Source organism: Haematobia irritans, chromosome 4 (assembly GCF_050003625.1).
Source record: "Haematobia irritans isolate KBUSLIRL chromosome 4, ASM5000362v1, whole genome shotgun sequence".
NCBI lineage: Eukaryota > Metazoa > Arthropoda > Insecta > Diptera > Muscidae > Haematobia > Haematobia irritans.
Window position 1 is genome coordinate 108,223,090 of NC_134400.1, and position 72,089 is coordinate 108,295,178.

At 33.8% G+C, this 72,089-nt stretch overlaps 3 protein-coding genes across 3 annotated transcripts; 2 read left to right on the top strand and 1 right to left on the bottom strand.

Moving 5' to 3' along the window:
• Positions 1 to 5,072: 5,072 nt before the first annotated feature.
• LOC142235110 (uncharacterized) lies at positions 5,073 to 6,156 on the bottom strand. The gene has a single exon (XM_075306346.1). It carries the CDS (start codon positions 5,772 to 5,774, stop codon positions 5,073 to 5,075), a length of 702 nt encoding a protein of 233 aa, XP_075162461.1. The 5' UTR covers positions 5,775 to 6,156.
• An 8,122-nt stretch (positions 6,157 to 14,278) lies between these two features.
• LOC142236976 (uncharacterized) lies at positions 14,279 to 14,980 on the top strand. Its single transcript, XM_075308264.1, has one exon. It carries the CDS (start codon positions 14,279 to 14,281, stop codon positions 14,978 to 14,980), a length of 702 nt encoding a protein of 233 aa, XP_075164379.1.
• Positions 14,981 to 40,368: 25,388 nt separating this feature from the next.
• On the top strand, positions 40,369 to 41,070 carry LOC142236559 (uncharacterized). Its single transcript, XM_075307786.1, has one exon. It carries the CDS (start codon positions 40,369 to 40,371, stop codon positions 41,068 to 41,070), a length of 702 nt encoding a protein of 233 aa, XP_075163901.1.
• Positions 41,071 to 72,089: the final 31,019 nt, after the last annotated feature.

Below are 72,089 nucleotides of genomic sequence, written 5' to 3' on the forward strand. Positions count from 1 at the left end.
AAAAAGGCCGATTAAATACGTATATAATTCAGTTTGGCAAAATTTTCTATAGAAATAAAATTTTGACAAAATTTTCTATAGAAATAAAAACTTGACAAAATTTTCTATAGAAATAAAATGTTGACAAAATTTTCTATGGAAGTAAAATGTTGACAAAATTTTCTATAGCAATAAAATTTTGACAACATTTTCTATAGAAATAAAATGTTGACAAAATTTTCTATAGAAATAAAATGTTGACAAAATGTTCTACAGAAATAAAATGTTGACAAAATTGTCTATAGAAATAAAATGTTGACAAAATTTTCTACAGAAATAAATTTTTTACAAAATTTTCTATAGAAATAAAATTTTGACAAAATTTTCTATGGAAATAAAATGTTGACAAACATTGCTATAGAAATAAACTTTTTACAAAACTTTCTATAGTAATAAAATTTGACAATTTTTACATGGCTGTTAGAGGTCATATACTAACGAAATGTACCAAATTTCAACCGCATCGGATGACTTTTGCTCCTCCAAGAGGCTCCTGAGGTCAAATCTGGGGATCGATTTATATGGGAGCTATATATAATTATGGACCGATATGGACCAATTTTTGCATGGTTGTTAGAGACCATATACTAACACCGCGTACTAAATTTCAATTGGATCGGATGAATTTTGCTCATCCAAGAGGCTCCAGAGTTCAAATCTGGGGATCGGTTTATATGGGAGCTATATATAATTATGGACCGATATGGACCAATTTTTGCATGCTTGTTAGAGACCGTATACTAACATCAGGTACCCAATTTCAAACGGATCGGATGAATTTTGCCCCTCCAAGAGGCTCCGGAGGTCAAATCTGGGGATCGGTTTATATGGGAGCTATATATAATTATGGACCGATATGGACCAGTTTTTGCATGCTTGTTAAAGACCATATACTAACACCACGTACCAAATTTTAATCGGGTAGGATGAAGTTTGCTCCTCCAAGAGGCTCCGGAGGTCAAATCTGGGGATCGGTTTATATGGGAGCTATATATATTTATGGACCGATATGGACCAATTTTTGCATGGTTGGTAGAGACCGTATACTAACATCAGGTACCAAATTTCAACCGGATCGGATGAATTTTGCTGCTCCGGAAGGCTCCGCAAACCAAATTTGGGGATCGGTTTATATGGGGGCTATACGTAAACGTGGGCCGATATGGCCCATTTTCAATACCATCCGACCTACATCAACAACAACTACTTGTGCCAAGTTTCAAGTCGATAGCTAGTTTCGTTCGGAAGTTAGCGTGATTTCCACAGACGGACGGACAGCCGGACAGACGGACAGACGGACTGACGGACAGACGGACTGACGGACGGACATGCTTAGATCGACTCAGAATTTCACCACGACCCAGAATATATATACTTTATGGGGTCTTAGAGCAATATTTCGATGTGTTACAAATGGAATGACAAAGTTAATATACCCCCATCCTATGGTGGAGGGTATAACAAGTATATAAAGCAGTAAATTCGGCCGAGCCGAATTTTAAATACCCACCACCATGAATCAAATATGATAGTTTACTTTGAAAACTCTTCGTCGTAGAGGGTTAATTGATAATATATAGAATTGTAGGCGGTTTGATGACAAATCTTCTCCCAAGGCAGTCAGCTCCCGAAGACAAACTTTAAAGATTCTACCTATGAAGACTAGATAAGATTCTAGATTTATGAGAACCAATTTTGTTTGAGTTTTAGAGAAATTATAAACAAATCGTGCATATGATTAAATTACTCCTTGATTTGAAATTTTAAATCTGTAGATTTTTTCCGCCATTATTTAAATAAATACGACGAATAAAATCTGGAAATTTTACTTTCAGTTTGAAGCAATTGTCATGATCAGTGCGCCTGCTATTGTAGAGAATTTTAGAGTTGAATAAACGAAAATACTTATAAAGTATAAAGTAAAAGGAAATTTCGTTTGTCTAAAATTTCATTATAGATTACTACTTTCCAGCAAATCGGTTAAAAACTACGGATTCTAGAAGCCCAAGAAATAAAGCCGGGAGATCGGTGTATATAGGGGCTATACCAAAACATGGAGCGATAGGTACCATTTGCTACTCACATATTTGTGATCTTAAAATACCTTCAGAATTTCAAACAAATCGGCTAGAAAATATAGTCTCTAGACGCCCAAGAAGTAAAAATTGAGAGATCAGTCTATATGGGGGTTATACCAATAAATGGACCGATATACCTCAATTTCGGCACACTTATTTGTGGTCTAAAAATACCTTTAGATTTCGAATTTCAGGAAAATCGGGTAATAAATACAGTTTATAGAAGCTCAAGAATTTCAGGCAAAGCGGATGGTAAATATAGTTTCTAGAAGCCCAAGAAGCAAAATCGGGAGATCGTTCTATATGGGGGCTATACCAAAAAATGGACCTATGGGCACCATTTTCGGCACACCTTTTTATGGTCCCAAAAGAACTCTAGATTTTCAATTTCAGGAAAATCGGATAGAAAATATAGTTTCTAGAAGTCCAAGAAGCAAAATCGGGATATCGGTCTATATGGGGGCTATACCAAAACATGGACCGATGGGCACCATTTTCGGCACACCTCCTTACGGTCCTCAAATACCTCTATATTTCCAATTTCAGGCAAATTGGATAAAAACTACGGTTTTTATAGGCCCAAGTCTCCAAATCGAGAGGTTGGTTTATATGAAGGCTATATCAAAACATGGACCGATACGGACCCTTTTCGATTCACCTCTTTATGGTCCCAAAATACCTCTAGATTTTCAATTTCATACAAATCGGATAGAAAATACTGTTTCTAGACGCGCAAGAAGCAAAATCGGGAGATCGGTCTATATGGGGGCTATACCAAACCATGGACCGATACGGACCATTTTCGATACACCTCTTTATAGTCCCACAATACCTCTAGATTTCCAATTTCAGGCAAATCGGATGGTAAATATAGTTTCTAGACGCCCAAGAAGCAAAATCGAGAGATCGGTCTATATGGGGGCTATATCAAAACATGGACCGATACGGACCATTTTCGACACACCTTCTTATGGTCCTAAAATACCTCTAGATTTTCAATTTCAGACAAATCGGATAGAAAGTACTGTTTCTAGACGCCTAAGAAGCAAAATCGGGACATCGGTCTATATGGGGGCTATACCAAAACATGGACCGATACGGACCATTTTCGACACACCTCTTTATGGTCCCAAAATACCTCTGGATTTCCAATTTCAGGCAAATCTGATAAAAACTACGGTTTTTATAGGCCCAAGACCCCAAATCGGGAGGTCGGTTTATATGGGGACTATATAAAAACTTGGACCGATATAGCCCATCTTCGAACTTGACCTGCCTGCAAGCAAAAAACTAATCAGTGCCAAATTTGCGGACGATAGCGCCATTATTGATGGCTGTAGCGTGATTACAACAGACAGACGGACAGACGGACATGCTTATATCGTCTTAGAATTTCTCCCTGATTAAGAATATATACTTTATATAGTCGGAAATCGATATTTCGATACGTTACAAACGGAATGACAAACTTATTATACCCCCGTCACCATTTTATGGTGGTGGGTATAAAAAAAATAAAAAATTCTACACATAAAAGTCTCATAAAGGACTTTTTATAATGGGATTTTGGTTTTGTGAATTTGTTCTTTTATCACTTTTTTTCTTATACAAGTTTTTCTTATATGAAACATTTTTCGCACCAAAACACTGCAAAGAGACATGGCGTTTTTGTTACATTGTCTTATATGCGTTTTTTCTTATATGAGATGTGCCTATATCCGTAACCTACTGTAGCCATCAACGCACAAGCAACACATATTGTAAAGGGGTTATATTTATATAGCATAGTTTTGGGAGCCCACGAGCCAACGTAAAGAAACTCTATTTAACAGAAACATACCTCTTTCTTATATATAAATAATCTTTTGGAAAGGGTAGTAATGAATTTGTACATATATTCCAGAAATGTCCGCAAGATTTCGAAAAGATGTTCGGCATTACATACTACTATATTATGCAACTTCAAAATGTGACCTACTTAAAGTCGGAAAAGACCAGTGCTGGATATAAACAAAATGCTCTTTGAATTTGGACACTAATTTTTTTATTGCTAAAATAAACATTTTTCAGTATTTTTTTTATGATAAAAGTTTGGAATTTTTGAATAGATTCATAAAGAACAAAGTTTTCGATCCAAACGGTTTTTATATCCTCCTCCATAGAATGGGGGTCCATTAAGATTGTCATTTCGTTTGTAACACATCGAAATATTGGTCTAAGACCCCATAATATATATTCCAGGTCTTGGTGAAATTCTGAGTCGATCTAGCGATTTTCGTCCTCCCGTCCGTTGAAATCACGAACGAAACAAGCTATCGGCCTGAAACTTGGCACAAATAGTTGTTACTGATGTAGGCCGTATACCCCTTTTATACACCGACACCTAGATTTGGCTTTCGAAGGGTCTTGAAGGAGTAAATTTCATCAGATCTGGTTGAAATTTGGTACGTAGTATTATTATATGGTATCTAACAATCATGCAAAAGTAATTATATATAGCCCCCATATAATCCGATTCCCGATTTGACTTGAGGAACCTCTGGAAGGAGCAAACTTCATCCGATCTGGTTGAAATTTGCTACGTGCTAGTATATGGCCTCTAATAACCATGAAAAAAATTATCCTTATCGGCCCATAATTATACATAGCTCCCATATAAACCGATCCCCAGATTTGAATTCCCGACTTTCAAGCAGGTGCAAATTTCATTCGATGCGGTTGAAATTATGCCCCCTAGTAAGCGTGCAAAAATTGGTTCACAATTATTTATAGTCTCCTCTATAAGAACCGATCAAGAACTTAATTATTGTACGTAGGTAATTAATCCGAAAACCTGCTTTAAAAAAAAATGTAATTGAGTATATCAAAACATGTATATTTGTTATAATTGGATTATAAATATATTTTAAATATAATTAAACAACAACAACAGGATGAACATTTGGCATAAGTGATTTAAAATCCCCAGTGGGTTCCAAAACCATCAAAGCTCATGTGGGAGACCATTTCAGCAGGAGAGTAGTGGACAGTTTGGCTGGTACCATAACCGGTGACACCAGGAGCATTGTGAGAGTATGTGGTGGCCGAAGGACCATGGTTATAGGTGGTGGTGGCAGTGGGAGCAGCGTAGGTGACAGTCTTTGCTACAGCTGGGGCAGCATATACGGCTGGAGCGGCATGAGAGTATACAGCAGGAGCGGCATGAGAGTAAACGGCTGGACTTTCATGGGAGTATACAGTCTTGGCAACGGCTGGGGCTGCATAGACTGTAGGAGCAGCATGTGAGTATACAGTTGGAGCTTCATGGGAGTACACAGTTTTAGTAACAGCAGGTGCCGCATAGGTGAAAGTCTTAGCTACAGCTGGAGCAGCATAGGTAAAAGTTTTAGCCAATGCTGGAGTGTAAACATTGTTGTTAATACGGGTATCTACTTTGTGGACACTGGAATAGGGTGTCTCCACAGACTTGGAATAGTGAGAGACAGTGCCACCAAAAGAACGTACGACATTCTGTTGAGTGGAAGCAACAGCATCTACAGATGGGTTAACCACTTTGGTGACAACAGGTGCTGCAGCAGCATATGTGGTTACTGGAGCAACATATCCGGCATTGGCCATAGCAAAGAGAGCACACAAAGCAACGAATTTGAAAGCCATTTTTTTTTTGCTGAATAATCCACAAATATCGATAATGTTGATTGCTGAGTAATCGTTAGACGACTGTTATGCTTTTGTTACTGCTCCAGGGTCTTTATATACTTTAGTTTCTGTGAGTTTTTGCAAATATTCAATTGACATTGCTAGGCATTATTCGTAATGCGTTAACATAAAGTACCTTTTGTTATCTGTTTAACTAATCCTCTTTCTATTATTTCAATATCCCATAGGTTTCGGTCAGTTGATTGATATTGTTTTCAAAATATTGTTGTCTAGTAGAGTTTACGGAGAGAAATTTGAAGGGGGAATCTGATCGACACGAATAATGAACCCGTACTTTATCGTAGGAGAATGCAATAGCCAACTGGCAAGGTCATAGTCTGCCTTGAAAAACGAAAGACCACCTGCAACAAAATCACAGAAAACGAAAGTGTTGTTTCAAAGAAAGTTTTAATTAATTTAATATTAAGATTTGGCTTCAAATTGCTTCAGCATTTACTATAGTCCAGAAATTTGTCTCTGCGATTATTTTCTGTTCGAAAAAGTATGCTCGCTGTATCTTCTAGGATAGAGATGATCGCCGCAAATGAGGTGTCCTTACCCAAAATGGTTTTACTCAACAGCTGTCAAATTTATACATCCATCTTTGGAAAATTCCCTCCAAATCAAAATCAATTAGAACATTTCTATTTTTCCAATTAAAAAACAAGTATATACGGCTGTAAGTTCGGTCAGACCGAAGCTTATGTACACTGTTAGAAAAATATGTTTTTCATATGTTCCGATATAAACAAAATGTGTTTCGGGCACAATTTTAAAACACAATATATTTAAGTGAAAACATGTAATGTTCCTAAACTAACACTAAATGTTTGGGACATCTATGTTAATATGTTAGAATATATTATGCTTGGGGCATGAATGTTTCATAAAAATCATATGTGTGAATGCAAACTTATATATATTTACAAATTTCGACTAAACATACATATGTTGTGATATTTTATTCAAAGCGACAGAGAGAGTATAGAGAAAGAGAGATGGAAACCGGGAGAGTTGACGAAAGATATCAACATAACACAGCGAAAGAATCAAAAGAGAACAAATTCTGTGAAACCGCTTGTATGTTGTTTCGGAAAACTGTTTTATGATAAGGCCAAACATTTGATATGCTTAAGTCTAAATATTATTTAATTTGAATAAGAGAAGAGACATTCGGAACCAAGAGAATAGACATTTGAAAAACAAACAGCATATGTTTTCGCCTTGAGAGCAGCATTTTATGTATATGTAGACATGTGTTTTGTTTATCATTTTGGCATTATGGACACAATTTTTTTCTTGGTTCGTTAAAAGAAATCAGGGGTCTCCATAAAAATAACGAAAGGGCACTATACTCTTTTTAGAGTTGGGACAGTAAAATGATTAATAATCCACATTTCGAAATTTCATTATAAAAATTTAATATAGTATGAATATAAATGTGTAAATTAAAAAAAAAAGTGTTCGGTCGGAGCAGGCATTGAACCCACGACCCTTTGCATGCAAGGCAGACATGCTAACCACTGCTCCACGTGGCAAACAAATGTATGTTTCTGTTAAATAATGTTATGTTTGCATGGGCTCGTGGGCGCTGCAAACTATGCTATATAAATGTAACTTATAACGATAATTATCTACTGGTGACTATAACAGCTACGTAGTCCAGTGGATAGTGTGTTGGCTTACAAACTGTATGGTCCTCGGTTCGATTCTCCGTACAGGCGAAAGGTAAAATTTAAAAACTTTATGAAAGTGAATAATTTCTTCAACATTATTTGTATTACAGAAAAAGGTGCCAAGAACTAAAATATTTCGTGGAATTGAAAATTACGAGTATGTTGGGCAATGAGCACAATCGTCTTTGGGAAAAATTCTTCCAAGCATATAATATTTTTGGGCTCAAAATGCTTCCAAACATATAATATGTTCACATAAAACAAACATATTAATGTTTCGGCAGTATCCAATAATATATGTGCTTCCTGCAAAATATGTTTGGAACATATGTTAAAGAAGCGATTTTTTTTTGAGGGTGTACCCTCCACCATGGATTGCGTAGAAACTTCTACTGAAGACTGTCATCCACAATGGAATTACTTGGGTTGCGGTATCACTTGCCGATGGCAAGGTATCTTAAAACTTCCTAACACCGTCTTCTAAATTGCAAGGTAGTCCATATGTGGTATGTATTAAACTAAAAAAGGCCGATTAAATACGTATATAATTAAGATTGACAACATTTTTATAGAAATAAAATTTTAATAAAAGTTTCTATAGAAATAAAATTTTGACAAAATAAAATTTTGACAACATTTTCTATAGAAATAAAATGTTGTCAAAATTTTCTGTAGAAATAAAATTTTTACAAAATTTTCTATAGAAATAAAATTTTGACAAAATTTTCAATAGAATTAAAATTTTTACAACATTCTCTATAGAATTAAAATTTTTCCAAAATTTTCTATAGAAATAAAATTTGACAAAATTTTCTATGGGAATAAATTTTTGACAAAATTTTCCATAAAAATAAAATTTTGGTAGATTATTTTTGGCTCGAGTGGCAACCATGATTATGAACCGATGTGGACCAATTTTTGTGTGATTGGGGATCGGCTATATATAACTATAGACCTATATGGACCAATTTTGGCATGGTTATTAGCGGCCATATACTAACACCACGTTGCAAATTTCAACCGGATCGGATGAATTTTGCTTCTCCAAGAGGCTCCGGAGATCAAATCTGGGAAACGGTTTATATGGGGGCTATATATAATTATGGACGGATATGGACCATGGTTGTTAGAGACCATATACTAATACCATGTACAAAATTTCATCCGGATCGGATGAAATTTGCTACTCTTAGTAGTTCTGGGGATCGGTTTATATGGGCTATATATAATTATGAACCTATGTGGACCAATTTTTTCGTGGTTGTTAGAGACCGTAGACCAACATAATGTACCACATTTTAACCGGATCGGATGAATTTTGCTCCTCTAAGAGGCTCCGGAGGTCATATCTGGAGATCGGTTTATATGGGGGCTATATATAATTATGGATCGATATGGACCAATTTTTGCATGGTTGTTAAAGGCAATATACTTACACCATGTACCAAATTTCAGCCAGATTGAATGAAATATGCTACTCTTATAGGCTCCGCAAGCCAAATCTGGGAGTCCGTTTATATGGGGGCTATACGTAAAAGTGGAACGATATGGCCCATCTGCAATACAATCCGAACTAACAATACGGTTGAATCTTATAAACCCTCCATCATGTGTTGTGTACAAATTTCTTCTACTATAGAGTGTCATCCACAATCGAATTACTGGGGTTGTAGTAAAATTTGCCGCTGGCAAGCCATGTAAAACTTTCTTAGCGTTGTCTTTTAAGACATTAAAACAGGCGGAAGCTTCTTTTTTATAGGAAAATTATGTTATGTGGAACATTTTTTGCGTGTTATACTAACATCCCGTACAAAATTTCTACCGGACCGAATGGGATTCGCTCTTCCAGGAGTCTCCTATGGCGGAGGTTAGGTCACGAATACATGCAAAGCGGATTTCCACTTATACCACAGTTGGTCCATTGCGGTTCTTCAACCCCTTTTCTCTTCCTCTCCTGTCCCACTGCGGCTGGGATAATCCCATCATTTAATAAAAATTCTTTCAGATCTACGTATATGTAGGACCTCCACTTTAGTAGCAAATATGTGTTTTTCTTCCCAAACATAACATGCTTGAAATTAGACTGAATAGTCAAAATGAGCCTGAAACATTAACATAACCTAATTTCCGAGAAAATAATATGGTGGCGGCATGGTCACTGTACAAAAATAACATTTTGCTTTTGAGATATGTTTGAGATGATCATATTCCTTCTCTGGGTAAAAGCAGATATTGACAATTTAAATCATCAGATGACATTTTAAAGAGTTGTGGTGGTTGTAGGAGCAACACCACTCTAACATAACAGGTTGGTTGATAAGTCCCCGGTCTGACACATAGATGGCGTCGCTAGTATTAAATGCATTATTTTTATATAGTACCAACCTTCAAATGAATTGTGTCAAAATTTGACGTCTGTAAGTCGATTAGTGTGTGAGATAGAGCGTCTTTTGTGAAGCAACTTTTGTTATTGTGAAAAAATTGAAAAAAGGGAATTTCGTGTTTTGATAAAATACTGTTTTCTGAAGGGAAAAAAACGGTGGAAGCAAAAACTTGGCTTGATAATGAGTTTCCGGACGCCCGAAAGAGGTATTATATGGCGTTATTGGAGCAGTTGAAGGTCGAAATCGCGGCAAATCGGCCCCATATGAAGAAGAAAAAAGTGTTGTTCCACCAAGATAACGCACCGTGCCACAAGTCATTGAGAACGATGGCAAAAATTCATGAATTGGGCTTCGAATTGCTTCCCCACCCACCGTATTCTCCAGATCTGGCCCCCTGCGATTTTTTGTTGTTCTCAGACCTCAAAAGGATGCTCGCAGGGAAAAAAGTTGGCTGCAATGAAGAGGTGATCGCCGAAACTGAGGCTTATTTTGAGGCAAAACCGAAGGAGTACTACCAAAATGGTATCAAAAAATTGGAAGGTCGTTATAATCGTTGTATCGCTCTTGAAGGGAACTATGTTGAATAATAAAAACGAATTTTGACAAAAAATATGTTTTTCTTTGTTAGACCGGGGACTTATCAGTCAACCTGTTATTTATATTTAATCAAGTTACCTTTGATTTTTAATTTTTTTGCTTAAAATTATTTTTACTTGTTAAACAATTCATTTTTTTATATCAAGATACCTTTGATTTTTTTATTTCCCTTAAAAATTAATTTTACTTGTTATCAAAATTAATTTTCAAATCGAGTTATCTTTGACTTTTGATATTTGAGAAATAGAAAAAAAATGTGAATTTTGATTCGAAAATTGATATGTGAAGAAACGGTTGTGAAATAAAATATTAAATAATTTTGTTTTTATACCCTTCACCACTACTGTGGTACAGGGTATAATAAGTTTGTGCATTTGTATGTAACGCCAAGAAGGAGTAATCATAGACCAACCTTTTAGTATACGGATCGGCTTAGAATTAAATTCTGAGTCGATTTAGCGATGTCTGTCTGTCTGTCTGTGTGTCTGTCTGTCTGTCTGTCTGTCTGTTGATGTATTTTTGTGTGCAAAGTACAGCTCGCAGTTTTAGTCCGATTGTCCTAAAATTTGGTATAAGTTCCTGTTTCGGCTCAAAGACGATCCCTATTGATCTTGGAAAAAATCGGTTCCGATTTAGATATAGCTGCCATATATATTTTTCACCGATCTGGTCATAATTGGCATGTGTATCAACCGATCTTCCTCAAATTCCGTACATCCGAATATTTTATGAGTCTCGAAAAACTTGAAAAATATCAGCAAAATCGGTTCAGATTTAGATATAGCTCCCATATATAGCTTTCGCCCGATTTACACTCATATGACCACAGAGGCCAATTTTTAACTCCGTTTTAGTTGAAATTTTGCACAGAGAGTAGAATTAGTATTGTAACTATGTGTGCCAAAATTGGTTTAAATCGGTTCAGATTTAGATATATCTCCCATATATAGCTTTCGCCCGATTTACACTCATATAACCACAGAGGCCAATTTTTAACTCCGATTTAGTTGAAATTTTGCACAGGGAGTAGAATTAGCATTATAACTATGCGTGCCAAATTTGGTTGAAATCGGTTCAGATTTGGATATATATCCCATATATAGCTTTCGCCCGATTTACACTCATTTGCCCACAGAGGCCAATTTTTTGCTCCGATTTAGTTGAAATTTTGCATAGGGAGTAGAATTAGCGTTGTAGCTATGCGTGCCAAATTTGGTTGAAATCGGTTCAGATTTATATATATCTCCCATATATAGCTTTCGCCCGATTTACACTCATATGACCAAATAGGCCAATTTTTAATTCCGATTTAGTTGAAATTTTGCACAGAGAGTAGAATTAGCATTATTGCTATGCGTGCCAAATTTGGTTGAAATCGGTTCAAATTTAGATATAGCTCCCATTTATGTTTTTCTGATTTCGACAAAAATGGTCAAAATACCAACATTTTCCTTGTAAAATCGCCACTGCTTAGTCCAAAAGTTGTAAAAATGACTCAAATTTTCCTAAACTTCTAATACATATATATCGAGCGATAAAGCATAAATAAACTTTTGCGAAGTTTCCTTAAAATTGCTACAGATTTAAATGTTTCCCATATTTATACCCTTCACCACTACTGTGGTACAGGGTATAATAAGTTTGTGCATTTGTATGTAACGCCAAGAAGGAGTAATCATAGACCAACCTTTTAGTATACGGATCGGCTTAGAATTAAATTCTGAGTCGATTTAGCGATGTCCGTCTGTCTGTCTGTCCGTCTGTCTGTCCGTCTGTCTGTCTGTCTGTCTGTTGATGTATTTTTGTGTGCAAAGTACAGCTCGCAGTTTTAGTCCGACTGTCCTAAAATTTGGTATAGGGTCCTGTTTCGGCTCAAAGACGATCCCTATTGATTTTGGAAAAAATCGGTTCAGATTTAGATATAGCTGCCATATATATTTTTCACCGATCTGGCCATAATTGGCGTGTATATCAACCGATCTTCCTCAAATTCCGTACATCCGAATATTTTATGAGTCTCGAAAAACTTGCAAAATATCAGCAAAATCGGTTCAGATTTAGATATAGCTCCCATATATAGCTTTCGCCCGATTTACACTCATTTGCCCACAGAGGCCAATTTTTTGTTCCGATTTAGTTGAACTTTTGCATAGGGAGTAGAATTAGCATTGCAACTATGCGTGCCAAATTTGGTTGAAATCGGTTCAGATTTGGATATATCTCCCATATATAGCTTTTGCCCGATTTACACTCATATGACCACAGAGGCCAATTTTTAACTCCGATTTAGTTGAAATTTTGCACAGGGAGTAGAATTGGCATTGTAGCTATGCGTGCCAAATTTGGTTGACATCGGTTCAGATTTAGATATAGCTCCCATATATATGTTTTTCTGATTTCGACAAAAATGGTCAAAATACCAACATTTTCCTTGTAAAATCGCCACTGCTTAGTCGAAAAGTTGTAAAAATGACTCTAATTTTCCTAAACTTCTAATACATATATATCGAGCGATAAATCATAAGTAAACTTTTGCGAAGTTTCCTTAAAATTGCTTCACATTTAAACGTTTCCCATATTTTTTTACTAACATTGTGTTCCACCCTAGTGCATTAGCCGACTTAAATTTTGAGTCTATAGATTTTGTAGAAGTCTATCAAATTCTTCCAGATCGAGTGATATTTAAATGTATGCATTTGGGACAAACCTTTATATATAGCCCCCAACACATTTGACGGATGTGATATGGTATCGAAAATTTAGATCTACAAAGTGGTGCAGGGTATAATATAGTCGGCCCCGCCCGACTTTAGACTTTCCTTACTTGTTTTTTACTAAAATTGTGTTCCACACTAGTGCATTAGCCAACTTAAATTTTGAGTCTATAGATTTGTAGAAGTCTATCAAATTCCGTCCAGATCGAGTGATATTTAAATGTATGTATTTGGGACAAACCTTTATATATAGCCCCCAACACATTTGACGGATGTGATATGGTATCGAAAATTTAGATCTACAAAGTGGTGCAGGGTATAATATAGTCGGCCCCGCCCGACTTTAGACTTTCCTTACTTGTTTATTCCTGAGTTTTATTTCCTTCACAACCGCGAACATTCATCAATCTCTAAAGACCAAAAGAATATGTTTCATAGCCCACAAAGAACTTCAATTACCATGGCAAATCAAGACAACAGAGAAACTCACCGAGAAATCCTTATACCGGGTGTGAATCCTCCTTCACCAGAATAAAATAATAGGTGCACAAATCCAATGGATGATCCCTTGACCGCTGGACATCAAGAAATTGCAAGAGTTTCAGTCAAGATCCCTCCATTTCGGCGTAGCAATCCTGCCCTTTGGTTTAAACAGGTCGAAAGCCAGTTTATCACATCCGGTATAGTATCAGACTCCACTAAGTTTCACACCGTCATTGGATCAATAGATGCTAGTATTCTCTCAGAAGTAAGTGCCTCTTTTTAATTTCTCCGCGTTACCTTCATATTTCACTACTGTTAGAGAATTGGAACCTTACTAATGCCTCTAAAAAGGGATGGGAACACCCCTCCCTTTTCGCAAACTACTTCTATAGTCAAACTATTAAAAGTGAATTGATGTAAATCTTATTCACGCATTACGGCCAATACCTAAAAATGTCTCGAGATAAATTTCCTATCGATTCACTTGAATGTTAACAAACATCAACAGATATATAAATGCTGTAGATCAGTATCCAAATCATAACAGTCATCGAACGATTACAGAGCAATCAACATTAACGTTATTTGTGGATTAATCAGCAGAAAAAATGCCTTTCAAATTCGTTGCTTTGTGTACTCTATTTGCCATGGCCAATGCCGGATATGTTGCTCCAGTAACCACATATGCTGCTGCAGCACCCGTTGTCACCAAAGTGGTTAACCCATCTGTAGATGCTGTTGCTTCCACTCAACAAAATGTTGTACGTTCTTTTGGTGGGACTGTCTCTCACTATTCCAAGTCTGTGGAGACACCCTATTCCAGTGTCCACAAAGTAGATACCCGTATTAACAACAATGTTTACACTCCAGCATTGGCTAAAACTTTTACCTATGCTGCTCCAGCTGTAGCTAAGACTTTCACCTATGCTGCTCCTGCTGTTACCAAAACTGTGTACTCCCATGAAGCTCCAGCAGTTTACTCTCATGCTGCTCCTACTGTCTATGCCACTCCTGCCGTTGGCAAGACTGTATACTCCCATGAAAGTCCAGCCGTTTACTCTCATGCCGCTCCTGCTGTATACTCTCATGCCGTTCCATCCATTTATGCTGCCCCAGCAGTAGCAAAGACTATCACTTACGCTGCTCCCACTGCCACCACGACCTACAACCATGGTACTTCGGCCACCACTTATTCTCATAATGCTCCTGGTGTCACCGGTTATGGTACCAGCCAAACTGTGCACTACTCACCTGCTGAAATGGTCTCCCACATGAGCTTTGATGGTTTTGGTACCCATTGGGGATTTTAAATCACTTATCCCAAATGTTCATCCTGTTGTTGTTTAATTATATTTAAATATATTGTTGTTTAATTATATTTAAATATAGTGTTGTTTAATTATATTTAAATATATTTATGTTATATTGGGTAGTTGAAAAAGTCTTTTCGTTAACCATATAATGATCAAAGTAAAATAACATTGATTTGCAAGAGAATAAGCCCACCAGGAATATTGCTCGGAATTATCTCATTCAGCTCAGAATCATCTCGTAAGTCGATCTAGCCATGGTGTCCATCTGTCCATGTATAAGTTGTTCTCAAGATTCAGGTCCCAATTAATAGGCGATTTTGATTAAATTTGATGCAGGCTATTTTTGGCACAAGAACGAATGCATTTGAATTTTAAAAAATCAGATAGAACTTAGATGTAGAAACCATATACATATTTGCATAGCCCGATTTCGACAAATGGGGCCTTATTGCGTTTTTTTTTCTACTCGATCGTCTTCAGAATCATCTCAAAGTAATCCCTTGTAGTACCTTTCAAGTCTTCTGAATATAGTCGAAATCAATTCATATTTGGTTATAGCTCCAATATATATATATATATATATATATATATATATATATATATATATATATATATATATATATATATATATATATATATATATATATATATATATATATATATATATATATATATATATATATATATATATATATGTATATATATATATGTATGTCTAACGCATGTTTTGGGGACACAAAAATTATGACATTATTGCCGGTTAATTCTGTTCAATATTTTTTTTGACACTTATTACACACAAAATTATTAATTTTCGTTGATTTTTCCCCGATATTTAACCGATTTTCTCTTTTCCGCATATTTTCGGGACTTCCTCCTATATACCGCATATTTTGAGTACATGTCCCCATTCTATGCGCAACACATAAAGCGTTTAAGGATTGCCACCTTGCACATAATTTGGGCAATTTTTACCGCCGTTAAATATACCGACGTCGCGTTCTGACTACTGGTACAATGCCAATAAATACAAACGTTTGGAAAATGCTTAACTTCTACATTTCTTCAAACATTTTTCACATGAGTACAAATAACATCTTCATAATTACCCTCAACAGTAAAATTCTATACATTAGCAATAATTCGTCAATTGTAATCTTCAAATCGAAATGCATCGCTACTCAATAATTTGTCTAGCAATTTTCTATATGAGGCAAATTAAAAATTAAAATTGTTGTGGATATTTTTCAACCAAAATTTGAATAAATTTTAACCCTCCTTCTAACTAACATTACATTTTAAAATTTAAATATTGTCCGCCCATAATTCACAACAAAACTGGTGAAACTTTTGCTTATTGTTAAACGCAAGAAACGCAAATAGTATGGGAAATATCATAATTTTTTTAATATAGAGTCTATTTATTATGCAGCTATTTCTGATCTTAGTTTCCTTTTAAACACAGGATGAGCGTTTTTCAAATGCAACTCTATTTAAGTTCGATGGTAAACATCATTTTCAATATAAATTCAAATACATATAATACATTTCCAAATTATGTGGGAATTGCTTTTAATTTGCCAAAATTTTGAAGAAATATGTTGAACATGGTGGAATAAAGCTTAAAAAAATACATACCTATATGCAACACAAAAACCAAATTGAAAACGCATATAGCTTTTTTTGAAAAAGAAAATGTTAAGAAAAATCTTTTGTTAAAAGCTTTTCATTTTCAAATTATAGATCCTTGAAAATCAAATATTAAAACATTTTTGAAAAAATTGCTGCGTTGTTGACAACATTTTAAAAAACGCATTTTGGAAATAGTGTATTTCAAAGAGTAAATGTTAAGACAATTTGGTCGAAAAGCCTTAGTTTTCGACATATCGATCGTTTACACTTTTTGGAAAATTGCTGAATTTTTCACAAAATATAACAAAAGAAGTGCATATTGGGTATAAAATGTGTATTCTGACGAGAAAATGTTAAGTAACAATTTTGTCAAAAATACTTAGTTTTCGAAATATCGATCATTGAAATTTTAAATATTTTAAGCTTTCAAGAAAATTGCTGCATTTTTCATGAAATGTAACAAAAAAGTGCATAATAGGCATACAAAGTGTATTTTAGAGAGAAAATGTTAAGTAACAATTTTGTCGAAAATGCTTAGTTTCGAGATATCGATCATTGGAAGTTTAAATAATGTTATCTTTTTTTTTGGAAAATGGTTACACTTATCACAAAATGTGACAAAAAGGTGCATATTGGACTTAACAAGTATATTTTAAAAAGAAAATGTTAAGTAACAAGTTTATCAAAAATGCTTAGTTTTCGAGATATCCATCATTAAACGTTGAAATATTTGTAGCTGTTTTTTCGAAAATGGCTGCATTTTCCACAAAATGTAACAAAAAAGTGAAAATGTTATGTAACAATTTAGTCACAATTGGTTAGTTTTCGAGATATCGATCATTGAAATTTTAAATATTTGTAGCTTTTTTTAGAAAATGACTGCATTTTTCACAAAATGTAAAAAATTCATATTGGGGATAAAATGTGTATTTTAAAGAGAAAATGTTAAGTAACAATTTTGCCAAAAATGCTTAGATTTCGAGATATCGATCATTGAAAATTTAAATATTTGTTGCCTGTTTTAAGAAAATGGCTCCATATTTAACAAAATGTAACAAACAAGTTCATATTGGATAAAAAAGTATATTCTAAAGAGAAAATATTAAGTAACAAGTTTGTCAAAAATTCTTAGTTTTCGAGATATCGTACATTGAAATTTTAAATATTTTTACCTTTTTTGCAAAACGGCTGAATTTTTCACCAAAAGTAACTAAAAAGTGCATATTGAGCATAAAATGTGTATTTTAGAAAGAAAATGCTATGTAACAATTTTGTCAAAAATGGTTAGTTTTCGAGATATCCACCATTAAAAGTTAAAATAGTTTTCGCTCTTTTTTTCGAAAATGGATCCATTTTTTCACAAAACGAAAAAAGTGCATAATGAGCATAAAAAGTGTATTTTAAAGCGAAAATGTTAAGTAACTATTTCATTGTAAAAGCGTAGTTTTTGAGATATCGATTATTGAAAGTTTAAATATTTTTAGCCCGTTTAGAGAATAGCTGCATTTTTCACAAAAGGTAATAACGAAGTGCATATGGGGCATAAAAAGTGTAAACAAAAATGGTGAAACTTTTGCATTTTTTAAATATAAAGTATTAAAATTCTGTATAGCAACAATAAAATAAAAATATCAAATAAGTTGTGATGATGTATACGCACAAAAGTACCCTTTAACTGTGTACCACAATTTTACAATTCCCATCACTGATAACATCACACGATGAGTGAGTGTCATTGTTGCCACTTCACCATTTTGTAGTTATTTAGCTTCCAAGGTCTTAGCTTCCCAGTAAACACAAGATCAGCTTTTTTCAAAGGTAACAATTTTAAGTTTGATTGTAAACATCATTTTAAACATGAATTCAACTTGAAACGGCTCACCTTCAAGTATTTATTCATATATTCATTATACAATACATTTTGTATTAAAATATGTAACAAAAAAAATCATATTGGGGAAAAAAGTGTATTTTAAAGAGAAAATGTTAAGTAACAATTTTACGAAAAATGCTTAGTTTTCGAGATATCCATCATTGAAAGTTCAAATATTTTTCGAATTTTTCAAACATTGCTGCATTTTACACAAAATTTAACAAAAAAGTGTATAATTGGCATAAAAAGTGTACTTTAAAGAGAAAATGTTAAGTATCAATTTTGTCAAAAATGCTTAGTTTTCGAAATATGGATAATTGAAAGTCTAAATATTTTTATTTTTTTTTTTAAGAAAATGACTGCATTTTCTCAAAATGTAATAAAAATTTTCATATTGGGTAAAACAGTATATTTTAAAGAGAAAATGTTAAGCAACAACTTCGTGAAAAATGCCTAGATTTCGAGATATCGATCATTGAAAGTTTAAATATTTTAAGCTTCTTCAGAAAATGTCTGCATTTATCACAAAATGTAACAAAAAATTGCATATTGAGCTTAAAAAGTGTATTTTAAAGAGAAAATGTTAATCAACACTTTTGTCGAAAATGCTTAGTTTTCGAGATATCGATCATTGAAAATTTAAATATTTTTAGTTTTTTTAGAAACTGTCTGCATTTTTCACAAAATGTAACAAAAAGGTCATACTGGGCATAAAAAGGATATTCTAAATAGAAAAATTTATGTAACAATTTTGTCAAAAGTGCTTAGATTTCGAGATATCAATCATTAAAAGTTTAAAAGTTTTTACCCTTCTCTTAGAAAATGACTGCTTTTTTCACAAAATGTAACGAAAAGGTGCATATTGGGTAAAAAAGTGTAGTTTAAAGAGAAAATGTTAAGTAACAATTTTGTCAAAAATGCGTAGTTTTCGAGATATCGACCATTGAAAATTTAAATATTTTAAGCTTTTTTTAGAAAATGACTGCATTTTCACAAAATGTAACAAAAAAGTGCATACTGGACATAACAAGTATATTCTAAAGAGAAAATGTTAAGTAATAATTTTGTCAAAAGTGCTTAGTTTTCGAGATATACGTCATTGAAAGTTTAAATATTTTAAGCTTCTTTAGAAAATGTATCCATTTATCACAAAATGTAACCAAAAAGTGCGTATTGGGCATAAAAGGTGTATTGCAAAGAAAACATGTTATGTAATAATTTTGTCAAAAAGCTTAGTTTTCGAGATATCGATCATTGAAAGTTTAAATATTTTTAGCTGTTTTTTAGAAAATAGCTGCAGTTTTCACGAAATGTAACAAACAAGTGCATATTGAGTATAAAGAGTGTATTTTAAAGCGAAAATTTTAAGTAACTATTTTATTAAAAAAGCTTAGTTTTCGAGATATCGATCATTGAAAATTTAGATATTTTTAACTATTTGTAGAAAATGACTGCATTTTTTCCCAAAATGTAACCCGTCAAAATTTAAATAATGTCCGCCCATAATTCACTATGAAAATGGTGAAACTTTTACATATTGTCAAATGCAACAAAAGCATCAGCATTTTTTAAATATAGAGTATCAAAATTCTTTATAGCAACAATAATATAAAAAATGTCGAATCCGTAGTGATGATTGTATACGCACAAATATACCCTTTGTCTTTTATACCACACAGTTGATAATTCCCATCACTGATAACATCATAAGACGTGTGAGTGTCAGTGCTGTAGTTAAGTTTGATTGTTAATATAATTCTAAACATGAATTCAACTTGAAACGGGTCATCTTCAAGTACTTATTCATATATTCATTATACAATAAATTTTGAATTAAAAAATGTAACAAAAAAGTTCATATTGGGTAAAAAAGTGTATTTTAAAGAGAAAATGTTAAGTAAAAATGTTGTTCAAATTTTTTTAGTTTTCGAGATAGCGATCATTGAAAGTTTAAATATTTTAGCTTTTTTAAAAAAAGGCTGCATTCTACACAAAATGTTACAAAAAATACATATTGGGGATAAAAAGTGTATTTTAGAGAGGAAATGTTAAGTAACAATTTAGTCCAAAATGCTTAGTTTTCGAGATATAGATCATTCAAAATTTAAATATTTTTAGCTTTTTTTTTTAGAAAATGACTGCATTTTTCACAAACTGTAACAAAAAAAGCATACTGGGCATAAAAAGTATATTTTAAAGAGAAAATGTTAAGTAACAATTTTGTCAAAAGTGCTTAGTTTTCGAGATATCAATCATTAAAAGTTTAAAACTTTTGACTGCTTTTTTCACAAAATGTAACAAACAAGTGCATATTTAGTAAAAAAGTGTATTTTAAAGAGAAAATGCTTAGTAACAATTTGGTCAAAAATGCTTAGTTTCCGAGATATCAATCATTAAAAATTAAAATATGTTTAGCGTTTTTTAGAAAATTGTTGCATTTTTCACAAAATTTAACAAACAAGTGCATATTGGACATAAAACTTGTATTTTAAAGAGAAAATGTTAAGTAATAATTTGGTCAAAAATGCTTAGTTTTCGAGATATCGATCATTGAAAATTTAAATATTTTTAGTTTTTTTTTTTTTTAGAAAATGACTGCATTTTTCACAAAATGTAACAAAACGTGCATATTGAGGATAAAAAGTGTATTTTAAAGAGAATATGTTAAGTAACAATTTTGGGAAAAATTCTTAGTTTTCGAGATATCGATCATTGAAAGTTTAAATATCATTTTCTTTTTTTTTAGAAAATGGCTGCATTTTTCACAAAATGTAACAAAAAAGTTCATATTGGGTAAAAAAGTGTATTTTAAAGAGAAAATGTTATGTAACAATTGTGTGAAACATGCTTAGTTTTCGAGATATCGAACATTGAAAATTAAAATATTTTTAACTTTTTTCAGATAATGGCTGCATTTTTCACAAAATGTAACAAAAAAGTTCATATTGTGTAAAAAAGTGTATTTTAAAGAGAAAATGTTAAGTAACAATTTGGTCAAAAATGCTCAGTTTTCGAGATACCGATCATTGAAAATTTAAATATTTTTAGCTTTTTTTAGACAATGATTGCATTTTTCTCAAAATGTAACAAAAAAGTGCATATTGGGCATTAAAAGTGTATTTTCAAGAGAAAATGTTAAGTAACAATTTTGGGAAAAATGCTTAGTTTTCGAGATATCGATCATTGAAAGTTTAAATATTTTTACTTTTTTTAAGAAAATGGCTGCATTTTTCACAAAATGTAACAAAAAAAGTTCATATTGGGTAAAAAAGTGTATTTTAAAGAGAAAATGTTAAGTAACAATTTTGTGAAACATGCTTAGTTTTCGAGATATCGATCATTAAAAGTTAAAATATTTTTAACTTTTTTTAGAAAATGGCTGCAGTTTTCTCATAATGTAACCCTTCAAAATTTAAATATTGTCTGCCCATAATTCACTACAAAGAATGTGAAATTGTTGCATATTGTCAAACGCAAGAAAGGCAGCAGTATATTTTAAATAAAGAGTATCAAATTCTGTGTAGCAACAATAAAATAAAAATATCGAATCAGTGGTGGTGATTGTACATGCATAAAAGTACCCTCTGAGTTTGTACCACGCATTGTATAAATCCTATCACTGATAACATCACATAACGCGTGAGTGTCAGTGCTGCCAGCTTATCAATTTTGTAGTTATTTCTAGTCAGCTTCCCAGTAAACATAAGATGAGCGCTATTCAAACGTAACACTTTTTAAGTTTGATTGTAAACATGAATGTAACCAAAAAGTTAATATTGGGGAAAAAAGTGTATTTTAAAGAGAAAATGTTAAGTAACAATTTTGTCAAAAATGCTTAGTTTTCGAAATATCGATCATTGAAAATTTAAATATTTTTAGCTTTTTTTAGACAATGATTGCATTTTTCTCAAAATGTAACAAAAAAAGTGCATATTGGGCATTAAAAGTGTATTTTAAAGAGAAATTGTTAAGTAACAATTTTGGGAAAAATGCTTAGTTTTCGAGATATCGATCATTGAAAGTTTACATATTTTTTGCTTTTTTTCAGAAAATTGCTGCATTTCTCACAAAATGTAACAAAAAAGCTCATATTGGGTAAAAAAGTGTATTTTAAACAGAAAATGTTAAGTAACAATTTTGGCACAAAATGCTTAGTTTTCGAGATATCAATCATTGAAAGTTTAAATATTTGTATCTTTTTTTTTCAAAAATGGCTACATTTTTCACAAAATGTAACAAAAAAAGTCCATATTGGGTAAAAAAGTGTATTTTAAAGAGAAAATGTTAAGTAACAATTTTGGGAAAAATGCTTAGTTTTCGAGATATCATTCATTGAAAGTTAAAATATTTTTTGCTTTTTTTCAGAAAATTGCTGCATTTTTCACAAAATGTAACAAAAAAAGTTCATATTGGGTAAAAAAGTGTATTTTAAAGAGAAAATGTTAAGTAACAATTTTGTGAAAAATGCTTAGTTTTCGAGATATCGATCATTGAAAGTTGAAATATTTTAAACTTTTTTCAAAAATGGCTGCATTTTCCCTAAATGTAACAAAAAAGTTCATATTGAGTAAAAACGTATATTTTAAAGAGAAAATGTTAAATAACAATTTTGGCACAAAATGCTGAGTTTTCGAGATATAAATCATTGAAAGTTTAAATATTTGTATCTTTTTTCAAAAATGGCTACATTTTTCACAAAATGTAACAAAAAAAGTCCATATTGGGTAAAAAAGTGTATTTTAAAGAGAAAATGTTAAGTAACAATTTTGTGAAACATGCTTAGTTTTCGAGATATCGATCATTGAAAGTTTAAATATTTTTTTCAGAAAATGACTGCATTTTTCACAAAATGTAACAAAAAAGTTCATATTGGGTAAAAAAGTGTATTTTAAAGAGAAAATGTTAAGTAACAATTTTGTGAAACATGCTTAGTTTTCGAGATATCGATCATTGAAAGTTAAAATATTTTTAACTTTTTTTTGAAAATTGCTGCAGTTTTCTCATAATGTAACCCTTCAAAATTTAAATATTGTCTGCCCATAATTCACTACAAAGAATGTGAAATTGTTGCATATTGTCAAACGCAGTAGCAGCAGTATTTTTTAAATAAGAGTATCAAATTTCTGTGTAGCAACATAAAATAAAAATATCGAATCAGTGGTGATGATTGTACACGCATAAAAGTACCCTTTGAGTTTGTACCACACATTTTATAAATCCCATCACTGATATCATCATACAACGCGTGAGTGTCAGTGCTGCCAGCTTATCAATTTTGTAGTTATTTCTAGTCAGCTTCCCAGTAAACAAACGATGAGCGCTATTCAGACGTAACACTTTTTAAGTTTGATTGTAAACATGAATGTAACCAAAAAGTTAATATTGGGGAAAAAAGTGTATTTTAAAGAGAAAATGTTAAGTAACAATTTGGTTAAAATGCTTAGTTTTCGAGATATCGATCATTGAAAATTTAAATATTTTTAGCTTTTTTAGACAATGACTGCATTTTTCATAAAATGGAACAAAAAAGTGCATATTACGCATAAAAAGTGTATTTTAAAGAGAAAATGTTAAGTAAGTGTATTTTAAAGAGAAAATGTTAAGTAACAATTTTGTCAAAAATGCTTAGTTTTCGAAATATTGATCATTGAAAATTTAAATATTTTTAGCTTTTTTTAGACAATGACTGCTTTTTTCACAAAATGTAACAAAAAAGTGCATATTGGGCATTAAAAGTGTATTTCATTTTTTGAACAATTTGGTCACAAATGCTTAGTTTTCGAGATATCTATCATTGAAAATTTAAATATTTCTAGGTTTTTTTAGACAATGACTGCATTTTTCACAAAATGTAACAAAAAAAGTGCATATTGGGCATTAAAAGTGTATTTTGAAGAAACAATGTTAAGTAACAATTTGGACAAAAATGCTTAGTTTTCGATATATCTATCATTGAAAATTTAAAATTTTTTTACTTTTTTAGGCATGACTGAATTTTTCACAAAATGTAACAAAAAAGTGCATATTGGACATAAAAAGTGTATTTTAAAAAGAAAATGTTAAGTAACCATTTGGTCAAAAATGCTCAGTTTTCGAGATGTCGATCATTGAAAATTTAAATATTTTTAGCTTTTTTTAGACAATGATTGCATTTTTCTCAAAATGTAACAAAAAAAGTGCATATTAAAAGTGTATTTTAAAGAGAAAATGTTAAGTAACAATTTTGGGAAAAATGCTTAGTTTTCGAGATATCGATCATTGAAAGTTTAAATATTTTTTGCTTTTTTTCAGAAAATTGCTGCATTTCTCACAAAATGTAACAAAAAAGCTCATATTTGGTAAAAAAGTGTATTTTAAACAGAAAATGTTAAGTAACAATTTTGGCACAAAATGCTTAGTTTTCGAGATATCAATCATTGAAAGTTTAAATATTTGTATCTTTTTTTTTTCAAAAATGGCTACATTTTTCTCAAAATGTAACAAAAAAAGTCCATATTGGGTAAAAAAGTGTATTTTAAAGAGAAAATGTTAAGTAACAATTTTGTGAAACATGCTTAGTTTTCGAGATATCGATCATTGAAAGTTTAAATATTTTTGTCAGAAAATGACTGCATTTTTCACATAATGTAACAAAAAAGTTCATATTGGGTAAAAAAGTGTATTTTAAAGAGAAAATGTTAAGTAACAATTTTGTGAAACATGCTTAGTTTTCGAGATATCGATCATTGAAAGTTAAAATATTTTTAACTTTTTTTTGAAAATTGCTGCAGTTTTCTCATAATGTAACCCTTCAAAATTTAAATATTGTCTGCCCATAATTCACTACAAAGAATGTGAAATTGTTGCATATTGTCAAACGCAGTAGCAGCAGTATTTTTTAAATAAGAGTATCAAATTTCTGTGTAGCAACATAAAATAAAAATATCGAATCAGTGGTGATGATTGTACACGCATAAAAGTACCCTTTGAGTTTGTATCACACATTTTATAAATCCCATCACTGATATCATCATACAACGCGTGAGTGTCAGTGCTGCCAGCTTATCAATTTTGTAGTTATTTCTAGTCAGCTTCCCAGTAAACATACGATGAGCGCTATTCAGACGTAACACTTTTTAAGTTTGATTGTAAACATGAATGTAACCAAAAAGTTAATATTGGGGAAAAAAGTGTATTTTAAAGAGAAAATGTTAAGTAACAATTTGGTCAAAATGCTTAGTTTTCGAGATATCGATCATTGAAAATTTAAATATTTTTAGCTTTTTTAGACAATGACTGCATTTTTCATAAAATGGAACAAAAAAAGTGCATATTACGCATAAAAAGTGTATTTTAAAGAGAAAATGTTAAGTAACAAGTTTGCCAAAAATTCTTAGTTTTCGAAATATCGATCATTGAAAATTTAAATGTTTTTAGCTTTTTTTAGACAATGACTGCATTTTGCACAAAATGTAACAAAAAAGTGCATATTGGTCATTAAAAGTGTATTTTGAAGAAAAAATGTTAAGTAACAATTTGGGCAAAAATGCTTAGTTTTCGAGATATCTATCATTGAAAATTTAAATATTTTTAGCTTTTTTTAGACAATGACCGCATTTTTCACAAAATGGAACAAAACAAGTGCATATTGGGCATAAAAAATATATTTTAAAGAAAAAATGTTAAGTAACAATTTGGTCAAAAATGCTTAGGTTTCGGGATATCGATCATTGAAAATTTAAATATTTTTAGCTTTTTTAGACAATGACTGCATTTTTCATAAAATGGAACAAAAAAAGTGCATATTACGCATAAAAAGTGTATTTTAAAGAGAAAATGTTAAGTAACTATTTTGTAAGAAAATCTTTGTTTTTGAGATTTCGATCATTGAAAATTTAAAATTTTTAGCGTTTTTTTTTAGAAAATTGCTGGATTTTTCACAAAATGTAGCAAAAATGTGCATATTGGGTATAAAGGGTGTATTTTAAAGCGAAAATGTTAATTAACAATTTTGTCAAAAATGCTTAGTTTTCGAGATATCAATCATTTAAAGTTTAAATATTTTTTTCACTTTTTTTGAAAATGGCTGCATTTGTCACAAAATGTAACAAAATATTACATATTGGGTAAAAAAGTGTATTGTAAAGAGAAAATGTTAAGTAACAATTTTGTGAAAAAGGCTTAGTTTTCGAGATGTCTATAATTAAAAACTTAAAATATGTTTAGCTTTCTTTAAGAAAAGTTATGTCCGCCCTTTATTCACTACAAAAATGTTGAAACTGTTGCATATTGTCAAACGCAAGAAAGGCAGCAGTATATTTTAAATAAAGAGTATCAAATTTCTGTGTAGCAACAATAAAATAAAAATATCGAATCAGTGGTGATGATTGTACACGCATAAAAGTACCCTTTGAGTTTGTACCACACATTGTATAAATCCCATCACTGATAACATCACACAACGCGTGGGTGTCAGTGCTGCCAACTTATCAATTTTGTAGTTATTTAAATGTGACACTTTTTAAGTTTGATTGTAAACAGTAACAATTTTGTTAAAAATGCTTAGTTTTCGAGATATCGATCATTGAAAATTTAAATATTTTTAGCTCTTTTTTAAAAAATGGCTGTATTTTGCACAAAATGTTACAAAAAAGTAGATACTGGTTATAAAAAGTGTATTTTAAAGACAAAATGTTAAGTAATAATTTTGTCGAAAATGCTTAGTTTTCGAGATATCGATCATTGAAAGTTTAAATATTTTCAGCTTGTTTTTAGAAAATGGTTGCATTTTTCACAAAATGTTACAAAAAAGTAGATACTGGTTATAAAAAGTGTATTTTAAAGAGAAAGTATTTAGTAACAATTTTGTCAAAAATGCTTAGTTTTCGATATATCGATCATTGAAAATTTTTAGTTTTTTGTTTGTTTTAGAATTTCCTTTCCGGTCTATTGAGAAAAATATATCGATTTAATTTTATCATATATTTGCATTAAAAAGCTTTATACAATTTATCATTTGTTAAGTGTTTCCTTATTTATGAACGTGTTTTTCCACAAAACGAAAAGTTTGTGGAAAGTGAGTGGATTTGACATATCCGTTCATTAAATGCGAACGAATGGAGTTAGGGAACCCCAATTTTAATGGTAACGTTACGGTTTCCTCCCTATTGATTTTCGTCTCACTTACCGCTTAGATAGAGCTTAGATATTCAGCTAGTTTTAGTTTTGTATGTGAGCGAAGAGTAGTATTCAGCTATCAGAAATAGGCTTTTGGTTTTTTTTTTTTTAGAAAATGGCCGCATTTTTCACAAAATGTAACAAAAACGTACATATTAGATACCCATGATAATGTTGAGTAACCATTTTGTTAAAAAAGCTTAGGTTTCGAGATATCGTTCGTTTAAAATTCAAATATTTTTACCTTTTTGGAAAATGGCAGATTTTTTTACAAAATGTAACAAAAAAGTGCATATTAGGTATAAAAGCATTAATTTAGATCGATGAAAATTTACATATATTAATTTTTTTTGGAAAAATGAGCACATGTTTTACAACATTTAACAAAAAGACATGCATAATACGTTAAAATGGTGTATTTTAAAGAGCAAATGTTATGTAACAATTTGAAAATTTAAATATTTTAGCATTTCGTTTTTTAAAGTTTAGCTGTACTGTTAACGAAAAACGTTCATATTAGGTATAATATGTTTATTATCCCTAAACATCAAAATGTACCTAAAATATCCGATATATGAACAAATGTCCCAAAAACATGCGGTATATCGGTTTGATACCATACGTGAGTCCAAAGCCGATCAGAAATAAAAACGTTGACGCCGTAAGAGAACAAATTTTCACGACAGGTCATGGCAACCCTGGCATAAGAATAATGAATTTAAATTTTAAAAAATGTAGTGGAAGATGACAAAATTTTACCAAAATAAATAGCAGAGCATGACTGAGAAAAGTGGAGAATTCACAATAACGCATAAAACAAAAAATTTAGAAAATGTACCGGAAATATCGGCGTCCCCGAAATATGCGGAAGATAAAAGAAAATATCGGGGACGGTCCCCGAAACATCGAAATGTACCCAAAATATGCGATATATAAAAAAAATGTCCCGAAAATATGCGGAAGGCATACATATATATATATATATATATATATATATATATATATATATATATATATATATATATATATATATATATATATATATATATATATATATATATATATATATATATATATATATATATATATATATATATATATATATATATATATATATATATATATATATATATATATATATATATATATATATATATATATATATATATATATATATATATATATATATATATATATATATATATATATATATATATATATATATATATATATATATATATATATATATATATATATATATATATATATATATATATATATATATATATATATATATATATATATATATATATATATATATATATATATATATATATATATATATATATATATATATATATATATATATATATATATATATATATATATATATATATATATATATATATATACATACATATATATATATATATATATATATATATATATATATATATATATATATATATATATATATATATATATATATATATATATATATATATATATATATATATATATATATATATACGTCGGTCGGTCGTCGATTTGCATATAACCCAATAGAGCAATCTCCCAATTTGACATCTTGAGACCATGAATGCCGAAATTTTGAACCGATTTCCTTGAAATTTAAAGTCTGGAGCAATTTTAGATACAAAAGGAGGTAGTTTATATAGATCAGTGTTTCGATATAGATATATTAATCTAATTTCCACCATTTTCAACCGCGACAAATGACGTCATATTATGTGTAGTATATATGACAATCCAATACGAGGAACTGCTTTCAATAACATGTGGACCCAATTTGGTTTACAACGGTCTCTATTTTTTGGTGAGGCACCTATATAGACCGATCTCCCTTTTTGAATTCATGGGCATCTCGACACCACAATTTTATCCGATCGTCGTGAACTTGTAAATCTATATAATCCTAATATACACCGGTCTCCTCTTGAGTAGATAGACGGCCATTGGCGTAGATAGGGGGGTGCTGGGGGGGGGCTATGCCCCCCCCCCCAGAATAATCAAAGCTACAGTTGTTTTATATTTTAATTCAAGCTTTGCGATGTGTTTAATCCAATTAAGATTGTGGCAGAGAGAGTATGTTAAGCATATTTTTTAGTATTGATATTTACATTACAACTAAAAACACGTAATAAAAACACTAAAAGGAAACTTGAGACGCACATTTTCAAAAATAGTCAATTTATAACTACGTTGATTAAAATCATGAATCGTCACATGCCCAATTTACCATCTAAAATCGTCAAAATCACGAAAAATCCACAGAGTTGGCATCGCTGCTCTCAACAGTTGCTTCGTTGTATTCTGTTCTCACAGAATTTTTAAAAACTAATCGAAGACAGACGTTTTATAATATTCAATTTATTTTTTGCCTTTTATTTAATTTTTTATTCTTAGTATTTTTTATACACGATGAATATGTTAAGTTTATGTTTTGCTTTATGATTTCTAGTCCTGTTTTAAAACACACATTTTAAATAAAATATTTTTCAAACACATACTTAAAGCAATGCTTTTATTTTTTGTTATATTAAATAATGGTAAGTTGCTATTTGATTATTTATAGCGGTGTCGTGGAACCGGCTCCCACACACAATAAAATATTTTTTGTCTTCAACCATGAAATTAATTGATCTAATTAATTATACCCTTCACCACTACTGTGGTACAGGGTATAATAAGTTTGTGCATTTGTATATAACGCCAAGAAATAGTGGTCATAAACCCATCTTTTAGTATACCGATCGGGTAAGAATTAAAATCTGAGTCGATTTAGCGATGTCCGTCTGTCTGTCTGTCTGTCTGTCCGTCCGTCTGTCTGTATATGTAATTTTGTGCACAAAGTACAGCTCGCAATTTAAGTCCGATCGTCCTCAAATTTGGCATAGGGCCGTTTCTTGAGACAGAGACAATTGCTATTGGTTTTGGAAAAAATCGGTTCAGATTTAGATATAGCTGCCATATATAATTATCTACGATGTGGTCATAGTTAGCGTGTTTATCAACCGATTTTCTTGAAATACTGTACATCCAAATATTTAATGAATCTCGCAAATCTTGCAAAATATCAGCCAAATCGGTTCAGATTTAGATATAGCTACCATATATATCTTTCGTCCGATTTAGACTCATATGACCACAGAGCCCAAAGTTTACTACCGATCTTCATGAAATTTTGCACAGAGGGTAGAATTGGCATTCTACCAATGCTTGGTACACTTGATTGAAATCGGTTCACATTTAGATATAGCTCCCATATATATCTTTCGTCCGATTTGAACTTATATGGCCTCAAAATCCAGGGTTTTGCCGTGATTTGCTTCAAATTTCGCACAAGGAGTACGTTTAGTAGTATAGGTAATTGTGCCAAATTTGGTTGAAATCGATTCAGATTTAGATATGGCTCCCATATATATCTCCCGTCCGATTTGCACTCATATGACCAGGGGGCCCAAAGTTATACTCCCATTTACGTGAAATTTCGCATAGATAGCAGAATTATTATTCTAACTATGCATGCCAAATTAAGTCAAAATTGGTTCAGGTTGTATATAGCTCCCATATATACGTACACCAGAGTTGGGGAAATATGGTCGACTGTTTCATATTTTAGACCCATTTTCAATGGGATTTTCCTCCAATTGACTGGATAGTTTCCACAGAGAATACAAATATGGCCAAAATTCTCACAGTTTACACAAAATTCTGTGATGATTTCCCCATATCTTAGCCATATCCTACACACTGCAATGCCAAAATTTCCACAGAACGGATGAGTTTTAAATAAGGCTCCAAGTCGCCCTACACATATCTTGGCGAGATCTAACCAATATCCTTGTAAAATCGCCACTGCTGAGTAGCAAAAATTGTAAATATTACTCTAATTGTCCTATATCTCGAATACATATGTATCGCCTGAAAAATCATAAATCTCTGCATTAAAATTTCTCTCGATTCATATTTCCCATATTTTTTACTAACATTGTGTATCATCCCAGGGCGTTAGCCGATTTAAATTTTAATTCTAGAGTTTTTGTAGAAGTACAAAAAATTGTTTCCATTAAAAGTATTTGTATCTGGAAATGCAAACCTTTATATAGCTCCCAGCAAATTTTAAGTAGTTGAGATGGTAACACAAATGTTTGTCTACATAGTGTTGAAGGGTATAATATAGTCGGTTCCGCCCGACTTTAGACTTTACTTACTTGTTTTTAATTGAAATGTATTCAATCAAAAAAAAAAAAAAATGATAGTATCAATCATCAAAGCCAATTAAAAAATTAATTAATACAACTAATTTTTGCGATTGAGTTTTTTTGTTTTTGATTGATTTTGCTGCATATTGCCTTTAACACCGCAATAAAATTGAGGATGTATAGTTTTATCAATAGGCGTAATTTATCGCTTCGGAAATTTCGACAAAATTTTGAAGGATGTCTGGGGGGGGCATAGCCCCCCAGAGAAAATTTCTAGCTCCGCCAATGTAGACGGCCCACTGGTCATCTAAATAACACAAAACTAGAAGTAAAATTTCCGAACTTATTCACCGTGCTCATTCTAGTAATGGGGTTTTAACCCCATCTTCATATGACTTGAATTTTGATTTCAAATCATATGAAAAGCGTTATTCTATCGGATTTGCGTGCACATTTTGACGAGATATTTAAGATTCCTCTAAAATTAAAGCAAAACTGGTTGATATAAATCCAGAATCTTAGCCTCCATATGTAGAAACTTTAAATGTAACTTCCGGAAGATTACTATTTTAGCCCATCTGCTTGGAAGAATAACTTTGGCTCGGTATCAATACCAAAATCCTTAAGGAAAGTCGAAATCTTTAGATACAAGTAAACAGTTTTTGAGTCCAGACACGTTGATGAGTTTTTAAAGGAAACTATTATATTTGTTTCAAGGTGGTGATTATTTAAGATTCGGCCTGCTCCATATCGGTAACTGTTACTCCCATCCAAGTAATTCGATTGAAGATGACTGTCTTTAGTAGAATTTTGTACGCAATCCATGGGGAGGCTACATAAGATTCGACCTGACCGAACTTTCGACCTTATTTGTTTAATTTTATTGTTCATTCAAATAAAATGTCGGAAACAACATGAAATTTTAGAATCGACTCTGCAGTATTTTGACCCATATCCGTCGAATCGTCGTCGTGGAAATAAAGCGAGGAACCTCCTTTTTAAGTTATTCTAGGTTGACTCGTGTTGAGTGCGATGGTACTGAGTCTATTGTCTGTGGCCGAAATTTTGGTCTGCCCAGGATTCAATACTGTCATTAGTTCAATTGCCCGAGAAAAATTCGGAGTTTCGTTTGAGCACGGTCGATTAATATAATCGGTCCACACTATTATCATCGGCGACACTAGAGTTCTGGTGGTCAATCGAATGTGTAAAATTTTCAACTCACCTCTTTGGCAACTAAACCCGATCAATTTGTTCACAAACTGCTAACTTGGGAATAACTTCCAATTGGATAAAACCAAATTCGGTAACTGGCCTCGTGCAAGCCGCTCAACTCCTTGGCTCTTTCTAGTCTAGCTTTTTTGTTCATCGATGAGCTCTTGCCCTTTTTGGAATATCAATGGCTTTAGTCCAAGCTCACTTTACGCGTTCTCGCTTATGTTCAGCTCACGATCATGTTTTCTACCACTCCACTTTTCTGATCATTTCTGTTGTTTCCAACGTTTTTATACAATCCACCATAGGATGGGGTTATATTAACTTTGTCATTCCGTTTGTAACACATCGAAATATTGCTCTAAGACCCCATAAAGTATATATATTCATAGTCGTGGTGAAATTCTGAGTCGATCTGAGCATGTCCGTCCGTCTGTTGAAATCACGCTAACTTCCGGACGAAATAATCTATCGACTTGAAACTTGGCACAAGCAGTTGCTATTGATGTAGGTCGGACGGTATTGCAAATGGGCCATATCGGTCCACTTTTACGTATAGCCCCCATATAAACGGACCCCCAAATTTGGCTCTCGGAGCCTCTAAGAGAAGCAAATTTCATCCGATCCTGCTGAAATTCGGTACATGGCGTTAGTATATGGTGTTTAACAACCATGCAAAAATTGGTCCACATCGGTCAATAATTATATATAGCCCCCATATAAACCGATCCCGAGATTTGGTTTTGGAGCCTCTTGGAGGAGGAAATTTCATCCGAGTCAGTTGAAATTTGGTACATTGTGCTAGTATATGGCCGTTAACAACCATGCCTAATTAGGTCCATATCGGTCTATACACGCTCACAAAAAATCGCTTCTGTAACATATACTCCCAAACATATTTTGCTTCAAGCATATACATTTTTGGCTATTGCCCAAACATTTATATGTTTGATCTCTTCCAATATATAATATGTTTGAAAGCATATTGGTCTAAACAATATATGTTTGGGTAGTCAATTTCCAAACATTTTGTATTTTTGCATCCAAATTCAATAATGTTGTCTTCCAAAAAGCAATAAGTTATTATGTTAACATATAATATGTTTGGAAGCATTTTGCACCCAAAAATATTATATGCTTAAAAAAATTCTCCCAAACAATATTGTGCTCAAAATTTTATTTATTTATTTATATATTTACAATCATAATGAATTATGAAAATAAACAGGTAATATAGGTGCTAACAACATAGGTTTTCGAACTGAATGCTCAAAATTTTGTTTCTGCCCAATTGTATATTCCCCCACATCTTTCTCACTTCCACGAGATTTTTTAGTTCTTAGCACCTTTTTCTGTAATACAAACATTGTAGAAGAAATTATTCAATTGTATGCTTTTTATACCCTCCACCATAGGATGGGGGTATATTAACTTTGTCATTCCGTTTGTAACACATCGAAATATTGCTCTAAGACCCCATAAAGTATATATATTCTGGGTCGTGGTGAAATTCTGAGTCGATCTAAGCATGTCCGTCCGTCCGTCCGTCTGTCCGTCTGTCCGGCTGTCCGTCCGTCTGTGGAAATCACGCTAACTTCCGAACGAAACTAGCTATCGACTTGAAACTTGGCACAAGTAGTTGTTATTGATGTAGGTCGGATGGTATTGAAAATGGGCCATATCGGCCCACGTTTACGTATAGCCCCCATATAAACCGATCCCCAAATTTGGTTTGCGGAGCCTTCCGGAGCAGCAAAATTCATCCGATCCGGTTGAAATTTGGTACGTGGTCTAAGTATACGGTCTCTAACAACCATGCAAAAATTGGTCCATATCGGTCCATAATTATATATAGCCCCCATATAAACCGATCCCCAGATTTGACCTCCGGAGCCTCTTGGAGGGGCAAAATTCATCCGATCCGGTTGAAATTTGGTACCTGATGTTAGTATACGGTCTCTAACAACCATGCAAAAATTGGTCCATATCGGTCCATAAATATATATAGCTCCCATATAAACCGATCCCCAGATTTGACCTCCGGAGCCTCTTGGAGGAGCAAACTTCATCCTACCCGATTGAAATTTGGTACGTGGTATTAGTATATGGTCTCTAACAACCATGCAAAAACTGGTCCATATTGGTCCATAATTATATATAGCTCCCATATAAACCGATCCCCAGATTTGACCTCCGGAGCCTCTTGGAGGGGCAAAATTCATCCGATCCGTTTGAAATTGGGTACCTGATGTTAGTATACGGTCTCTAACAAGCATGCAAAAATTGGTCCATATCGGTCCATAATTATATATAGCTCCCATATAAACCGATCCCCAGATTTGAACTCTGGAGCCTCTTGGATGAGCAAAATTCATCCGATCCAATTGAAATTTAGTACGTGGTGTTAGTATATGGTCTCTAACAACCATGCAAAAATTGGTCCATATCGGTCCATAATTATATATAGCTCCCATATAAACCGATCCCCAGATTTGACCTCCGGAGCCTCTTGGAAGAGCAAAAGTCATCCGATGCGGTTGAAATTTGGTACATTTCGTTAGTATATGGCCTCTAACAGCCATGTAAAAATTGTCAAATTTTATTACTATAGAAAGTTTTGTCAAAACTTCATTTCTATAGAAAGTTTTGTAAAAAGTTTATTTCTATAGCAATGTTTGTCAACATTTTATTTCCATAGAAAATTTTGTCAAAATTTTATTTCTATAGAAAATTTTGTAAAAAATTTATTTCTGTAGAAAATTTTGTCAACATTTTAGTTCTATAGACAATTTTGTCAACATTTTATTTCTATAGAACATTTTGTCAACATTTTATTTCTATAGAAAATTTTGTCAACATTTTATTGCTATAGAAAATTTTGTCAACATTTGACTTCCATAGAAAATTTTGTCAACATTGTATTTCTATAGAAAATTTTGTCAAGTTTTTATTTCTATAGAAAATTTTGTCAAAATTTTATTTCTATAGAAAATTTTGTCAAACTGAATTATATACGTATTTAATCGGCCTTTTTTTAATATATACCCCTTATGGACTAACTTACAATTTAGAAGACAGTGTTAAAAAGTTTTACGATACCTTTCCATCGGCAAGTGTTATCGCAACCCAAGTAATTCGATTGTGGATGACAGCCTTTAGTAGAAGTTCCTACGCAATCCATGGTGGAGGGTACATAAGATTCGGCCTGGCCGAACTTACGGCCGTATATACTTGTTTTATTTTAATTTTACCTTTTGCCGGACGGGGATTCGAACAGCGGACCACACAGTTTGTAAGGATTAAAGAAGTAGCTGATCAATTGCCCAAGGAAAAATAACATGTTAATTTTGTAATAACAAGCAACAACCACCAACTTAATTCAATATTGCTCCCTGTTAAATAGCGCTCCAAGCTACTAAACACATATATGTTTATAGGCTATTTCTAAATTAATATATGTTTGCATCCAAGCATATTATATTTAAAAACATTTTATGTCCCAAACATAATATGTTCTAACATATTAACATATATGTCCCAAACATGTTATGCTAGTTTATGGACATTATATGCTTGCACTCAAAAATATTGTGTTTAAAATTTTGTGTTCCAAACATATAATGTTTATAGCCAAACATATGACAAACAGTCTTTTTCATCCGTGTAGTTATATATATCCCTCAGATAAATCGATCCCCAATCACACAAAAATTGGTCCATATCAAGTTCATAATTGTATATAGCCCCCATACAAGCGACCCCCATATTTCAATTCTGGCTCTCTACGTACCGTGCAAAATTCCATATCGATTCGTACACTGTTAGAAAAATATGTTTTTCATATGTTCCGATATAAACAAAATGTGTTTCGGGCACAATTTTAAAACACAATATATTTAAGTGCAAACATGTAATGTTCCTAAACTAACACTAAATGTTTGGGACATCTATGTTAATATGTTAGAATATATTATGTTTGGGGCACGAATGTTTCATAAAAATCATATGTGTGAATGCAAACTTATATATATTTACAAATTACGACTAAACATACATATGTTGTGATATTTTATTCAAAGCGACAGAGAGAGTATAGAGAAAGAAATAGAGATGAAAACCGGGAGAGTTGACGAAAGATATCAACATAACACAGCGAAAGAATCAAAAGAGAACAATTTCTGTGAAATCGCTTTTATGTTGTTTCGGAAAACTGTTTTATGATAAGGCCAAAAATTTGATATGCTTAAGTCTAAATATTATTTGATTTGAATAAAGAGAATAGACATTCGGAATCAAGAGAATAGACATTTGAAAAACAAACAGCATATGTTTTCGCCTTGAGAGCAGCATTTTATGTATGTGTGGACATGTGTTTTGTTTATCATTTTGGCATTATGGGCACAATTTTTTTCTTGGTTCGTTAAAAGAAATCAGGGGTATCCATAAAAATAACGAAAGGGCACTATACTCTTTTTAGAGTTGGGACAGTAAAATGATTAATAACCCACATTTCGAAGTTTCATTATAAAAATTTAATATAGTATAAATATAAATGTGTAAATTAAAAAAAATGTGTTCGGTCGGAGCAGGGATTGAACCCACGACCCTTTGCATGCAAGGCAGACATGCTAACCACTGCTCCACGTGGCAAACAAATGTATGTTTCTGTTAAATAATGTTATGTTTGCATGTGCTCGTGGGCGCTGCAAACTATGCTATATAAATGTAACTTATACCGATAATTATCTACTGGTGACTATAACAGCTACGTAGTCCAGTGGATAGTGTGTTGGCTTACAAACTGTATGGTCCTCGGTTCGATTCTCCGTGCAGGCGAAAGGTAAAATTTAAAAAAATTATAAAAGTGAATAATTTCTTCAACATTATTTGTATTACAGAAAAAGGTGCCAAGAACTAAAATATTTCGTGGAATTGAAATTTACGAGTATGTTGGGCAATGAGCACAATCGTCTTTGGGAAAAATTCTTCCAAGCATATAATATTTTTGGGTTCAAAATGCTTCCAAACATATAATATGTTCACATAAAACAAACATATTAATGTTTCGGCAGTATCCAATAATATATGTGCTTCCTGCAAAATATGTTTGGAACATATGTTAAAGAAGCGTTTTTTTTTGAGGGTGTAATTATTTGTAGACTTACCTACACATACCTTTTATGTCTAATATATACCACGTATAGACTAACTCACAATTTAGAAAACGATGTTAAGAAGTTTTAAGATACCACAACCCAAGTAATTCGATTGTGGATGACAGTCTGTGGTAGAAGTTTCTACGCAATCCATGGTGGAGTGTACATAAGATTCGGCCTGGCCGAACTTAAGGCCGTATATACTTGTTTCGTCTACATTTTGGAGGAGTTGCAACACTACCAGTGTCACACTAACGAGCAATGTTACGAAAAACAAAAGATGTATTCACATTTAACTGTTGGAGGGTTCCAAGGATAGTCTCTTGTGGTTTTCGTTCACGTTTGTATTCCATCATGAATAACTTTATTTCAAAAGCCAATAGATCAGAATGATTTTACAAGCTCGTCAAAAATTAAATGAAACTGTCGCTGGAATAAATCTGTCAGTTGTAAGACCTGCGGTTTAGAAATAATAGCAACCTGAAGTTTGTAGCACTCAGCCACACTGTATATATTTCGGGTAAAAAATAATAAATATAACATATGGAAGTCGGGAGTGTATGTTACTGAAGCAATAAGTTTTGAGGGGCATGTACTCTTACACACAATGTATGAGTGCATGCCCCTAATGTCTTCAATCGCAGAAATGATAGTAGCAATTAAAAAATTAATTGAAAGTCAATTAAAAAATTACTTGATCCAATTAAAAAATTAATTGATACTATTAATTTTTGTGATTGATTTTTGTTTCAATCAAAAAGTTTGTGGAATCAATTAAATTTTTAATTGAATATTTTTTAAAACGCAATTAAAACTTTATTTGGAAAAATTTTCATGAATTTTTTTTCTGTGTATGCTCCGCTCTGCACATTTCACATAAATCAAAAAACTTGAAGTAACCTTTAAATAAATCGGAAAACTTTAAAAGAAATCTTGCAAGGGTTGGTCACTTTTAAGGAGTAGAAATTAACACAAGATCGTAAAAGTTAAGTTTTCATAAGCAAATGTCGAGAAGAGGAGAGCCCCTTCACTGAAAAAACAGTTAACCCACCAGGAAGAAAAATTTCGGTTAATTTTAGAAAATTTTGAATATTTTTAGAAAATTCTAACTAAACAGTATAACAAACGCTGGCATCATGCCGATGTCATAAAAATAAGTAAATTAGTTTCGACAAATTCAAGAAAATTTATTTAAGTTTTTTCACTTGTCAAAGAAAATTTTGTAGTTTGAAGGAAAAAAATTGGAGTTCAAAATTGCAAGAATGTCTTTAGTGACATACGAAGTTCATGATGAACGCATTTGTAGTAAAATTTACAAATTTAAAGAAATATTGAACTATTTTGTGGAAGACACTAATGTAGTTAATCTTTATCCGTCATTTATGTAAATTTTTTTCCTCGGTTTTAGTTAATTTAACTAACGTACACAAACAATTATTAGAGTAGAGGAAACTTTCTCCAAACATAATAATTCCATGAACTAAAATACAGTTAAATTGGCTTTAGTGAAATAGAGAGTTCACTTTTTTTTTAGTGTTCCCAAAGAACATATATACCGTAAATATAGGTTCACGGCCACCTTCAAATTATCTTTGAAATTCAATGTAAATATTACCGACGAAAAGGCGTGAAAGAAGTCAGACCTTGCCATCTTAAATAATTTAGATGACATTTCAGTGAATCGAGGATGGGTGGGATGTCTCCCTCGCAACTCAGATATGAAAAATTCAAGTGACCTCTTTTTAATATCTCCACGATACCTGCATATTTGACTTAAGCAAAAGAATTGCAATCACACTATTGTCCTTTAAAAGTGTTGGGAATACTCCTAATCCTCCCAGCAAAACAGGAATGGTCCTCTTCCTGACCAGCTAACAAAAAAACTAAAATTTAACCCAAAACACCATTATATGCCAACTATTAAAAGTGAATTGATGTATTTCTTATTCACGCATTACAACCAATACGTACAAAAGTCTCGAGATTAATTCCCAACCGTGTCAATTGAATATTTGCAAAAACTTACGTATATAAATGCCACGGAGCACTATCCAAATCATAACAGTCATCGAACGATTACAGAGCAATCAACATTAACGATATTTTTGGATTAATCAGCATTAAAAAATGGCTTTCAAATTCGTTGCTTTGTGTGCTCTCTTTGCTATGGCCAATGGCGGATATGTTGCTCCAGTAACCACATATGCTGCTGCTGCACCTATTGTCACCAAAGTGGTTAACCCATCTGTGGATGCTGTTGCTTCCACTCAACAGAATGTCGTACGTTCTTTTGGTGGCACTGTCTCTCACTATTCCAAGTCTGTGGAGACACCCTATTCCAGTGTCCACAAAGTAGATACCCGTATTAACAACAATGTTTACACTCCAGCACTGGCTAAAACTTTTACCTACGCTACACCAGCTGTAGCTAAGACTGTCACCTATGCTGCTCCTGCTGTTACCAAAACTGTGTACTCCCATGAAGCTCCAGTATTTTATTCTCATGCTACTCCTACAGTCTATGCTGCTCCTGCCGTTGGCAAGACTGTCTACTCGCATGAAAGTCCAGCCGTTTACTCCCATGCCGCTCCTGCTGTGTATTCACATGCAGCTCCAGCCGTTTATGCTGCACCAGCAGTAGCAAAGACTGTCACCTATGCTGCTCCCACTGCCACCACAACCTACAACCATGGTCCTTCGGCCACCACGTACTCTCACAATGCTCCTGGTGTCACCGGTTATGGTACTAGCCAAACTGTCCACTACTCTCCTGCTGAAATGGTCTCCCACATGAGCTTCGATGGTTTTGGTACCCATTGGGGATTTTAAAATACTCGTTTTTATCCCAAATGTTGACCCTATTGTTGTTGTTTAATTATATTTTAAATATATTTATAATCCTGGTATAACAAATATTCTTGTTCTGGTAACTTCATTCACAGTACAGTACGGCTGAATTCGGTATTCCAGGCCGAAGATTATGTACCCTCAAACATGAATTTGAACTTTGAAGCCCGGCTTTAGAAGATCATGAATAATATAAAAGGAGAAAATATATTTTAAAACTTGGACACATATATTTATGTTATATTGGGTAGTTGAAAAAGTCTTTTCGTATTTCAATAAAAAATGTTACCCTAAACCAAACAGTCAAGGTTTGCACTATACGCCTTCTAACAACCAAGCAATAACTTGTCCATATCGTCCAGAGCTTCCAGAGCTTCGTGAAGAAGCGAATTTCATTTCATCCGCTTGAAATTTTGTACGTAATGGAAGTATATACCCATTTTTATACCATCAACTATAGGATGGGCTTATATGAACTCTGTCATTCCGTTTGTAACACATCGAACTATTGCACTCAGACCCCATAAAGTATATATATATATGGGTCATTGTGAAATTCTGAGTCGATTTAGCGATATCTGCCCATCCGTCTATTGAAATCATGGTAACTTTCGAACGAAACAAGCTATCGACTTGAAATTTGGCACAAGTAGTTGCTATAGATGTTGGTCAGATGGTATGGCAAATTGGCCGCCATATAAACCGATACCCTGATTTGGCTTGCGGAGCCTCTTGGAGGAGCAAAATTCATCCGATACGGTTCAAATTTGGAACGTGGTGTTAGTATATGGCCGCTAACAACCATTCCAAAATTGGTCCATATCGGTCTATAGTTATATATAGCCGATCCCCAATCACACAAAAATTGGTCCATATCGGTTCATAATCATAGTTGCCACTCGAGCCAAATTTTTTTTTTTTTATTTATTTATTTATTTGTATATTTCTACACAGCAAGACAATGTCTTATAATTATAGTGCAGATTTCAATAGTTGAAATAATATCCATCTTAATTAGGATTACAATAATTCATATTATGGGAAATTTTATAAAAAAAAAATTGAGGAAAAACATTTATTTTAAATATTAATAATTTATATAATAAATAGTTTTTGAAAAGTAATATGTTATTAGTATTTATAATAATATCGAAGAAAAATTTAACATTTAAATGCAAAGACGTGATAGTATGTAAATAGAAGTTTATGAAGGACAAGATAGATGTAAATTAATTCCGATACAATTGTAGTACTCGCTTTTTAAAAATAAAGGGGTTGCTGATGCTTTGTATGTTGCTCGGTAATGTGTTCTAAAGACGTATTGTACTGATAAAGAAATGCCATTCGGAAACAAGACATCGACGCCTAAATGGTATTATTTTTCTTCCTCTGGTTGATCTTGCGAATCTCAATTTGTAATACAAGTTATCCGGTGTCCGTTTTACTATAAGTTTCTGCAAAAATATCAAAGCCTTTGAATTGAGGAGAGTCTGAAAACTGAAACCATACAGAGAATTCGCTAGATGTGCGACCCTTTGTCGCAAAATTTTATTTCTATAGAAAATTTTGTCAAAATTTTATTTATTTTCCTCTGTTGGTTAAGCTACACTTGTAGTTTAGTCAAGATATGGTTTTAAGCTGAAATAAAAAAAAAAAAAACAAAAACAATGCTTAAAGAACAAAACCAACAATAACAAAACAAACGAATGGAAAATTTTATTTCTATAGAAAATTTTGCCAAATTTTATTTCTATAGAAAAGTTTGTCAAACTGAATTATATACGTATTTAATCGGTCTTTGTTAATTTAATATATACGTATGGACTTACTTATAATTTAGAAGACGGTGTTAGGAGATTTTAAGATACCTTGACATCGGCAAGCGTTACCGCAACCCAAGTAATTCGTTTGTGGATGGCAGTGTTTAGAAAAAGTTGCTACGCAATCCATGGTGAATGGCTTCGGTCTGGCTGAACTTACGGCCGTATATACTTGTTATACCCTCCACCATAGGATGGGGGTATATTAACTTTGTCATTCCGTTTGTAACACATCGAAATATTGCTCTAAGACCCCATAAAGTATATATATTCTGGGTCGTGGTGAAATTCTGAGTCGATCTGAGCATGTCCGTCCGTCTGTTGAAATCACGCTAACTTCCGAACGAAACAAGCTATCGACTTGAAACTTGGCACAAGTAGTTGTTATTGATGTAGGTCGGATGGTATTGCAAATGGGCCATATCGGTCCACTTTTACGTATAGCCCCCATATAAACGGACCCCCAAATTTGGCTTGCGATAGCTCTAAGAGAAGCAAATTTCATCCGATCCGGCTGAAATTTGGTACATGGTGTTAGTATATGGTCTCTAACAACCATGCAAGAATTGGTCCACATCGGTTCATAATTATATATAGCCCCCATATAAACCGATCCCCCGATTTGCCTTGCGGAGCCTCTAAGAGAAGCAAATTTCATCCGATCCGTCTGAAATTTGGTACATGGTATTGGTATATGTTCTCTAACAACCATGCAAAAAGTGGTCTACATCGGTCCATAATTATATATAGCCCCCATATAAACCGATCCCCCGATTTGGCTTGCGGAACCTCTAAGAAACGAAAATTTCATCCGATACGGCTGAAATTTGGTACATGGTGTTGGTATATGTTCTCTAATGACCATGCAAAAACTGGTCCATATCGGTCCATAATTATATATAGCCCCCATATAAATCGATTCCCAGATTTGCCCTCCGGAGCCTCTTGGAGGAGCAAAATTCATCCGATCCGGTTGAAATTTTGAACATGGTGTTAGAATGTCGTCTCTAACAAACACGCAAGAATTGGTCCATATCGGTCCATAATTATATATAGTCCCCATATAAACCGTTTACCAGATTTGATCTCCGGAGCCTCTTGGAGGAGCAAAATTCATCCGATCCGATTCAAATTTACAACGTGGTGTTAGTATAAGGCCGCTAATATCCATGCCAAAATTGGTCCATATCGGTCTATAGTTATATATAACCAATCCCCAATCACACAAAAATTGGTCCATATCGGTTCATATTCATGGTTGCCACTCGAGCCAAAACTAATCTACCAAAATTTTATTTTTATGGAAAACATTGTCAAAATGTTATTTCTATAGAAAATATTGTAAAAATTTTATTTCTATAGAAAATTTTGTAAAAATTTTATTTCTATAGAAAATTTTATCAAAACTTTATTTCTATAGAAAATTTTGTCAAAATTTTATTTCTATAGAAAAGTTTGTCAAAATTTTATTTCTATCGAAATTTTTTTCCAAATTTTATTTCTATAGAAAATTTTTTCCATATTTTACTTCTATAGAAAATGTTGTCAAAATTTTATTTCTATAGAAACTGTAAACTTATTTATACACGTATATAATCGGCCTTTTTTAGTTTAATATATACTACGTATGGACTACCTTGTAATTTAGAAGACGATGTTAGGAAGTTTTAAGATACCTTGCCATAGGCAAGTGTTACCGCAACCCAAGTAATTCGATTGTGGATGACAGTCTTAAGTAGAAGTTTCTACGCAATCCATGGTGGAGGGTACATAAGCTTCGGCCTGGCCGAACTTACGGCCGTATATACTTGTTTTTACTAACATTGTGGTTCGTCCAAGTCCAATATAAATTTTGAATCTAGACTCGACTTTAGACTTTCCTTACTTGTTTATTAAACAAATAATGCATACTTCTAAGTGGTAGACTTGCACTCGTTCTTGCTGCCAACTGTAAGTACAAATTTTGAAAAGGTTCTCTTTAAATTATTAAGACATTATTTTTAAATTTTTGAGACGAAAATTTCTAAATTTCCAATGATTGCAGTTAGACGTCGTATTAGCAGCGTACATCGGATGAAAGTTGTTCCTCCCGGAGGCTCCGCAAGTTTAATATGGAGGTTAGGTTAGGTTAGGTTAGGAGGCAGCCCGATGTATCAGGCTCACTTAGACTATTCAGTCCATTGTGATAGCACATTGATAAACTTTTCTCTGGGAGTGCTGCCCGATTCCATGTTAAACCCAATGACAAAGGACCTCCTTTTTATAGCCGAGGTCGAACGGCGTTCCACATTGCAGTGAAACCACTTAGAGAAGCTTTGAAACACTCAGAAAGCATTACAGCTTTACTGACGTGGGATAATCCAACACTGAAAAACTTTTTAGTGTTAGGTCGAATCAGTAATCGAACCCACAACCTTGCAAGGCGAACATGCTTAGCATTGCACCGCGGTGGCTAATATGGAGGTTGATTTATATTGGACCGATATAAACCTATTTTTGCGTGATTGTTATAAGATATATACTAAAATTACGTATCAAATTTCAACAAGATCGTATGAAATGTGCTCCTCCCAGAGGCTCTGAAGTTAAATCTCGGGCTTGGTATGTATGGGGGCTATTTCTAAAAGTTGTCCCAATAACCCATTTGCAATACGACCTATAGGTCGTATTTTAGTCTATAGACTAACAAATATTGTCGTGAAGCCAAAGAGTTCGTGTCCTTAAATACGAATGCGAATTTGGCTTAGCATGCTTACGCATTTTCTCTAATAAAATAAAGATTGTTTTCCTTATCCAAAAGTTGACAACCTTTTCCATGAAATCCGAATCAATATCATAATCATTAGTGTAAAAACAAAAACTTTAGAACCGGTAGTGTTTTTTTTCAGTGTATGCCTTATGGAGTCTGAGACTATTATTTCAATGCATTACCAACGCACTCACGAAGTTAATATTCGCTTCCTTCCTTAATATCTCTTCCTCTTGGTAAAATATACCTCTGCGTGCAAGTTTCAGAAAATTTTAAAATCTTTTATAATATATTTTCCACATATAAGCACTTTGCATTATACTATTATTGAGTTTATAAATAAACAAAACAAACATTATTTCATTCCATAATATTTTATTCAATGGCATACAAAAAAATCCATTTAATCCAATGGCTTGGTAACAATCAAATGATACACCTGTCAATAACATTTCGGATTATGTTTACCAATAAAAAAAATATCTATATGTCCCACCTCACCGATACCCTTCAATAGAAATAATCCTATTTAAGAGTTGAGCATTATTTTCAGATCAATTAATTACCGCTAGCAAAATAATAAAATCAATTTACACCGATGGAAATAAAGCGAAAAGAAACATTAAATGAATTGGTGATAATGAAAACATTGTTTTTTTTTTTGTCTTTTTAACCCAACCAAATTTTGACAGACGATTTTGTTTCTAAGCACTGATGTGGTTTCTTTTATTCCAATTCTTTGTGTAAGACAGCAACAACAAATTGATCTTGCCACTGCCTAAACTCAATAACGCCCTCACCTTTACAAGGCCACTGAATGTTTTTTTACGCATGCGTGACGTTGCACAATTCATTGAGATAAATGAAGAAAAAAACAAGTATATACGGCCGTAAGTTCGGCCAGGCCGAATCTTATGTACCCTCCACCATGGATTGCGTAGAAACTTCTACGAAAGACTGTCATCCACAATCGAATTACTTGGGTTGCGGTAACACTTGCCTATGGCAAGGTATCTTAAAACTTCCTAACATCGTCTTCTAAATTACAAGGTAGTCCATACGTAGTATATATTAAACTAAAAAGGCCGATTATATACTTATATAATTAAGTTTACAGTTTCTATAGAAATAAAATTTTGACAAAATAAAATTTTGACAACATTTTCTATAGAAGTAAAATTTGGAAAAAATTTTCTATAGAAATAAAATTTGGAAAAAAATTTCGATAGAAATAAAATTTTGACAAAACTTTCTATAGAAATAAAATTTTTACAAAATTTTCTATAGAAATAAAATTTTTACAAAATTTTCTATAGAAATAAAATTTTTACAAAATTTTCTATAGAAATAACATTTTGACAATGTTTTCTATAAAAATAAAATTTTGGTAGATTAGTTTTGGCTCGAGTGGCAACCATGAATATGAACCGATATGGACCAATTTTTGTGTGATTGAGGATTGGTTATATATAACTATAGACCGATATGGACCAATTTTGGCATGGATATTAGCGGCCTTATACTAACACCACGTTGTAAATTTCAACCGGATCGGATGAATTTTGCTCCTCCAAGAGGCTCCGGAGATCAAATCTGGTAAACGGTTTATATGGGGACTATATATAATTATGGACCGATATGGACCAATTCTTGCGTGTTTGTTAGAGACGACATTCTAACACCATGTTCAAAATTTCAACCGGATCGGATGAATTTTGCTCCTCCAAGAGGCTCCGGAGGGCAAATCTGGGAATTGATTTATATGGGGGCTATATATAATTATGAACCGATATGGACCAATTTTTGCATGGTCATTAGAGAACATATACAAACACCATGTACCAAATTTCAGCCGTATCGGATGAAATTTTCGTTTCTTAGAGGTTCCGCAAGCCAAATCGGGGGATCGGTTTATATGGGGGCTATATATAATTATGGACCGATGTAGACCACTTTTTGCATGGTTGTTAGAGAACATATACCAATACCATGTACCAAATTTCAGACGGATCGGATGAAATTTGCTTCTCTTAGAGGCTCCGCAAGCCAATTCGGGGGATCGGTTTATACGGGGGCTATATATAATTATGGACCGATGTGGACCAATTCTTGCATGGTTGTTAGAGACCATATACTAACACCATGTACCAAATTTCAGCCGGATCGGATGAAATTTTCTTCTCTTATAGGCTCTGCAAGCCAATTCGGGGGATCGGTTTATACGGGGGCTATATATATAATTATGGACCGATGTGGACCAATTCTGCTATATATAATTATGGACCGATGTAGACCTCTTTTTGCATGGTTGTTAGAGAACATATACCAATACCATGTACCAAATTTCAGACGGATCGGATGAAATTTGCTTCTCTTAGAGGCTCCGCAAGCCAATTCGGGGGATCGGTTTATACGGGGGCTATATATAATTATGGACCGATGTGGACCAATTCTTGCATGCTTGTTAGAGACCATATACTAACACCATGTACCAAATTTCAGCCGGATCGGATGAAATTTTCTTCTCTTATAGGCTCTGCAAGCCAAATTTGGGGGTCCGTTTATATGGGGGCTATACGTAAAAGTGGACCGATATGGTCCATTTTCAATACCATCCGACCTACATCGATAACAACTACTTGTGCCAAGTTTCAAGTCGATAGCTTGTTTCGTTCGGAAGTTAGCGTGATTTCAACAGACGGACGGACGGACGGACGGACATGCTTAGATCGACTCAGGATTTCACCACCACCCAGAATATATACACTTTATGGGGTCTTAGAGCAATATTTCGATGTGTTACAAACGGAATGACAAAGTTAATATACCCCCATCCTATGATGGAGGGTATAAAAATTACCTGGTTTTTGTTCTGCATTTTGCTTATGGTATAATTTATTATACCCACCACCATAGGATGGGGGGTATATTAACTTTGTCATTCCGTTTGTAACACATCGAAATATTGCTCTAAGACCCCATAAAGTATATATATTCTGGGTCGTGGTAAATTCTGAGTCCATCTGAGCATGTCCGTCCGTCCGTCCGTCCGTCCATCTGTTGAAATCACGCTAACTTCCGAACGAAACAAGCTATCGACTTGAAACTTGACACAAGTAGTTGTTATTGATGTAGGTCGGATGGTATTGCAAATAGGCCATATCGGTTCACTTTTACGTATAGCCCGCATATAAACGGACCCCAAAATTTGGCTTGCGAGGCCTCTAAGAGAAGCAAATTTCATTCGATCCGGCTGAAATTTGGTACATGGTGTTAGAATATGGGCTCTAACAACCATGCAAAAATTGGTCCACATCGGTCCATAATTATATATAGCCCCCATATAAACCGATCCCCCGATTTGGCTTGCGAGGCCCCTAAGAGAAGCAAATTTCATCCGATCCGGCTGAAATTTGGTACATCGTGTCAGTATATGGTCTCTAACAACCATGCAAAAACTGGTCCACATCGGTTCATAATTATATACAGCCCCCATATAAACCGATCCCCCGATTTGGCTTGCGAGGCCTCTAAGAGAGGCAAATTTCATCCGATCTGGCTGACATTTGGTACATGGTGTTAGTATATGGTCTTTAACAACCATGCAAAAATTGGTCCACATCGGTCCATAATTATATATAGCCCCCATATAAACCGATCCCCTGATTTGGCTTGCGAGGCCTCTAAGAGAAGCAAATTTCATCCGATCCGGCTGAAATTTGGTACATGGTGTTAGTATATGGTCTCTAATAACCATGCAAAAATTGGTCCACATCGGTTCATAATTATATATAGCCCCCATATAAACCGATCACCAGATTTGACCTCCGGAACCTCTTGGAAGACCAAAATTCATCTGATTCAGTTGAAATTTGGTACGTGGTTTAATATATGGCCGCAAACTCCCATGCAAAAATTGGTCGATATCGGTCCATAATTATATATAGGCCCCATATAAACCGATCCCCAGATTTGACCTCCAGAGAAGAGCAAAATTCTTCCCATTCGGTTGGAATTTGGTACGTGATGTTAGTATATGGTATCCAACAACCATGCAGGAATTGGTTCCTATCAGTCCATAATTATATATAGCTCCCATATAAACCGATCCCCAGATTTGACCTCCGGTGCCTTTTGGAGAAGCAAAATTCATCCGATCTGCTTGAAATTTGGTACGTGGTGGTAGTATATGATATTTAACAACCATGCCAAAAGTGGTCCATATCAGTCCATAATCGTACATAGCCCCATATAAACCGATCCTGAGATTTGGTTTTGGAACCTCTTGGAGGAGCAAATTTCATCCGAGTGAGTTGAAATTTGGTACATTGTGCTAGTATATGGTCGTTAACAACCATGCCTAACTAGGTCCATATCGGTCTATAGTTATATATGGCCCTCAGATAAATCGATCCCCAATCACACAAAAATTGGTCCATATCAAGTTCATAATTGTATATAGCCCCCATATAAGCGATCCCCATATTTCAATTCTGGCTCTCTACGTACAAAAAGTCCATATCGATTCGTAATTATTTGTAGACTTAACTATACATAACTTTTTTTGTTTAATATATATCATGTATGGACTAAATCACAATTTAGAAAACGATGTTAAGAAGTTTTAAGATACCACAACCCAAGTAATTCGATTGTGGATGATAGTCTTTCGTAGAAGTTTCTACGCAATCCATGGTGGTGGGTACATAAGATTCGGCCTGGCCGAACTTGCGGCCGTATATACTTGTTTTTATTTGCAGTTACATGACGCCTGCTTTTGTACATTTCATGGGCACGAAGTAAATATGGAATGATTACTTATTGTTGAAATTTAACTAAAATAGAGTGTGTAAAAATATGTGATGTTTACTTGCACGACTTTATAAATACAAATAAACAATGAATTAGTTTATAAAGAAGTAAGTAAAGTCTAAAGTCGGGCGGGGCTGACTATATTATACCCTTCACCACTATGTAGGCCAAAATTTATGTTACCATCTCAACTACTTCACAGTTGCTGGAAGCTATATAAAGGAGACAATTTTTTTACTTCTACAAAATCTCTAGATTTAAAATTTAAATCGGCTAACGCTATCCAGTTAATTGGAGGAAACTTCCATTGAAAACAACACTGGTGTACGTATATATGGGAGCTATATACAATCTGAACCTGATTTTGACTAAATTTGACATGTACCACTGTGGTATCACAATGGACTGAATAGTCTAAGTGAGCCTGATACATCGGGCTGCCACATAACCTAACCTACCCAGCAAAAACTGGGTAAGCACTAGTGATTCTTTCAGTAATACCGGTAATCAAAAAGTTACTACTTGCAGTATTACCTGGGATTTAAAAATAATAACTTACCTGTGTAGGTAAAAAGTGATTCTTTCTATTAATACCGGTAATCAAAATCATATCTTGAGGTCCCGGTTCGGCTCTACAGTGGGCACCGTTAATAGTAGCGATAAGTAATGGCAAATTACATTTCAGAAAAAATTGTCAATAAAATATACCTTTGTTTTCTAAAGTTGTATAGTACATAATTTATATTACAAAATAACATCGTTGAAATAGATCCATGTCGTGAAGAGTTGTATAGTGTGTTGGATTACAACACAACAGGGGTGAGTTCTCACTTTTTGGGTATCTTTATGGTAAAGATATTATTTTTGGAGAGCTGGTATGCTTGGGAAGAAGTACTTATTTTTCGACTGCTGGTATGCTTGCACGGAAGTACTTTCCGCCAATGTCATGTCCGTGTAAAAGTATTACTACTGATATATGTACGAGGAAGTTGTTACCAATTTGGCGCAGGCATACTTGTACTAGGAGTAATAGGAGTTTTTGCTGGGTAACTTTGACCCCCCTGGTCATATGAGTGCAACTCTGACGGAAGATATATATGGGAACCATATCTAAATCTGAACCGTTTTCAACCAAATTTGGCACAATTACCGATACTACTAAATGTACTCCTTGTGCGAAATTTGAAGCAAATCACGGCAAAACCCTGGATTTTGAGGCCATATAAGTTCACATCGGACGAAAGATATATATGGGAGCTATATCTAAATCTGAAACGATTTTGACCATATTTAGTACATACAATAGTATCGTTAAAAGTACCGTGTGTGCAAAATTTGAAGTAAGTCAGGCAAAACTCTGGCTTTTGAGACCATATAAGTCCAAATCGGGCGAAAGATATATATGTGAGCTATATCTAAATCTGAACCGATTTTAACAAAATTTGACACACTTAACGATACTATTAAACGTACCTCTTGTGCAAAATTTGAAGCAAATGACGGCAAACTCTGGCTTTTGTGGCCATATAAGTTCAAATCGGACGAAAGATATATATGGGAGCTATATCTACATGTGAACCGATTTCAATCAAATTTACCAAGCATTGGTAGAATGTCAATTCTACCCTCTGAGCAAAATTTCACGAAGATCGGTAGTAAACTTTGGCCTATGTGGTCATATGAGTCTAAATCAGACGCAAGATATATATGGGAGCTATATCTAACTCTGAACCGATTTGGCTGATATTTTGCAAGATTTTCGAGATACATAAAATATTTGGATGTACGGTATTTCTAGAAAATCGGTTGATAAACACGCTAACTATGACCAAATCGGGGATAAATATATATGGCAGCTATATCTAAATCTGAACCGATTTTTTTCCAAAACCAATAGCGATTGTCTCTGTCCCAAGAAACGGCCCTATGCCAAATTTGAGGACGATGGGACTTAAATTGCGAGCTGTACTTTGTGCACAAATTTACATACACAGACAGACGGACGGACAGACAGACAGACAGACGGACATCGCTAAATCGACTCAGAATTTAATTCTAAGCCGATCGGTATACTAAAAGATAGGTCTATGATCACTATTTCTTGGTGTTACATACAAATGCACAAACTTATTATACCCTGTACCACAGTAGTGGTGAAGGGTATAAAAAATAAAAACAAACAACTAAAGTTAATTTTGTGTTTTCTTTTCTCAAGTGGAGTCCTTTTTCGACGATGAAAAAAGTTTTTTCATAAAGATCAAAACATTTTAGGTTGTGACCCTGTTCTTTTAACTAGGAGAAAAGCATTTTTAATGAATACCATAACATTTTACATCGTGACCATTGTCTTTTCATTCAAACAAAATTCTTTTTATCAATATAATAACATTTTAGATGAGGACAATTAAATTTTTCTTAGAACCATGTTCACTGAGCCAACATGGTAGCAGGTTAACCCAGATATGCCGACCGTACAACATGTAGTACACCTGTTATGTTCAGGTTTCTGCGTTTACAGTGCTTTACATTTCCTAATCTACTTGTTGGTGTGCTATAGAATATAACGGCCCGTCGGCATATCTGGGTTAAAATGTTACATGGTCGCCGCAAAAATAGCTCCTATCATATTATTTTGCTCTTCGAATATGATTGTGACAATCGTGTTTCTTCTCTGCGTGTATGTTACAATTATGAACTTGATATGGACCAATTTTCGTGTGATTGGGGATCTATTTATCTGAGGGCTATATATAACTATAGACCGATATGGACCTAGTTAGGCATGGTTGTTAACGGCCATATACTAGCACAATGTACCAAATTTCAACTGACTCGGATGAAATTTGCTCCTCTAAGTGGCTCCCAAACCAAATCTCGGCATCGGTTTATATGGGGGCTATATATGATTATGGACTGATATGGACCACTTTTGGCATGGTTGTTAAATATCATATACTAACATCACGTTCCAAATTTCGACCGAATCGGATGAATTTTGCTCTTCCAAGGGGCTCCGGAGGTCAAATCTGGGTATCAGTATACTTGGGGGCTATATATAATTATAGACCGATTTCGACCAATTTTCGCATGGGTGTTTGAGGCCATATATTAATACCACGTACCAAATTTTAACCGAATCGGTTAAATTGTGCTCTTCCACGAGGCTCCGGACGTCAAATTTGGGGATCGGTTTATATGGGGGCTATATATAATTATGGACCGATGTGGACCAATTTTTGCATGGTTATTAGAGACCATATACTTACACCATGTACCAAATTTCAGCCGGATCGCATGAAATTTGCTTCTCTTAGAGGCTCGGCAAGCCAAATCGGGGGATCGGTTTATATGGGGGCTATGCGTAAAAGTGGACCGGTATGGCCCATCCGACCGACATCAATAACAACTACTTGTGCCAAGTTTCAAGTCGATAGTTTGTTTCGTTCGGAAGTTAGCGTGATTTCAACAGACGGACGGACGGACATGCTTAGATCGACTCAGAATTTCACCACGATCCAGAATATATATACTTTATGGGGTCTTAGAGCAATATTTCGATGTGTTACAAACGGAATGACAAAGTTGATATACCCCCATCCTATGGTGGAGGGTATAAAAATGAAATATTGCTTGCAGGTTGCTATGCATGTAGTGTATAATAACTTGTCTCGACGGTAATCGGTTTCTAGAAATGAAATGCGTCTTTTTGTTGTGATATTTATTTTTGTGGTTTTACTTATGTTGGTAATGTTCCACCGTTGGCCCACAAACAAGACATCATTTTATCTGACTTGTTGAATGAAACATGGAACTGATTCTGATCTAGATAATATTGATGTAAGGAGTTGTTTCATTGGATGTTAAATTAAGATTTAATTGAAGGCCTACATTGTGTCACGACTGTTGTTTTTTATATTGACTGAAATCCATAGATGCTATTTGGTAAGTAAACCCCCCAATTCCATTTGTAACATAATCTCCCAAACATATTCTGCTTCCAGCATACAGTGGCGTGCAGAAATGAGTACATAATTGTTTTTTTTTTCAATTCTAAACGAATAAAAAAACAGCAATAAAAACACAAAATAATTTATATTTGTCTTCATTCCTTCTTCAATTCTAAATAAAATATCAAAAAACTCAAAACAAAAAGTAAATAATTATCTGTCTGAATTCTTTACTTTTTGTTTTGAAATACATAAACATAACAAAGAAAAAGAAAAAAAAAACAAGTAAGGAAAGTCTAAAGTCGGGCGGGGCCGACAATATTATACCCTTCATCGTTATGTAGACCAAAATTTGTGTTACCATATCTGATTTATATCTGAAAAGATTTGGAGACAATTTTTTGTACTTCTCCAAAATCGCTAGAATTAAAAATGAAATCGGCTAATACCCTGGGATGAAACACAATGTTAGTAAAAAACAAGTATATACAGCAGTAAGTTCGGCCGGGCCGAATCTTAAATACCCACCACCATGAACCAAATATTAGGGTTTCCTTTGAAATTTCAGGAGGGCTTGAGGACTTGAGGACACTTCCCGAAGATAAATTTAAAGATTTCACCTGTGAGGACAATATCAGATTCTGGATTTATAAGAACCATTTTTGTTTGAGTTTTAGAGGAATCATTAACATCTCTTGTAAGTGTGCAAGAAAATTATAAAATAACGTCTTGATTTGAAATCTTAAATCTGTAGAAGTAAAATCTGGAAATCTTACATTGAGTTTCAAGCAATTTTTATGATCAGTGCGCCTTCTACACCCTCAAGAAGTGAAGTCGGTCTATATGGAGGCATTACCAAATGGACCGATAAAAACTTAATCCGATACACGTTCTTGTGAGCCTAAAATACCAGATTTACAATTTCAGGAAAATCAGATAAAAACTACGGTTTCTAGAAACCCGAGGAGTTAAATCGGGAGATCGTTCTTATGGGGGCTATACTAAAATATGGACCGATACTCACCGTTTTCGGCACACCTCTTTATGACCCGAAAATACCTCTAGATTTCCAATTTTAGGCAAATAGGATAAAAACTTCGGATTCTAGAAGCCCAAGAAATAAAATCGGGAAATCGCTCTATATGGGGGCTATACCAAAATATGGACCGATACTCACCGTTTTCGGCACACCTCTTTATGGACCTAAAATACCTCTAGATTTCCAATTTCAGACAAATTGGATAAAAACTACGGTTTCTATAAGCCCAAGACCCCAAATCGGGAGGTCGTTTTATATGGGGATCATACCAAAACATGGACCGATACTCACAATTTTTGGCACACGTATTTGTGGTCCTACAATACCTCTAGATATCCAATTTCAGGTAAATTGAATAAAAACTGGGGTTTCTATAAGCCCAAGAAATAAAATCGGGAGATCGGTCTATATGGGGGCTATACCAAAATATGGACCGATACTCACAATTTTTGGCACACGTATTTGTGGTCCTACAAGCCCAAGACCCCAAATCGGGAGGTCGGTTTATATAGGGACTATACAAAACCTGGACCGATATAGCCGATCTTCGAACTTGACCTGCCTGCAGACAAAAGAAGAGTTTGTGCAAAATTTCAGCACGATTGCTTCATTATTGAAGATTGTAGCGTGATTACAACAGACAGACAGACAGACCGACTGACGGACATCGCTCTATCATCTTAGAATTTCTCCCTGATCAAGAATATATATACTTTATATAGTCGGAAATCGATATTTCGATGTGTTACAAATGGAATGACAAACATATTATACCCCCGTCACCATTCTATGGTGGTGGGTATAACAAGTAAGTAAAGTCTAATATAAATACGTGAATTATGATCAAAGCGGTGATAACTATATATGGCAGCTATATCTAAATCTGAACCGATTTAGATATAGCGATTGTCGTTGACCCGAAGAAAGACCCCATGCCAAAATTGAGGACGATCGGACTTAAATTGCGAGCTGTACTTTGTGCACAAAATTACATATACGGACAGACGGACAGACAGACAGACAGACGGACATCGCTAAATCGACTCAGAATTTAATTCTAAGCCGATCGGTATACTAAGATATGGGTCTATGACTATTAATTCTTGGCGTTACATACAAATGCACAAACTTATTATACCCTGTACCACAGTAGTGGTGAAGGGTATAACAAGTGAGTAAAGTAGAAAGTCGGGCGGGGCCGACTACATCATACCCCAAACCACCCCTACTGAATTAGTAAACATAAGCATTTGTGGGGCGTCATTTGTATAGGTTTTGGAGTATCTTTGGTATAGGTTTTGGAGAACATAAAGGGGGGTACATGTTTATGGGTGTCTTGTCACAATCTGAGAAGAAATGTCTAATATTAGGAGCTATAGTTTATTTAGCACCAAAAGAGTTAGTATGCCACTAATATTGAGTCCATTATTAAACAAGTGAGTAAAGTAGAAAGTCGGGCGGGGCCGACTATATCATACCCTAAACCACCCCTTCTGAATAAGTACACGGATGAAAAAGACTGTTTTTCATATGTTTGGCTATAAACATTATATGTTTGGAACACAAATTTTTAAACACAATATTTTTGAGTGCAAGCATATAATGTTCATAAACTAGCATAACATGTTTGGGACATATATGTTAATATGTTAGAACATATTATGTTTGGGACATAAAATGTTTGTAAATATAATATGCTTGGATGCAAACATATATTAATTTAGAAATAGCCTATAAACATATATGTGTTTAGTAGCTTGGAGCGCTATTTAACAGGGAGCGATATTGAATTAAGTTGGTGGTTGTTGCTTGTTATTACAAAATTAACATTTTATTTTTCCTTGGGCAATTGATCAGCTACTTCTTTGATCCTTACAAACTGTGTGGTCCGCTGCTCGAATCCCCGTCCGGCAAAAGGTAAAATTAAAATAAAAAAAAATATCATACAATTGAATAATTTCTTCTACAATGTTTGTATTACAGAAAAAGGTGCTAAGAACTAAAAAATCTCGTGGAAGTGAGAAAGATGTGGGGGAATATACAATTAGGCAGAAACAAAATTTTGAGCATTCAGGTCGAAAACCTATGTTGTTAGCACCTATATTACCTGTTTATTTTCATAATTCATTATGATTGTAAATATATAAATAAATAAATAAATAAAATTTTGAGCACAATATTGTTTGGGAGATTTTTTTTTTTTAAGCATATAATATTTTTGGGTGCAAAATGCTTCCAAACATATTATATGTTCACATAATAACATATTGTTTTTTGAAAGACAACATTATTGAATTTGGATGCAAAAATACAAAATGTTTGGAACTTAGACTACCCAAACATATATTGTTTAGACCAATATGCTTTCAAACATATTATATATTGGAAGAGATCAAACATATAAATGTTTGGGCAATACCCAAAAATATAAATGCTTGAAGCAAAATATGTTTAGGAGTATATGTTACAGAAGCGATTTTTTGTGAGCGTGTAAACATAAGCATTTTCGGGGTATCATTGGTATAGGTTTTGGAGAACATAAAGGGGGGCACATGTTTATGGGTGTCTTGTCACCACCAAAAGAGTTAGTTTGCACCAAAAGAGTTAGTATGCCACTAATATTGAGTCCATTATTAAAAAGAGGAAATCGGTCAATTAGTTGTGGATAATAAATCCAAATTTCTGCAAATAGGGCAATAGATTTATGTAAGAGCTACATGTAAGTCAAAATACGATCAGCTAGTACATCAAAATTTGAAATTTGAATAACATAGGTTAATAAATAAGAGTATTATGGCCAAATATGACAAAATCGAGCGATGCATATATATTAGACCTATATCTAAATCTGAACCAATTTGTATAATATTTTGCACGTATGATTGATACCACAGAAGGCCACTTTGTGTAAAATTTGAGTACGATCAGTTAATAAATGAGGCCCCTATGGTCAAAAATAAGGTTATTAGGGCAAATTTTTCAAAATCGGGCGATACATATATATGGGAGCTATATCTAAATTTGAACCGATTTCGATAAAATATTGCACATACAGTTAGTGCTATAGAAGACTACATTTAACCAACCTTGGTTACGATCGGTTGATAAATAAGGGTTTTACGGCCAAATTTGTCAAAATCGGGCGATACATATATATGGGAGCTATATCTAAATTTGAACCGATTTCGATGAAATTTTGCACATACAGTTAGTGCTATAGAAGATTACATTTAGCCAACCTTGGTTACGATCGGTTGATAAATAAGGGTTTTACGGCCAAATTTGGGAAAATCGGGCGATACATATATATGGGAGCTATATCTAAATCTGAACCGATTTCGATGAAATTGCGCACATACAGTTAGAGATATAGAAGATTATAAATAAGGGTTTTACGGGAGCTATATGGGAGCTATATCTAAATCTTAACCGACTTCGATTATGTTTGGCACATATTGTCAGTACCATAAAAGATTAGAGTGAGCCAAGCTTGAGTAAGATCGCTTAATAAATAAGGTTTTTATGGCCAAATTTGGGAAAATCGGGCGATACATATATAATCTGAACCGATTTCGATGAAATTTTTCAGACTTAAAGAGTGGTGAAAAAGTTTACTATGTGCAAAATTTGACGATGATCGGTTTGTAAAAAAACGCAACGTGACTCCATTTGTCGAAATCGGGCGATACATATATATGGGAGCTATATCTAAATTTGATCCGATTTCTTCCGAATTCTATAGCGTTCGTCCTTGTGCCCAAAAAACACCCTGTACCAAATTTCATCCAAATCGGTTAATAATTGCGACCAGAATCCTGTGAACACCATATACATGGACAGACGGACGGACAGACACCAAGCGCTAGATCGACTCAGGAGGTGATTCTGAGTCGATCGGTATATATTTTATGGGGTCTAAAATCAATATTTCTGGCAGGCACATTTTTTGGCCGATCAAACTATTATACCCTCACCACTATGTGGTTTAGGGTATAACAAGTATATACGGCCAGGCCGAATCTTATGTACCCTCCACCATGGATTGCGTAGAAACTTCTACTGAAGACTGCCAACCACAATCGAATTACTTGGGTTGCGGCAACACTTGCCGATGGCAAGTTATCTTCCTAACACCGTAATATATACCACATAGTCCATACGTGGTAGATATTAAACTAAAAAAGTCCGATTAAATAAGTATATAATTAAGTTTAAAGTTTCTATAGAAATAAAATTTTTACAAAATAAAATTTTGACAAAAGTTTCTATAGAAGTAAAATTTGGGAAAAATTTTCAATAGAAATAAAATTTGGAACCAATTTTCTATAGAAATAAAATTTTGACAAAATTTTCTATAGAAATAAAATTTTGACAAAATTTTCTATAGAAATAAAATTTTGACAAAATTTTCTATAGAAATAAAATTTTGACAAAATTTTCTATAGAAATAAAATTTTGACAAAATTTTCTATAGAAATAAAATTTTGACAAATTTTTCTACAGAAATAACATTTTGACAATGTTTTCTATAAAAATAAAATTTTGGTAGATTATTTTTGGCTCAAGTGGCAACCATGATTATGAACCGATATGGACCAATTTTTGTGTGATTGGGGATCGGCTATATATAACTATAGACCGATATGGACCAATTATGGCATGGTTATAAGCGGCCTTATACTAACACCACGTTGCAAAATTCAACCGGAACGGATGAATTTAGCTCCTCCAAGAGGTTCAGGAGGACAAATCTGGGGATCGATTTATTTGGGGGCTATATATAATATGGACCGATATGGACCAAATCTTTGCATGGTTGTTAGAGACCATATATAAAAACCACGTACCAAATTTCAATCGGATCGGATGACTTCTGCTCCTCTAATAGGCTCCGGAGGTCAAATCTGGGGATCGGTTTATATGGGGGCTATATATAATTATGGGCCGATGTGGACCAATTTTTGCATGGTCATTAGAGAACATATACCAACACCATGTACCAAATTTCAGCCGGATCGGATGAAATTTGGTTCTCTTAGAGGCTCCGCAAGCCAAATCGGGGGATCGGTTTATATGGGGGCTATATGTAATTATAACCCGATATGGACCAATTTTTGCACGGTTATTAGAGACCATATACTAACACCATGTACCAAATTTCAGCCGGATCGGAGGAAATTTACTTCTCTTAGAGCAATCGCAAGCCAAATTTGGGGGTCCGTTTATATGGGGGCTATACGTCAAAGTGGACCGATATGGCCCATTTGCAATGCTATCCGACCTACATCAATAACAACTACTTGTGCCAAGTTTCAAGTCGATAGCTTGTTTGCTCTAAGAGAAGCAAATTTCATCCGATTCGGCTGAAATTGGGTACATGGTGTTTGTATATGGTCTCCAACAACCATGCAAAAATTGGTCCATATCGGTCCATAATTACATATAGCCCCCATATAAACCGTTCCCCAGATTTGATCTCCGGAGCCTCTTGGAGGAGCAAAATTCATACGATCCGATTCAAATTTACAACGTGGTGTTAGTATAAGGCCGCTAATATCCATGCCAAAATTGGTCCATATCGGTCTATAGTTATATATAACCAATCCCCAATCACACAAAAATTGGTCCATATCGGTTCATATTCATGGTTGCCACTCGAGTCAAAAATAATCTACCAAAATTTTATTGTTATAGAAAACATTGTCAAAATGTTATTTCTATAGAAAATTTTGTCAAAATTTTATTTCTATAGAAAATTTTGTCAAAATTTTACTTCTGTAGAAAATGTTGTCAAAATTTTATTTGTATACAAAATTTTGTCAAAATTTTATTTCTATAGAAAATTTTGCCAAAATTTTATTTCTATAGAAAATTTTATCAAAATTTTATTTTTATTGAATTTTTTCCCAAATTTGACTTCTATAGAAAGTGTTGTCAAAATTTTATGCACTATGTGGTACACCCTCAAAAAAATCGCTTCTGTAACATATATTCCCAAACATATTTTGCTTCAAGCGTATAAATTTTTGGGTATTGCCCAAACATTTATATGTTTGATTTCTTCAAATATATAATATGTTTGAAAGCATATTGGTCTAAACAATATAATATGTTTGTGTAGTCTAAGTTCCAAACATTTTGTATTTTTCCATCCAAATTCAATAATGTTGTCTTCCAAAAAACTATATGTTATTATGTGAACATATAATATGCTTGAAGGCATTTTGGACCCAAAAATATTATATGCTGAGAAGAATTTTCTCCCAAAGAATATTGTGCTCAAACTTTTTTTCTGTCTAATTGTATATTGCTTCACATTTTTTTCACTTCCATGAGTTTTTTTAGTTCTTAGCACCTTTTTCTGTAATACAAACATTGTAGACGAAGTTATTATATTTTATATTTTTTTTAATTTTACCTTTTGACGGACGGGGATTCGAACAGCGGACCACACAGTTTGTAAGCCAGCATACTAACCACTGGCCTACGTAGCTGTTATGGTCATCAATAGATAATTATCGTTATAAACATAACATTGTTTAACAACATAACATTGTTAAACATACATTTGTTGGCAGCGTGGAGCAGTGGTTGGTCGTCCGCCTTGCGTGACAGGGGTCTTGGTTTCGATTCCTGCTTCGACCAACACCATTTTTTTATTTATTTATTTTTAATATATTTTTAACATATATTCCAGATACGTTTGGAAGTTCCCGAAAAGGTGTTCATCATTACATAGTATTATATTAAATTTTTACAACGAAATTGTAAAGTGTGTTTTATAAAAGACTTAAAGAAAATAAACTTATTCAATTGTTGCTTTGGATCTTTCCCCACCATGTTATAATACAATTTACCGGAAAAAGTTGTAATGTTATTCTGGGTTTTTTTTTCAAGTTCAAAGGTCGATACTTTCAATGAAGTCGTGTTGTCGTTATAATTAAGTGATTTGACTTAAAAATGGGTATCATAACATGAAAGAACAAATTCTTGACTTTAATAATTCAGAAAAATTCTTTAAAATTAATGAAACTGTCTTTAAATTTGTTGCATTTTTGCATCTTGACTACAAGGCAAAAATCATTAAAAATAGGATATGTTCATTTTAAAGACATTTTTTACTTGAAACATTGCATAATTTCTACTGGAAGTCTTGTTTTTAACGGACATTTTATAGCATATGAAAAAAAGCTGAAAAAGCGAAAAATTGAAATGTGCTTCGTAGAGTCAAGTACACAAAACCCCATTTAAAAGAGAATTGTGTCTTAAAAGCATCCTTACTTGTATTCTCCGCTTCTTTGGTTCGGAATCAATACCAAAATTGTTAAAGTGGAGACACAATCTTTGGAACCGGACATGCTTTTTTTTTTTCAGTGTATAGTGCCCTTTCGTTAGTTTTTATGAAGATCCCTTTAATTACCTTTGTTTGAATATTTTGACTTACTCGTCCTACGTTCCGATTTGTTTTGACGAAACAAAAAAATGTGCCCGTAATGCGAAAATGATAAACAAAACTCATGCTCTTTTTTTCAAATATATTTTATCTTGGTTCCGAATGAATTTTCTCTCCGAATACTCATTTTAATATTTTACTTAAGCATATACAATTTTTGGCGAAGTCATATATCACAATATATATATATATTTTTACTCATAATATGTAAATTTATACTTGTTTATATTCACACATAGTATTTTTCCTATATTTAATGAAATTTTCTTTGTGTATATATATTTGTAATGCGCCATTTGGTTACTTTCATTATTTTACTTCCAGCATACACTTTGTCTCTCTTTGTAAACACATATATGTTTATGGGCTATTTCTAAATTAATATATGTTTGCATCCAAGCATATTATATTTACAAACATTTTATGTCCCAAACATAATATGTTCTAACATATTAACATATATGTCCCAAACATATTATGCTAGTTTATGAACATTATATGTTTGCACTCAAAAATATTGTGTTTAAAAATTTTAGTTCCAAACATATAATGTTTATACCCAAACATATGAAAAACAGTCTTTTTCGTCCGTGTATATATTACGGTATTAGGAAGTTTTAAGATAGCTTGCCATCGGCTTCAGTAGAAGTTTCTACGCAATCCATGGTGGAGGGTACATAAGCTTCGGCCTGGCCGAACTTACGGCCGTATATACTTGTTTAGTTTAATATATACCACGTATGGACTATATGGTATATATTACGGTGTTAGGAAGTTTTAAGATACCTTGCCATCGGCAAGTGTTACCGCAACCCAAGTAATTCGATTGTGGAGGGTACATAAGCTTCAGCCTGGCCGAACTTACGGCCGTATATACTTGTTTTTCGTTAAAAATTTAAATATTTTTTTCAAACCTTGAACGATATCTCTAAAACTACTTGGAAAATTGAAAAACAATGTAAAGACGACAATCATCCGATCCGGCTGAAATTTGGTACAAGGTGTTGGTATATTGTCTCTAACAACCATGCAAAAATTGGTCCACATCGGTCCATAATTATATGTTAGCCCCCATATAAACCGATTCCCACATTTGGCTTGCGGAGCCTCTAAGAGAAGCAAATTTCAGATCGGCCAAATTTGGGCGTTGGTTTATATGGGGGCTATATGTAATAATGGTCCGATATGGCCTATTTGCAATACCATCCGACCTACATCAATAACAACTACTTATGCCAAGTTTCGGAACTTAGTGTTATTTCAAAAGATTGATGGACATGATTAGATCGACTCAGAATTTCATCACGACACAGAATATGTATACTTTATGGGTCTTAGAGCAGTATTCCACCATCCTATGGTGGAGGGTATAAAAATTCGGTGATAATTTTTTGTGTGTACAGAAGATTAATTTGGGCCAGCTTTGGACAAGATCGGTTAACAAATAAGTGTATTATGACAAAATTTGGAAAAATCGAGCAATACATATATATGGGAGCGATATCTAAATCTGAACCAATTTCTGTGATTACTTTAATAATTAAATTAATAATTAACTTAATTTTGGCAACTTAGTTTAGTAAATAAAGCTATAATGGCCAAATTTTGGAAAATCGGGCGATACATATACTACCACGATACATATACTACCGGTATGAAATTAGCTTTTCTCATGTGGCACCCATTTTCAACTTTGTGGATCTTAGCTGTTAAACGGCCACAAATTGTTTGTTGTGCAATATTTAGTATTTCTGTCATCGTTTGCAATTCGGCGTCTTCAAACCTTTTGGTGGTCTTCCACGTTCTTCTTTTCTCACATCAAAATCATTATTTCTGAAGGGAACCACCGTGGTGCAATGGTTAGCATGCCCGCCTTGCATACACAAGGTCGTGGGTTCGACTCCTGCTTCGACCGAACACCAAAAAGTTTTTCAGCGGTGGATTATCCCACCTCAGTAATGCTGGTGACATTTCTGAGGGTTTCAAAAAAACTTCTCTAAGTGGTTTCACTACAATGTGGAACGCCGTTCGGACTCGGCTATAAAAAGGAGGTCCCTTGTCATTGAGCTTAACATGGAATCGGGCAGCACTCAGTGATAAGAGAGAAGTTCACCAATGTGGTAAAACAATGGACTGAATAGTCTAAGTGGGCCTGATACATCGGGCTGCCACCTAACCTAACCTAACCATTATTTCTGAACCGGTGAAACCATCTGTTGCATTTTGCTTCGAATACAGCATGCTCACCATTTGCCTCGATAAGCATTCGATGCGACTCGGTAGCACTTTCCTTCAAATGAAAACAAAAAATTAGTGCTTTCCGCAAATTATCACTTTCTGGTACAAAATTCAACATTTTTAACACAATGAAAAATATATGATGTTATCTGTTCATCGACTAAATACTACATATTTTTCACCGATGTCATACACGCAAATAATTCTTTCCTCCCAAACGAAATTTTAGACAAACAAAGTTCGTTTCTCATTTGCTTTTCGCTGTAAGGAAGTGTATTTGGAAGAAAAGTATATACTTTTTGTGATAAACGTTTATTCTTTTCCAGGATGTAAAAACAATTTCATAAAGACTAGCTCAAAAAAAAAAAAAAACATTATTTTCTTGCTAATTGCATTGTCCCTCACATCTTTCTCACATCCACGAGGATTTTTAGTTCTTAACAACTTTTCCTGTAATACCAACAATGTAGAAGAAATTATACGATTTTATAAATTTTTAAAATTTTTTTTACCTTTCGCCTGGACGGAGAATCGAACCGCGGACCATGCACATTGTAAGCCAACACACTAACCACTGAGCTATGTACCTGTTATGGTCATCAATAGATAAATATCCATATAAGTTATATTTATATAGCATAGCTTGCGGCGCCCACGAACCGAATAAACAAAGTTTATTTAACAGAAACAAACATTTAGTTTGGCACCGTGGAGCAGTGGTAGCTACGTCCGACTCTCATGCCAAGGGTCGTGGGTTCGATCCCTGCTTCGGCCAAAGTTTTTTTTTTTTTTTTTGCTTTTGTTTTTTTTACATATATTCCAGATATATTCGGAAGATTCAGAAAAAATGTTCAACATTACATTGTACTATATTAAATTTTGAACTGTAAAATGTGTCTTATTAAAGACCTAAAGTCAGAAAAGAACAGTGTTTGATATAAACGAAATGGACTGTGTTGTTATTTCCAAAATAACTTTTTTTATTGAAAAAATAAAAATTTTGTAACAAACGAATTTTTTTGGTGATAAAAGTTTCAAATTTTCGAAGCAATTCAAAAAACTCTAACAAAAGAAAAACGTTTTCGGTACACGTTTTCCAAACGTTTTTTTTCTTTGCGTGTAGCAAACAAACAACAAGTATTGGGGATCGATTTATCTGAGGGCTATATATAACTATGGACCTAGTTAGGCATGGTTGTTAACGGCCATATACTAGCACAATGTACCAAATTTCAACTGACTCGGGTGAAATTTGCTCCTCCAAGAGGCTCCAAAACCAAATCTCGGGATCGTTTTATATGGAGGCTATATATGATTATGGACCACTTTTGGCATGGTTGATAAATATGATATACTACCACCAAGCACCAACTTTCAACCAGATCGGATGAATTTTGCTTCTCCAACAGGCACCGGAGGCCAAATCTGGGGATCGGTTTATATGGGGGCTATATATAATTATGGACCGATTTCGACCAATTTTTGCATGGGTGTTTGAGGCCATATATTAACACCACGTACCAAATTTCAGCTGAATTAGATGAATTTTCGTCTTCCAAAAGGATCCGGAGGTCAAATCTATTGATCGGTTTATATGGGGGCTATATAATTATGCACCGATGTGGACGAATTTTTGCATGGTCATTAGAGACCATATACTAATACCATGTACCAAATTTCAGCCGGATCGGAAGAAATTTGCTTCTCTTAAAGGCTCCGCAAGCCAAATCGGGGGATCGGTTTATATGGGGCTATATATAATTATTGACCGATGTGGACCAATTTTTGCACAGATGTTAGAGATCATATACTAACACCATGTACCAAATTTCAGCCAGATCGGATGAAATTTTCTTCTCTTAGAGGCTCCGCAAGCCAAATTTGGGGATCGGCTTATATGGGGGCTATATATAATTATGGACCGATATAGACCAGTTTTTGCATGGTTGTTAGAGACCATATACAAACACCATGTACTAAATTTCAGCCAGATCGGATGAATAACAACTACTTGTGCCAAGTTTCAAGTCGATAGCTTGTTTCGTTCGGAAGTTAGCGTGATTTCAACAGACGGACGGACGGACATGCTCAGATCGACTCAGAATTTCACCACGACCCAGAATATATACTTTATGGGGTCTGAGAGCAATATTTCGATGTGTTACAAACGGAATGACAAAGATAATATACCCCCATCCTATGGTGGAGGGTATAAAAAAGGGCTCGTTCACAACAAATGTTCCCTATTGAGACATTTGTATGTTGACGCTCACTTCATACTGGTATACCTGGTATATGAGAGCTATATCTAAATTTGAACCGATTTCGATGATTCTTTTTGAGGTATTTAGATCCGAATATAGTGTATCGGTCCATGGTTTGGCATAGACCCCATTTTTTTCGGTGTAAAATTTGGATTTGAAATCAAAGAGTTATTTCATAATTTTCAACAAAATTGGTTCCAGAATATGATGTAGTCTCCATATGTATAAACTTTAGATTTTGCTTCGGGAAGAGTATCGTTTGAACCGGTTTTCCAGTGACCCGCTACGATGCCTCGTCACGACGACGGTATATGAGGAATCTAATATATTTGATTAATGGTCGTGGGTATGTAATATTCGGCCCTGCCTAACTTACTGCTGTATATATTTATTTTTCTCCTACTATTTGTTTTCCATGTTAGTATCCTCACCACATTATGGTTATTGTTTACTTGGCAATGTAGAGATCCTAATTATTCTACAATGAATTGTCCATACTATTAAAATCTGTAAGAATAAAATGTTGTGCCTCAAACCTATATAGAATGTCAATAATAAATATGACATTTGAAAAATATGCAGGACACAAAGTCTCAGTGCTATGCTATAAAAGATGGACATATGACCCCCTCTATGTGTCCAATTTATGTATCAATCCTATGGCATATTGCAAACGTGTTCAAATAAAATTTGTTTTGTGAAGTTTTTCAATTTCCAAAGAGTTTTTCAAAATGAAATTCTAATGAATTATTGACTAATTGTCATATTTGCAATGGGCTGCCAGGGACAGAAGAAACATTAAAAGGGTGGAGGCAATGCACTCACATTTATATCACATAAGGACATGATAAAATGTGTCTGTGTATATGTGTGTTTGTGTGATGCAGACGCATTCTATGGTCCATGCATTTGGATTCTTGTAAATTTTGCATTCGATGCATTTCTTGTGCCAACATACAACGGCTCCGACTATTGTTAGTGTCAGCTAATTTGATTTATTGTCCTCGTCAAGTGGATGGAAGGGATGTACGTATGATACATGTCCATTTGTCCCCCCCATCCTGTGTAACCCCTTTAAAGAGTTTCATTATGGCCAGCCAGCATTCTGTGTCTCTTGGGAAATTATGGAAAATATGTTTTTGCAACAATTCTCAATGCTGCCATCTTTGAACGATGTTACATCTTTGAATTCATTTTCATTTAATTAGAAAAATATTTGGTCAGTTTTTGTCTTTTGCATAATGTAAGTGCCAAATGTCACAGACATTTAGGACATTTGCCATATGTTTTGAGTTATAGCATTTTAGTGCACACACCCTCAAAAAAAGTTGCTTCTGTAACATATACTCCCAAACACATTTCACTTCAAACAGGATTTGTTCAAACAAAATATTGTTTGTAGTGTTCAAACATATTATGTTTCATGTTAGGCAGATATATATTTAAGGCGGCTAATTCCAAAATTTTACTTGCAGCAAAATGCCATAAACATACTTGCGTTGGATTACAAATAAAAAAATATCTTTATAATTTATTTGAATGTTATACTCCAAATGTTTATTTATAAATACAATATAAACAAGTATATACGACGTAAGTTCGGCCAGGAACTTCTACTGAAGTCGTCCACAATTAAATTACTTGGGTTGCGGCCGATGGCAAGGCATGTTAAAACTTCTTAACATCATCTTCTAAATTGTAAGTTAGACCATGCGGGATATATAGTAGACAAAAAAGGTCGATTAAATACGTATATATTCAGTTCTTGACCGTTATATATAGGGAAGAAATAATTACGAACCGATATGAACTTTCGTGCGGTAATTATAGAGCCAGAAATGAAATATGGAGGTCGCTTTATATGGGGGCTATATACAATTATGTCTACCAAAAATGACAAATTTTTTACTGTTTGGTAGATTGGTAGAATTCTTGATGTTTTGTAAAATTTTGCAAAATATTCCTCTCCAACTATGAAATGCTCCATAAATTTTCTGTAGAATTAACATTTTTGCCAAAAGATTCTACCGAAATAAAATTCTGACAAAAGTTTCTATAGAAATAAAATGTTGACAAAATTTTTTATATAAATATATTTTTGACAAAATTTTCTATAGAAATGTAAAATTTTTGGGGGCTATATATAATATAGATCGATACGGACCAATTTTGGCATGGTTGTTATCGGCCATACACTAGCGAAATGTACCAAATTTCAACCGGATCGGACCGGAGGTCAAATCTGGGAATCGGTTTATATAAGGGCTATATATAATTATGGACCGATATGGACCAATTCTGGTATGGTTGTTAAAAACCATATGCAAACACCACGTACCAAATTTCAACCGAATCGGATGAAATTTGCTTCTCTTAGAGCCTCCGCAAGCCAAATCTGGGGATCGGTTTATATATGGGGGCTATATATAATTATAGATCGATGTGGACCAATTTTAGCATGGTTGTTAAAGACCGTATACCAACACCATATACCAAATACCAAATTTCAGCCGGATCGGATGAAATTTGCTTCTCTTTGAGGCTCCGCAAACCAAATCGGGGGATCGGTTTATATGGGGGCTATATATAATTATGGACCGATGTGGACCAATTTTTGCATGGTTGTTAGAGACCATATACTAACACCATGTACCAAATATCAGCCGGATCGGATGAAATTTGCTTCTCTTTGAGGCTCCGCAAGCCAAATCTGGGGATCGGCTTATATGGAGCTATATATAATTATGCACCGATGTGGACCAATTTTTGCATGGTTGTTAGAGATCATATACTAACACCATGTACCAAATTTCAGGCGGACCTGATGAAATTTGCTTCTCTTAGAGGATTCGCAAGCCAAATTTGGGGGCCCGTTTATATGGGGGCTATACGTAAAAGTGGACCGATATGGTCCATTTGCAATACCAGCCGACCTACATCAATAACAACTACTTGTGCCAAGTTTCAAGTCGATAGCTCGTTTCGTTCGGAAGTTTGCGTGATTTCAACAGACGGACGGACATGCTCAGATCGACTCAGAATTTTACCACGACCCAGAATATATATACTTTATGGGGTCTTAGAGCAATATTTCGGGTGTTACAAACGGAATGACAAAGTTAATATACCCCCCATCCTATGGAGGAGGGTATAACAAGCATTCACGAACATTTACATTTTAATGTATTTAAAAATAATGTGTATAAATATTAGTTCCAAACATATAATTTTTACACAAAAACGTATGAAAAACAGTTGTTTTCGTCCGTGTAGTTTCATAAATTTCTCTAGGATAAACATATATGAATTCACTCGAAATAACATGGTAAAACGGGCAGCATGACCGCTATTCATACAAAGAGTCATTGGTTTAATTCCTTTTCCGGCAGGTGACATATTTGATTGTCTCATGACATAGAGGTGCTTTCGTTACAGCCGAAATTTGAAATCGTTTAAGAGAAGTTGTTTTTCTTCCTGATTAAATCCTATTTAATCAGGAAGAGTTCTTTCTCCAAACTAGATTCGATATCCTCTATTTCGAAACAACCCAGCAAACAAAATTGTAGTCCAAACGCAAATTGAATTTGGTACGTGGTGTAAGTATATGGTCTCTAACCACTATGCACAAATTGGTCCATATCGGTCCATAATTATATATAGCCCCCATATAAACCGATCCCCCGATTTGGCTTGCGGAGCCTCTATGAGAAGCAAATTTCATCCGATCCGGCTGAAACATTGTACATAGTGTTAGTATATAGTCTCTAACAACTCCGGAAAAATTGGTCCACATCGGTCCATAATTATATGTAGCCCCCATATAAACCGGTCCCCAGATTTGAACTCCGGAGCCTCTTGGAAGAGCAAAATTCATCTGATTCAGTTGAAATTTAGTACGTGGTTTTAATATATGGCCTCAGACACCCATGCAGAAGCTGGTCGAAATCGGTCCATAATTATATATAGCCCACATATAAACCGATCCCCTGATTTGGCTTGCGGAGCCTCTAAGAGAAGCAAATTTCATCCAATCTGGCTGAAATTTGGTACGTGGTGTTAGAATATCGTCTCCAATAACCATGCAGGAATTGGTCCATATCGGTCCATAATTATATGTAGCCCCCATATAAACCGATCCCCAGATTTGACTTCCGGAGCCTCGTGGAAGAGCAAAATTCATCCGATTCGGTTGAAATTTGCTACGTGATGTTAGTATATGGTATCTACTAACCATGCAGGAGTTGGTCCATATCAGTCCATAATTATATGTAGCCACCATATAAACCGATCCCCAGATTTGAGCTCCGGATTCTCTTGGAGGAGCAAAATTCACCCGATTCGGTTGAAATTTGTACATTGCGCTAGTAAAGGGTGATACGGTCAAAATTTGGTCAAGGGAAAACGCGTGTAAATCGGTGAAATCGTTTATTTAAAAAATCAAATTAAATTTCTTTTTCAAGTTCAATTAGTATAAAATTCAGGAAAAATATTCAGTTAGGCTTTCGCTTTTCCAAATCCGAATTGCCGGGCCTCACGCTTGACACCTGCCATCAGATTTTGTACAGCCACCTTGTCCATCTTCTTCGCCGCAGAAAGCCAGTTTGCCTTGAACTGCTGCTCGACCTTAGCAGTTTTTTTGGTCTTCTTTAGGTTCCGCTTGACAATAGCCCAGTATTTCT

What these genes read in the sequence shown, in the direction of transcription:
- LOC142235110 (XM_075306346.1), bottom strand. Translation starts at nt 5,774, where the DNA reads ATGGCTTTCAAATTCGTTGCTTTGTGTGCTCTCTTTGCTATGGCCAAT.
- LOC142236976 (XM_075308264.1), top strand. Translation starts at nt 14,279, where the DNA reads ATGCCTTTCAAATTCGTTGCTTTGTGTACTCTATTTGCCATGGCCAAT.
- LOC142236559 (XM_075307786.1), top strand. Translation starts at nt 40,369, where the DNA reads ATGGCTTTCAAATTCGTTGCTTTGTGTGCTCTCTTTGCTATGGCCAAT.